Source organism: Vanacampus margaritifer, chromosome 4, assembly GCF_051991255.1.
Source record: "Vanacampus margaritifer isolate UIUO_Vmar chromosome 4, RoL_Vmar_1.0, whole genome shotgun sequence".
Lineage (NCBI taxonomy): Eukaryota > Metazoa > Chordata > Actinopteri > Syngnathiformes > Syngnathidae > Vanacampus > Vanacampus margaritifer.
The window spans coordinates 4,590,133-4,651,080 of NC_135435.1; the positions used below are offsets into that span (position 1 = coordinate 4,590,133).

The 60,948-nt window shown below is 39.5% G+C and overlaps 4 protein-coding genes and 1 long non-coding RNA gene across 15 annotated transcripts in view; 3 read left to right on the top strand and 2 right to left on the bottom strand.

Moving 5' to 3' along the window:
• cars1 (cysteinyl-tRNA synthetase 1) overlaps positions 1-13,657 on the top strand; it is a 14,776-nt gene extending 1,119 nt beyond the window's left edge. Inside the window, exons 2-23 of one of the 2 annotated variants that reach the window (XM_077562741.1) lie at positions 798-1,025; positions 1,879-1,970; positions 2,714-2,802; positions 2,904-3,000; positions 4,023-4,121; positions 4,208-4,357; positions 4,508-4,648; positions 5,235-5,323; positions 5,415-5,536; positions 5,707-5,819; positions 5,926-6,054; positions 6,146-6,275; positions 6,597-6,700; positions 6,821-6,918; positions 8,280-8,469; positions 8,628-8,696; positions 10,297-10,378; positions 10,513-10,593; positions 11,317-11,384; positions 11,607-11,666; positions 11,752-11,835; positions 12,139-13,657. In XM_077562741.1, the coding sequence (XP_077418867.1) occupies positions 798-1,025; positions 1,879-1,970; positions 2,714-2,802; positions 2,904-3,000; positions 4,023-4,121; positions 4,208-4,357; positions 4,508-4,648; positions 5,235-5,323; positions 5,415-5,536; positions 5,707-5,819; positions 5,926-6,054; positions 6,146-6,275; positions 6,597-6,700; positions 6,821-6,918; positions 8,280-8,469; positions 8,628-8,696; positions 10,297-10,378; positions 10,513-10,593; positions 11,317-11,384; positions 11,607-11,666; positions 11,752-11,835; positions 12,139-12,282 (2,459 nt within the window). In that variant the 3' untranslated portion in view covers positions 12,283-13,657. The remainder of the gene's footprint in view (positions 1-797; positions 1,026-1,878; positions 1,971-2,713; positions 2,803-2,903; positions 3,001-4,022; positions 4,122-4,207; positions 4,358-4,507; positions 4,649-5,234; positions 5,324-5,414; positions 5,537-5,706; positions 5,820-5,925; positions 6,055-6,145; positions 6,276-6,596; positions 6,701-6,820; positions 6,919-8,279; positions 8,470-8,627; positions 8,697-10,296; positions 10,379-10,512; positions 10,594-11,316; positions 11,385-11,606; positions 11,667-11,751; positions 11,836-12,138) is intronic. The other variant, XM_077562742.1, reaches the window with a different exon arrangement.
• A 1,611-nt stretch (positions 13,658-15,268) lies between these two features.
• Positions 15,269-19,697, bottom strand: crybgx (crystallin beta gamma X). The gene is made up of 6 exons (XM_077562796.1): positions 19,491-19,697; positions 19,165-19,213; positions 18,468-18,589; positions 16,238-16,373; positions 16,016-16,155; positions 15,269-15,483 (listed from the first exon to the last, which is right to left on the bottom strand). Exons 1-6 carry the CDS (start codon positions 19,532-19,534, stop codon positions 15,351-15,353), a joined length of 624 nt encoding a protein of 207 aa, XP_077418922.1. The 5' UTR covers positions 19,535-19,697; the 3' UTR covers positions 15,269-15,350.
• A 223-nt stretch (positions 19,698-19,920) lies between these two features.
• lctla (lactase-like a) lies at positions 19,921-46,254 on the top strand. 10 transcript variants are annotated; one of them, XM_077562792.1, is made up of 16 exons: positions 21,260-21,336; positions 21,455-21,594; positions 21,674-21,836; positions 27,469-27,629; positions 37,963-38,050; positions 40,026-40,135; positions 40,222-40,350; positions 40,428-40,523; positions 40,882-40,936; positions 41,643-41,804; positions 42,757-43,031; positions 43,200-43,326; positions 43,407-43,606; positions 43,688-43,751; positions 43,862-43,935; positions 45,032-46,254. In XM_077562792.1, the coding sequence occupies exons 3-15, from the start codon at positions 21,713-21,715 to the stop codon at positions 43,933-43,935; spliced, it is 1,665 nt and encodes a 554-aa protein (XP_077418918.1). In that variant the 5' UTR covers positions 21,260-21,336; positions 21,455-21,594; positions 21,674-21,712; the 3' UTR covers positions 45,032-46,254. The 10 variants fall into 10 exon arrangements, with proteins under 10 accessions (XP_077418915.1, XP_077418913.1, XP_077418918.1 ...); XM_077562789.1 differs by lacking the exons at positions 21,260-21,336; positions 21,455-21,594; positions 43,862-43,935 and adding exons at positions 19,921-20,065; positions 21,170-21,244; XM_077562785.1 differs by lacking the exon at positions 43,862-43,935.
• On the bottom strand, positions 31,533-36,242 carry LOC144049989 (uncharacterized). The gene is made up of 2 exons (XR_013293748.1): positions 35,988-36,242; positions 31,533-32,768 (listed from the first exon to the last, which is right to left on the bottom strand). It is a non-coding gene; the product is annotated as an uncharacterized LOC144049989 (long non-coding RNA).
• Positions 46,255-49,039: 2,785 nt separating the features above from the next.
• On the top strand, positions 49,040-60,422 carry LOC144049968 (uncharacterized). The gene is made up of 13 exons (XM_077562740.1): positions 49,040-49,088; positions 50,030-50,195; positions 50,289-50,385; positions 52,165-52,288; positions 52,485-52,662; positions 52,774-53,050; positions 56,815-56,998; positions 57,090-57,166; positions 57,241-57,421; positions 57,586-57,834; positions 58,458-58,629; positions 59,434-59,525; positions 59,771-60,422. The coding sequence occupies exons 2-13, from the start codon at positions 50,095-50,097 to the stop codon at positions 59,881-59,883; spliced, it is 1,845 nt and encodes a 614-aa protein (XP_077418866.1). The 5' UTR covers positions 49,040-49,088; positions 50,030-50,094; the 3' UTR covers positions 59,884-60,422.
• The last annotated feature ends 526 nt before the right edge of the window (positions 60,423-60,948 follow it).

The window sequence follows — 60,948 nt, forward strand, 5'->3', positions numbered from 1 at the left end:
CAACAACATATATATATATATATATATATATCACAAAAACCTGGCATTTGAACCGGGGCTTGCAAAAGATTTATATCAACTATACAATTCACCTTGCATTAATTTACAGCCTTATCAGATTATTGTGATTGTTCATAATGTATTAGCTCTGAAAACATCTGTTTGTTGTTGTTGTTGTAAGGATTAAAGCTTCTCATTTCTGAGCCATGAAGTTGCATTACATTCTAATCTGTGGTACATGACTTTTCATTAAAGCAAGGAGAAAATTACACTTTGCAACAGTATTGCATGTCGTTATCTCAAAGTTTAAATGGAACTAGGGATGCACGATAATGCTATTTTCAACCAATAATGATAAACCAATCATTTGGTTGCGTGCATTATGATGTCACAAATATGTGACACTACCATAGGAGAGGGGAGGAGTTGAGGAGTTGGGCACAACTTTATCCACAACCACAACAGATGGACCAACGTGGCAAGTCTATTATTATCGGCAGATTTTTTTGTTATCTGGTTTATTTGTGTGACGTCAAATTGGTCGATAATTGCAGATAATTATTGTGCATCCCTAAATGGAACTACAGTAGATGGCAAACTGGAGTAAGAGTTGCTGCTTAAGTTTCATGGGCTTTCTGCTCATTTCCTTCATTTGCTCTGTCCTTTATTTTTCCTTCACTGGTCATCCTAATCTAATCGCAACTGCCCCAGGGAAGCCTATTGGGCTGTTACTGTTTGTTTCAGGCTGGTGCAGCCTAGTCTTATCTGCAACTATTTGCTTTCTTTCTATTTTGCAGCCTTTGAGTATGGCTTCTTGCTCCAAATAAAAGAGGATGCTGCACTGGCAGCAGCACTGAATGACTACCTAACCACTCGCAGCTACCTGGCTGGTTTTAGCCCTTCACAGGCTGACCAGAAAGCATTTAAGCTTCTCCACAGACCCCCAGACCCACAACATGTCCACGCTCTGCGTTGGTACAGACACATAACATCCCTGCAGCGGGACCTGAGCCCAGACAGCAGCAGTGAGTAGACAGTTGAAGATCTGAGCAGGCTAGACATGTCTGTGGAACCAGCTAAGATGTTGAGGTCCTCAGGCAGGGAAAGTGGTTAGTTACTCCCACAACAAACGCTTTCACTTTTATTGTTGCAAAATGTACAAACTTTCAATTGTCAGTTGTTAAAAAAATTAATAAATGCCGCTTGTAATATTAGCTGTGGTAAGATATTTAAAATTGTTGGTTTATTGCAAACTACTCTGTTTGAAAATATGGTTGAATATGAATATGGTTGTCGCCTGGAAAGACAGACCCAAGGCACATCTAAAAAGGTGTTCCAGTTCAGTCAGCCGTCACAAAAGAATTCAAAACAGTCAACAGCGTCACTATGCCTAATTGGCCCACTCCTTCAACAGAGACAGGCAAATGGCAAAGTCTGATTCAAGTTCTGACACAGGCCAATGCGATGGCAGGGCAGACTGCTTGAGTGGCCATCATCAGTCACTGACATGAGAGATTATGGAAAGTCATGGATGTTATGTATCGTGCTACAAATATGCATACACGTGGGCAGCCAATATGTAAAGTCACATTTGTGGAATTAAATCAGTGACCCCCCCCAAAAAAAAATCTTTCCTACTCTGTAATGCATGTACACTTGGTCACTGTGATCCAATAAAGTGATGGAACTTTTGTGGATTATTGTCTCATATCTAAAAAAAGACGAAAATCCTTTAGACTTCTTGTGTGTAGAAGGTGGACCGAGGGATGACATCGCTCAAGATTAGTGTTTGCATGGAATGTATTGACAGTTGCCAAATGAAGTAAATGTTGGTCAACTTGGCCCCGTGTGAAAAAAAATCTGTCAATCTGATTTCAGGGAAAGGAAAGAGGTTACAGCCTCAGTGGTCGCCGCCATCTGGAACAGATGTTCCCCAACTTCGACTCTACAATAGTCTCACCAGAGCAAAGGTATGGAAGATATTGGAGGGGAAATTATTTGAAAGAGAAGAAATGCCATCTTTAAACAGTTACTGTTAATATTAGTGGCATTTTCATAAAGGTCATTCATTGTCTGAAGTGCAAATGAACTGAATTTATCACAAATTTCATTTGTGTTTTGAGGATTTAGGTTGTTTGTATCTGACTGTTTATTTACGGTAGATATGTGAAGTCATACTTCTCCTGACTTGGTCAGACAATGCTGCTCTTAAGCAGCCATCAATTTGCACTGTGCTAAATCAGATTAAAAACGTCACATTTGCAGTTTAATCACTGTTGGTGTCAATGTGCACAGCCACACAAAATATTTTGATAGCATACTATTCAAGCTTCCTTTTCACTTCGTGCCAAGGTGTCCTATTTACCATATTCAGTAACTAACAAGAGAGCTGTTAAAAGCTGATGTAAAGCGTGCTATAATTCTTGATGTATTTCACAGGCATGTTACAAGGACACCTGGAAGTTATTTGAATGTAAATGCATGGTGTTTCACCTTCAAAAGCACATTTTTACTCATATACATTTATCTTTTTGTAAATGTATCTATTTATTTTATTATTCACGCATTACTGGTGTGTTTATGTTTAGTGTCAAGAATGTCAAAGTACACAATGTGCAAGCATGCCCCTAAAAAATAATAAGAGTCCAGTTAAGTTTACATTGTTTTCAACAGTAATCATCAACTATTAACATTCTTCCTGTGAAAATTTTAGGAGCTTTTTGTTCCTCAGAATGGAAACAAGGTCACATGGTACAGCTGTGGGCCAACAGTGTATGACGCCTCCCACATGGGACATGCCAGGTAAACGGGAGACGGTGAAAAGCATTCCACCTATCGAGATCACACAAAAGCACCTTGCTTTCCTTCATATCCGTCATTTCTGATTCCTGATGTCTTTCTAGGTCATACATCTCTTTTGATATTCTACGAAGAGTGCTGAAGGACTACTTCATGTATGATATTTATTACTGCATGAACATCACAGACATAGACGACAAAGTAAGTACATGCTAGCAAGTATGAAAAATATCAGTAATTGGGGGGGGGGGGGTGTCCACCCTTGAACATAGCGTAAAACTCAGATTTTAAAATCACATTGCTGAGGGTGAGAGGTGAAAGGATTATTTTCCCCATGAAATGCCCTGCCCCGAACTATTACGTAATGACGACTGTACCTACGCAGTATTAACTCTATACTGAAGGGAATTGTTCAAATATCAATGTGATTTGACTTAAAATAAAATATAACTCCATCATGGTTTCATTGACTTTGTTGTCAGAGTTCCGGCTTCAATTGGCTCCCATTGTTTTTCACTCCTGTTGCTGCCTATTCCCGTGATTAATAGTGAGATTTTCTCCCATCGGGAGTCCTGAAAAAAATGTCAGCCAAGGTGGCATAACTGTGGGCCTGGCAAGGCGCCACAAAATTTTTAAAGGGATACTTTACTCATTGAGCCATTTTCAGCAGAAAAAAGTTAATATTTTGTCCAGAATGAATTTGGTAACTTCATTATTTTTCATGTACAATTAATACCTTTTATATATTTTTTTTTCATTTGCTATTGACTAAAGATGACATCACCTGTGCTGAAGAAGTGGGTAATGACCAATTATGGCTCAGTGATTGGTTGTTACTTACTTCCCCATTACATGTGATGTCATCTTCAGTTGACAGCAAGTGGAAAAATTGGGTTTTAAAGTTATTAATTGTACAAGAAAAATAATAAAGTTATCAAATTCATTCTGGACAAAATATTAACTTTTTTTTCTGCTGAAAATGACTCAATGAGTTAAGTATCCCTTTAAAAATTGCTACACGACTTGCTAACTTTAGTACTGACATTAGTAATAGACCCTAGTTTAAAAACAAAACAAAAATGTAAGTCATCTCATGGTGTAATTGTTTCTGTTGCTCTTCTGACATAGCAGATATTCTTCTTGTTCATTACACATGGCACCCTCGCATCTGTTTTCAGGCTTTCTGTCCAATAAATTAATTTGTTCCTTTCTGTCTGTGTCAGATAATTAAAAGGGCACGTCAGAACTATCTAATGGACCAGTACAAGGAGAAGCAACCACAAGCTGCTCAAATACTGAAGGATGTGCTGACTGCCCGAGTGGTGAGAAGTTACGAAAATACGTTTTGGTGTCATTCTCAGCCCTTGAAGTTGGAGTGTGGAGATTTGACAACACTTGGTATTCTCAGCCCTTCCAGGCCCGTTTGGTCTCAACTACCGACAGAGATAAGAAACAAATGCTCGAAAAACTTGATGCCGCCATCACTGGTGCTCTGCACCCTCTGCAGGCAGTGTTGGAGAGGAAAGCTGCGGATGATGTGGTGCAACCTCTGGCCCAGGTAAGACTCGACCTTCTTTATAACCACAAATGTATTGCCCTCGAGGAAACAACTCTGCATTGCTTACTGTTTTGCATTTAGTGTTTGGAAAAACAATGGTGTGTTAATTTTTAGTATATAAGTACACTAATAAAGTGTATATTTCTCTAGGCACTACTGGCAAATTCCAAAGATATGCTGTCTGACTGGCTGGATGGTCAGTTTGGAAGTGAAGTCACAGACAACTCAATCTTCGCAATTCTGCCTAAATTTTGGGAGGGAGAGTACCATAAAGACATGGATGCCTTGAACGTACGTAGCAGGGCGCAGTTTTACATGAAACAGTGGGTCACAAACCACTGAGTAAGTGTCGATCCTGTTTTCTACCAAAGTAAAATGTAGTTAAGAGGAATTGTGTTGAATCAATACTCTGTATTAAAAACAGAATGCATATTGGAATGAAAATAGTTGAGTTGATATAAATTAGTTATACCAAAGTATGTCCGGTTTAAGATTATCAGTTGTTTTTTTTAGTATAGTCGACCTCCGCTATATGTGGGGGAAAGGTACCATGCTGGCCCACGAATACTTAAAATCCACATTTAATTAATGGCCATTGAATTGCACTTAGCTGTTGCAAATTGGTTTTGGTCGGCAGTTTTTATTTGATAGTTTTTCAAACCCTCAAAACGTCTTTAGAAAATGCTTTAAAATGTTTTAGAAAACATTCAATATGCATTTTCCATGAAAAACAGGGAAGGTGGGAGGAAAACCCCCCCAAAACTTTTTCTCAAATTGGAGGGTTAAAAAAACCTGAAATATGTGAATCCGCAGTTGCCGAACCGCGAGTAAGCCGGGGTCAACTGTACTGTGCAAACATTATCTTTCTGTTCTCCAGGTCCTTCCTCCCGATGTCCTTACTCGTGTCAGTGAATATGTTCCAGAAATTGTGGAGTTTGTAAAGAAGATTGTTACGAATGGCTACGGGTAAAGCAGAGTGTGCCGACGTTGATGGCTTATAATATAACACACCTTAATCACCTGAGTATAAATGCTAATAGATCAAATGTTTTTTCAGGTATGAATCAAATAGCTCTGTTTACTTTAACACTGCAAAGTTTGATGCCAATCCACAGCACTCGTATGCCAAACTTGTGCCAGAGGCAGTTGGAGATCAGAAGGCTTTACAAGAGGGAGAAGGTACATGATTACCCAAGTTCACATGACTTCATAAACTAGCTAGTTTATATTTTTTTGGGACACCATAGTCAAACCTAAAATGCCTATTCTCGAAGAGTAAAAGTGTACAGCATCACCTATAGACGTACAGTATAATTTTGATCTCTGTCATTTTTTTTTCTGTCTTGTAGGTGACCTGAGTGTTTCTGCTGACCAATTAAGTGAGAAAAAATCACCCAATGACTTTGCATTGTGGAAAGCATCCAAGCCCGGAGAGCCTTCGTGGGACTCTCCTTGGGGAAAGGTGAGAGTTGTTTTATTTCTGCTTCAAAATTATAAGACTTTTATATATTTAGTTTGAAAACTATAAAGACGTTGGAATGTTTTAAAAATATAAATTGTTTTAACAGGGAAGGCCTGGCTGGCATATTGAGTGCTCGGCCATGGCTGGCTCCATCTTGGGGGAGTCTATGGACATTCATGGTGGTGGATTTGATCTCAGATTCCCCCATCATGACAACGAGCTGGCTCAGTCAGAGGTACAAATGTGAAAACGTATTATCATTAATATTAAAGGTTAAATGAAACATGGGCAGCTGCTAATCAATTTTATGCTTTTGTTCTTCCGAGGCTTTCTTTGAGAATGATCACTGGGTCCGTTACTTCCTGCACACTGGTCACCTGACAATTGCAGGGTGCAAGATGTCGAAATCTCTGAAAAATTTTATTACCATTAAGGAAGCCTTGGCAAAAAATACAGGTATGTCTTTTAATTCTTATTTATTCTCATCATGAAATCAGCAATGAGAATTTCTGTTAGTGTTTTTTTACTGACTTGAAAAGCGTCAACCAAAAAAAACTGTTATGCTCAAACTCAACTAATTTGAGTAAAACCGAGATAACCGTTACAACAAATTTGATATTGTCATCCCCACAGCCTTGGTAGACATTTTTAAGCAATTTAGCTTCTCTTATGAGAAATGTTCACACATACTGTGACATGTTGAGATTACTAAAGAAAAAGAAAATGTTATACTCAACAGGAAAGGAGTCTGACTACTCTTTGTGGTTGTTTTTGCAGCCCGTCAGCTTCGACTAGCTTTCTTGATGCATTCGTGGAAAGATACTTTGGATTACTCCCCCAACACTATGGAGTTAGTTGTCCAGTACGAGAAGTTCCTGAATGTATGTGATCTAGGCCAAATGGATCTCTCACTCAAAAAAAAAATAAATCAATATTTAATCTTAAATAATACAAAAAATAATGTTTTGTAATGTCTTGCTTGCTTCTATTTTGTGCAACAGGAGTTCTTCTTAAATGTGAAGGACATTCTGCGTGCACCTACTGACATCACTGGGCAGTTTGAAAAGTGGGATGTAGCTGAGGCAGCACTTAACAAAAGGTAGGAGAGAAGAAAGGTAATATTGCATGTTGAAGCTGATATCCTCTTTGGTCAGTTTTCATAAGAAAGAGTTACTCATAAACTGACTATAATGTGGATCTTTATTGTTGTCTGCTCCAATCCGCCACAAATTTAGGAGGCTATTAAGTAAAATGAAGTAAAAAATAATAATTTAAAAAAACAGACTTCATTGAAACGTACGACCTTTTTGGTGTAGTGTTACTTTTTTTTGCTATGAAATTTCTGGCATGTGTATAAAGTTGTGTCCTAGTGGTCGCCGATTAACACATCACAGTTTTAAAGTCCGTGACTCAAACCTCAGTTGGGTTTTCTCCGTGTACTTCAGCGCAAATTTTTTGTCGTTATTACTCTTAGGTGGTTGGCAGGGGGTGTTTGATATGTTTACCTTGAGCCCCAAATAACTAGCTACGGCCCTGCGCTCAGAGGTGGCACATCCAGGTCCAGAAAGTAAAACCCTCCCACCGTTTGGCTTTAGCCCCAGGTGCTAGCTCCCATGGTGCTCGTTAATCTGCTAGGGAGCTAGCGAGCAAGCTAGCATTGATGGCTAAAGCGAAACTGTGACAGGGTTTTTACTTTTTGGACCTGGATTTGCCACCTCTGCCTGCGCTGAAACAGTGATGAAGAAGGCAGCTAATAGCCACAAGAACTGTGAATTAAACGGCACATTATTGACCATCTGCACTGAATACGTACGTCGCGGTAACATGCTTCATTTCAACACAAAGACATGTTTACACATGAGCGGGGGCTCTCCCCACTGATCGGTTAAAGACTTAGTTAATCCCCTAACATTTTTGACAATAATATGATCTATGCAGACCCACAAGTCTAAATACGGTATTTTGGTTAATATAGCGTTAGTGGAATATGAGTTAAGCAGCAAAATCCAGCCGTTATATCGATATCAGAAGGCGGCCATTTTGTCACTTGCTGTCGACTGAAAATGACATCATCAGGTCTGAGGTAACAACAAATCACAGCTCATCTTAAAAAAACTGGTGAACTGTGATTGGTCGTTGCAAATGGAATATTATTCAGAATGTCATGTTTAGACCAGTGAGGTCACATATAACATTATTGTCAAGAAATGTTTCTGGTTGACTTCCCCTTTAAGCCCTTGGTAGGGGCAGCCCCCCTGATGATTTTATTTTATTTTTTTAACAATCATGACGTGTTAAGGGCATAACGAGTTCAGTAATTTACGTAACATCTGGCAGTTCTGCGTTTCAATATGTCTAGGTGCAAAATGCGAATTTTGACTTGAAAACTGCGATGCGAGTCTGCTGATATGACGATAGCAAATAATTAAAAACTGTTTTTATATTGTCTGTGTTCTCCAGTTTTTTTGACAGGAAGTCAGCCGTCCACGAGGCGCTGTGTGACAACATTGATACCCGCACAGCCATGGAGGAGATGAGGCAACTGGTTAGTCAGAGCAACAGCTACATCGCCAGCAAGAAAAGTGCCAAGCTGAGACCCAACCGCATGCTCATGGAAAGTATCGCCATGTATCTCACCAAAATGCTCAAGGTGAGAAGAAATCCCATTTTATTTTTTTAATCTCACACCAGTCACACTGCATCAGTGCATCCTGTTGTACTGCTATTTACTTTTGATATTGTGAAATAGTTGTTTGGTCTATGTGTTATTGTCAGATGCTCTCATAAAACATTGTCAATGTCTTCTAGATATTTGGTGCATATGAGGGATCGGAGCCCATTGGGTTTCCTGTTGGAGGACAAGGACAGAACGTTGATGTAAGATACAACCACTTTTATAATGGTTCTTTTGGAAGTGATTACGTCTCTGTTGGCATTTGAAAGCGTGACAAAATGGAGATGTTGATGATGTGCACCAATAGTCGCAGGGTAGCTAACTCAAGTTTCCCCTTAAAAATCTATTTCAAATATCAGGTCAGAAAAATATCAGGTTAGCAGTATTTCTTGTCAAGCTGCTAATTTGATAACAAATGTAGCAGTCTGTTTGCCTCAGGAATGTGTAAATCTGACTCACCTGCCATGAATTTCACCACATATAACAGAGCCTCCTGACACGTCTTGTGTGTGAAACATAATTTTGGGACCACCAAAGAATATATTTTCCCAAATATCATTGTGATGGTGTCCAAAGATTACCTGTTGGCCAGCATGGACACCACATATGTTACACATAGTGTGGGAACCAACTGTTGAGTTGTCTTCTTTAACTTCTTTACCATGCCTTTGTTTAACATGTTTTCCACCATTAATCTAAAATTAGCACAGTGGTTTAAAAGTATAAAGTATTGTACTCAAAACAGCTGTAAGTGAAGGGGTGTATGGGTGGAAAAATAAAAAGTTCTTTACCAATTAAAGTTTAACATTTGTCATCTGAAATACATACATGATGTCCAAACTGTTTTAAGAATCAAATCTTTTTAATGTTTTGTCGAAATTAATTACTGTATTCGAGGTAGTGTTAATTTTGTCAATGAAAACTAAACAAAAATAATTTCGTCATTTTTCACCGGGCTAAAACAAGACTTAGGCCAGAACTGTGCTAAAACCCTCATTAATAAACAATAACTGGGACTAAACCAGTATGCATTTTCGTCGATTAAGGAAGACGAGACGAAAATGTACTTCACGTAATAAAAACTGGACTAAAATCTATGGACATTTTAGTTCATGAACAAAAACGAGATGAATATTACATGATTTTGTAAAATCTTGTCTCTGCTAATCTGTCACGTCTGTGACACTGTCATGTGACACAGTGACACACCCCCTTTCAAATATGCAGCTAACAAATGCAACATGCGCAAACGCATGGGACAAACAGGAAGTGGATTAACGATGAAAGGTTATATAAAAAAAAAGAAGTAAATTATAGCTATAACGTAACATTAATCCAACGCATATAACATTCGAGCAATAAAGTTTATCCGACCGCTAACTAATGCTATCTAATTTACTAGCTCATAGCATGGAGCCATAGTAGCCACACAAAAAAATTATGTGAAATAGTTTTAGATTTTAGAGTAAAATGATCTGTGTTCTGACTAAAACTAGACTAAAGTGTTGACAGTTTTTGTTGACTAAAAGTAGACGAATAAAATTACGTTTTCTTGGACTAAAATGCCCGATTTATAATTGACTAAAAATGGACTAAATAAAAACGGGATGAGCTTGACTAACTGATAAAAAACCAACATGCGTGACTGAAATTGGACTAAAACTGAGACAAAATTTTAAAATGGCAGATAAAATTTAACACTAATTTGAGAATAAGCCAAATACAGTTTTTGATGTTGACTGTTTAATAAAATGATACTAATGGTCAAGAGATACTGAGATGTTTTTCTGTTGACTTTTCTAGCTGGAGAGCACAGTGATGCCTTACCTCTCGGTCCTTTCCAACTTCCGAGAGCAAGTGCGAACAATTGCCAGACAGCAGAAGGGTAAGACCTATGAAATTCTGCTCTTCTTTGATTTTGTCAGAAGGGATTCATGTACAGTTTGTATAAGTGTTTTAGTTTTTTTTGTCGTTGTTCTTTTAACTAACACTTTAAATATTTGTTTTTAACATTACCAGTAATGGAGTTGCTGCGGCTTTGTGATGATGTCCGCGATGTGACATTACCGGAGCTTGGTGTCCGACTCGAAGATCATGAAGGTAACATCCTATTGTATATCCTATGTACTGTTTACAAGTCAACTGTGTGAATGTGTATGTTAGACTATAGTTGGATTATATATATATATATATATATATATATATATATATATATATATATATATATATATATATATATATAAAAAGCACATATTGTAAGCGTATTTAGTAGAACTCAGTTGAAGTGTTGGCAAAAGGGGATGAAAATCCTGAAATGCCTTTTTTGTTTATTTGAACTCATGAGCAGAAAATTAAGGTGACAAAAATGAGATTGTAATTTGGCCATGCACAAATGCAAATATGATCTAGTCGAAGTCCTACTCAGTAACAAATCACAGTGTGGTGCGTGCAACACACAGAATGGCTTGAAGTGTGCGTGTGTGTATGTTTGTATATGTATGTATGTAGTTTGTATTGGACATAAATATTTGAAACAATTGATGAATGATTTTTTTTCTGACATTGAATGACTTCTCCGCTAAATGTCAATTTGTGTGTTTTTACCGTAACCATGTGGTGGAAAATAATGGGGGGGGGGGGTTCTTCAGAGAAGGGAAACTGGAGGAGAGATGAGCGCTATTTACAGTATTTGCACTTGTTAAATAATTGACTTTTGCCCACAAAAGATTCTTAATCTTTTTGTAAATAGGCCAAATTCAGTATTATGAAAGAGCTAATGAGCTTTAATTCTCATGCAGTCATTGCAATGTTACTTTGTTGCAGGATTACCAACTGTGATGAAACTGGTGGACAGGGACATTTTAATGAAGGAGAGGGATGAGAAGATCAAGGTAAGGAGAGGCGGCAGCAATTGAATTGCAATGCGTGCATCTAGTGAGGTTCACATACTCGCCCAGCACCTGCTGGCCTCTGCTGGCATGGACAGCCAATTTCTGCATTTGCCACCTGAATGAATGTTATACATTATTGCTTTGTCATCATTGTGAATGTATGGATGGATGTATTTAAATTACAAGACTGAAGATGTGAAGTTTGAACTGTTATGTTTACAGATAGAGGAAGAGAAGCTGAGGAAGAAAGAGGAGGCGGCCAAGAAGAAAGAAGAACAGGAGGTTAGTTTTGACCCCTTCAGCTCATTTACCGTTAATCATACTGTCATGTTTCCTCATTTGGTTGTTCCATGTTTTTTTGTTTCAGATGGCTAAGATAGCTAAAATGAAGATCCCTCCATTTGAGATGTTCCTTGCAGAAACAGACAAATATTCCAAATTTGATAAAACGGTAATACATTATCCAGGTTTTGAAAGTACATCTCCTGTCACTACTAGCAAAATTCAAGCATTTTCAAGGCTTACATGGAAACCCTATAATGAAAGCAAGCTATATGTGGCCCATTTTACCAATAATTATTATGCAAGGTTGGTGAATCAGCACATCTAATTAGCAAAACTCCAGCTGTGCATTAATTAATAAACAAAGAAGTCCCCAACGTTGTTAAAATGTCATTTTGCCATCCTGAGTCTCATATGATTGTTTCTGACACATGTACAGGTCTCGTTATGTCATTTCTCCGTCTGCCCACAGGGTTTCCCTACTCATGATGCTGAAGGGAAGGAACTCAGCAAAGGACAAGAGAAGAAACTACGCAAGCTTTTTGAAAACCAGGACAAGATACATAAGGAGTATCTTTTGAGCAGGGGCGTGCAGTCAGGGAAGGCAAAAAATTGATTGAATAAAATTCTATAAAAGTTTAGTTCTATAAATTGTGTTTTGTTTTGTTTTTCTTTTGAAGATCTTATTGGTCATTGTTCCATTGAGATTAGCAGTTTGTGTCGAGCTGCTTAATTACTAGCACATTTTCATAAGTGTGTAAATCTGGCTCTGTCAGTGCCTCACCAGCTATGAACCTCACCGCACGTCACTGCTTAAAAGCCAAAGTGGCAACTAATTGAGTTTACAAAACTGATGAGTCTACAGACTAGCAGCAGGCTACTTAATGGTCTGGGATGATTGGCTCTTCTAAATGATTGAAAGATTATTCTTTTTTTCTACAAACATGGGGGGAAATTAAAACTCTTATTTCTTGTCTCAGCTGTGAAACAGGGTTGCAGGTCCAAATCCCTACATCAATCACATGCTACATTCAGTTTTTAGCCATTATCCAATGGGGGTGTTACAATATCTGAATTGTCACGATATGATTAAGATCACGATATGAACCTCACAAGATGGTAATTATCGGAATATCGGAAAAACATGGTAATGATACTCTAAACTCATGATACTGTTTAAAAAAAAAGTGCGGTGTCATTGTCTGTATACCGCAGTTCACAATGTTGTGCTTGGCTGAAGTGGGCCAAAAGTACTTTGTTTGTTTTTTTTCTTCATGGCGATGTTGAAAAATATTTGGTGGTATGACTGATGTATGGGAGTGGTAACTGCTGCAGTGGCCCAAACCTTCCTAATTACAAATAAATAACATTAATAAACCAACCACCAGAGGGTGCTAGAACTGCACAAATGAAATACAACCTGCCTTAAAATACAACAGATGCAGTTTTAAATATCGTGACATGGTGACGACAATATATTGTTACATCTCTATTATCCAATCTGTTTTCACATCCATTCACGTTCTGAAATCCAACCCCAAAGAAGAAGCTGACACTGTCATGTTTATACTGTGCAGGCCTGTAAATCACTAATTGATGTGATACTATGCGATTTAACTCCCAGATATGAATATTCAGTTTCTAAAAGCAGATGGACATATGTATACATACACATACTTGTAGTGTTCTTGCAAACTATGGAATGACATCATGTAGATTTTTAATATGCAAACTTAGTATGGTGCCCACAGCGCGTAGGTTAGGGTCACTAAATGATTATAAATGAGTAAAATGTGTTTTTGGACACAGCAATCTAGGTATATTGATTGATTGACTACTGTGAGTGTGACAACCATATGTTTTTGTCGTAATGTAATTTTGAAGGCCCATCACTCATCAAACAAGATTCTGTGAAGAAGACTGCTCTCATCTCGGTAAATAAATACCAATGTTCTCTCAAAAAATGTATTCAAATAAAAACTGTAAAATTGTGTTTGTGTGTGTCTGTGCGTGCGTGCGTGTGTGATATGTGTGTGTGTATGTATATATATATATATATATATATATATATATATATATATATATACAGTATTTATATACAGTGGTACCTCGGAGTTTGAACATAATTTGTTCCTGCGAATTGTTCAAAGTCCGAATTGTTCAACCACTGAAACATTTTTTTCCCATAGGAAATAATGTTATTGCATTTAATCCGTTCCAAAGCTCCAAAAACAGAAAATTCTTATTTTAATTTATATTTATGTTTTTTACATTTGCAGTACAGTATTATATAAACAATACAAAATACTTTACCTTTTTTGTTGTGGTGTGATAGCATCAGTGGATGATAAATGCTATGTTAATGCTAGCTTTAGTTCAGTGCTGAGTTTGTGTATTTTACATTAGGCATATTGTTAGACTACTAAGCGGTCCTTGCGTGCGTTTAACGTCAAGCACGTTGTTGAAGAGCTAACAGGGTCCTCGTGCCAATATTTACAGAAGTAGTCACGGTAGTTACAGCGGCACGATAATACTTCCTAATTCCACTGTGGTTTGTAGCAATGTATGTTTTTCTTTGCTGCCACTGGCATTGTTGTCTTTCTTTGGGCCCATGGCCAAGAAAATTGTCCTGGAAAAATCAAAATGCACTCGCGAGTATGGAGCACCTCAGAGAGTATTCACGATCTGACTGGAAATGAGCAGTGCAGTCTCAACTACCACAACATGAGCATTCGGCATTGCTCGGCTTCACTCGGCTACCCGTTTTCAAGCTACGATCGGCTTAGTTTGCTTTGCCTAGGTGTTCGAACTCCAAAAATGAGTTCAAACTCCGAGGCATTTTTTACTCAGATTTTTGGGTTAAAGTCTGATTTGTACGAGTTCCAAGACGTTCAAACTCTGACGTTCCACTGTATATGTATATATATATATATATATATATATATATATATATATATATATATATATATATATATATATATATATATATATATATATATATACGCTTGCACACATACACACAGTGTTCTTTGTTTTCTGCTGGGGTTAGGTTCCAAATACCAGCAATAAATGAAATCCGCAAAGTAGTTAGACGTATTTATACGTGGGATTTTTTTATGCTAGAGCATATTGAAGGCTTTGATGCAGCCTCAGAACGTAAGAGAATGCTTGAAGCAATGGTAGTATTACAAAAACGGCCAGAAGGTGGCAGCAGAGTATAAGAGATCAACCTGAGCATTGTTGCAAAAAGCTCTTTCCCTCACTGTTTTAAACAGGTTTATGAATAATGATTAAACTTAGCTGTATTCTAATGCCAATTGCTGCAAAACTGATACAAATACTGTATACGAGACTCTAATCTTTCTTTTGATAGGTTCCAAGTTTTTTTCATAGCGATAGAACACAATATTCTGTGGGCCTCGCAAAATCAGTCAATATCCAGTAAAACAGCCAGGAGCGAAGGGGGTTGCTTCAGTTAAAATGGGTGGGAGTAAACGAGTTAAGCTATTGTCGATCTTAAATTGCAATTTTCACTTCAAGTTGTTTACTGTTTCATTGACAATTGCTCTGCAGTTCTTTGAATAAATGATTTGGTTAAAAAAAAAAGTGAAATCATTTTATTGAAGTGAGTACAGTGAATGTGGTTGTGTAAAAATGAGTGTGACAGTCTGTAGATGAGATGAGTTAATTGAAGCGCACTCTTCTCATGGAGCCCACTGTGTTGCTCTGGCTTCCCCAATCTGAGAAGTTGTTGAAGTCTCGTTTCTCCAGGATATAGTGAGGCCCTCTGTAGTTTGGTTCTTGATACACAACCCACCTACAGACACACAGCCACAGGTTAAGTACAGTACAGTGTAATCTTGCATGTCAATTAGAAAGTTTCATGCTGTCAAACAGGATTGTGAAAAGGCATGCAATGATGATGAAGGTTACAAGAAAACCCTAACTCTTAGGAATTGCCTGAATTTCTTCATAAACTGGTTTAAAAAAAAAGTGGTTTGATCATCGAAAGTCACAACAGACAGTTTTGTTAAAGGAAGGAAGAGAAAGGAGGAGGCTACCCGGATAAAAGGACAGTCAAGGACAGAAAGGCTTTCACTTGCTGGTTCTCATGGGAAATGTAGTTTTCTTAGAGGCAAAACACTACCGTTTTTGCCCATGCGATGTCACTATAATCAACGAAAAGCCCAGGCTTTCTTGATGCTTGCTGTTAGCTCTTTGTTTTTGGGTCTGGTGACCCTCATTTCAACAGAAGAAAATACATTAAAATACTGTTCTTTACATTGGTCATATTGATTATCTTACGTGGCCCTTTAGCAGCACTGATAAAAAAAAAATGCTGTACTTACGCTCCTCCCAGCACACGAATGGAAGCAACTCTGTTGAGGCTATAGCGGCTCATCAGGTTAGGAATGTCATCCTGGATCTCCATCTTCTTACCAGAGAACCCAGCTCGCTCAAACAACTGAGCTTTTGCGGGGTTGTTGTCCTGCAAAGCAACATTATCCAAATGCACCTTGAAATTTTAGTGTGTATATTTTCCCATGCAAAAATTTTTGTGTGCGCTTTACCTGCTTGACAGCTCGGACAGAGGAGATGTGATCCACCTGTGCACACCACTTGTCATAGCAGTTGTACTCGCCACGGTCAGACATATCCCACAGATACTGGCGACCTCGGAAGTTGTCATGCTCGTAACCGATCCATCTGGAGTTGGTGGAGACAAGTGGTGAGCTGAGCTGCATTTTTGACTTCAAGGGTGAGCTTGTTTTGCTAAAATAGTGGAAGTCAAAATCATTAGCCCAGCCCAATATACAAGTGAGTCCCCTTCTTAACACATAAGAAATTGACAGTGTCCTCAAAAGTCTCCTGTTAATGTTACTCAATGGCAGCTGAACAAAATTTAGATGAAAGTTGGTCGCGTCTCAGACAGGAATTTAATATGAAAATTGGTCACCAGTCAGTCACACGCGCTACACAAGACTAACTTTTCTGACTTTAGACTCAGTGTCTAAAGGTGTGCATGTGAGTGCAAATGGTCATGTATGCTATGTGATTGACAGGTGTTACCTGAACCTTTGTCAGCTTGGATGGATTCCAATAAGTTCCATAGTACTGGATAAGTCATGTAGAAAATGATTGTATGGATGCCGGAATATACTGCAAACAGCAAACATATACCTAAAACCTAATTTCAGTTGGGCACACAAATATAATTCTTTTGGGCTAAATTCTGGCATTCATAAGAGATATGAATAAAAATGAAAAAAGTGCTGTCAAATGAATAAAAGTTTTAAAATAATTAATCACACAATTTTCCATAATTACTGTAATCGCAATTAATCAAATTTTTCTGCTTCTACTTTTTTCTTCAAAGCTAGCGACAGATATTTTACCTTGAGTAAAATCTTGGAATTAATGTAAAATCATCAAATAGAAAGCATATTTATCATCAAAGACTATTCTAATAGCCTTCTTTGATCCTTGAATAATACTGTAAAATACAGCCTATAAACGAAGTGATCAAAATAGACTCAGCTTTATATTCCATCTTTTTTCTCATAGAAACAATTATCAAAACTTCTCGCTTACAGGTTTAGTTCTGCTCACCAGCACGACACTTGGTATGCGAGTCCCCGTGGAGGGAATTTAGCTCTGAGATGATATGCCAAAGGCGTACAACTACTACGGTATTCTATTTGAATTTGGCTTTGCAAACTGTGCAAATTGCTTTTGAATTTGCCAACAAGCAGCAAGCAAGTAAATCACAGTAAAACTACCTCTAGTCCATATTCATTCATCTTCCCACCAGTGATTTCACCAAGTTTGGCTGCACACTGAGTTAACGGAGTTATTATTATTTTTTAACACTTTAATACATTTAAAATAATCTCAAGAGTTAAAACCCTTTAATTATGGCAGCACTATAAAAAAAAATCAACAATTAAAAATTAAAAAGTGTAATAAGAAAAACAACATATAATAAAAAAATTAAAAATTAAAAATTAAAAATTAAAAATTAAAAATTAAAAATTAAAAATTAAAAATTAAAAATTAAAAATTAAAAATTAAATAAAATCACCCACACCACAATATCGCTCCAGTGCTACAAAAGCCTTTAGGGATTAAAAGTGCTTCATAAATGCAGTGTGTTTTCAGCAATAAATATTATGTTGTTCGTTTTATTTTTTCATATTGCCAGTGTTTCCTCCAAGTTTGGCTGCACACTGAGTTAACTGAGTTATTTTTTTAAACGCCTTAATACATATAAACTAATCTACAGAGTTCAAACCCTTTAATTTTGACAGCCCTAAAAATAAATAGATGAATAAATAAATAAGTCACCCACACCACATTATCTTTTCAGTGCTACAAAGGCCTTTAGCGGTTAAAAGTAATTCATAAATCAGGTGTGTATTCAGTAATGAATATTATGTAGGCTGTTTTATTTTTTCATATTGTATTTGTTTTTACAGATTTGAACATTGAATTTTGATGACTTAGAGCAGTGGTTCTCAACCGCTGTCCTCAAGTACCTCTATCCAGCCTGTTTTCCATGTCTCCCACAGCCAACACAGGTGTTTCAAACATCAGCTAATCAGAAAGCTCTGCATGCAGCTCTGTTGGCCGAGGGAGACATGGAAAACAGGCTGGATAGGGGTACTCGAGGACGGGGGTTGAGAACCACTGACTTAGAGAAGGAAACTAAGCTAGCCCCGTTTTCTGTTGACTGGGGCAGTTGTGCATTGGAGTGTCGCAGTGTCGGGTTTTTTTCATCTGCGGATTGCAGTGTACACTTACGCTCCGCTCTCCACCTGCACCGAGTTGCATCTCTCTGGGAAGTTCTTGTCACTGAGCCTTGCACAGTCAGAAGTCAGGTCCAGACGTCTGCCCGCAAAGTTACGCTGCTCATAAAGGGTCACCTAAGGAGAAAATAAAGACAACATTTGACTTAGCGGTCATGTTTTGACTTGCTCAAGCAAAGTATTATGCATCATATTTCTCTAAATATGGTGAAGGGCAATTTAATAACCAGTAGAGAGCAGAAGACAGTATATCCATCCAGTACACAGTAAATTGAGAATGAAATACTAAAAAACAAACAACAAAATCACTCAAGGGTTGAGGAACAATCCCACAACCTTCAGCATAGAAGACAGCCACTCTTCCACTTGAGCTATGCCAGATTTATTGTTAGTTAACATATTGCTGGTGTGCCCAAAAGGAGTCAAAAAATGGAGGTACGAGGATTCCACCTGACACCTGTGATATATTGACACAGAGCAGGAGTGTAATGGGTCTCTCAACCTAAAGGTTCTGTGATTGTTTCTCAACTTTTTTTGTATGAATATTTTACTCTCTTCCGAGTACTACCTACTCTGTGACCAAATATAAATTTTTCAGAGTAAAATTTACTCTACAAAATTTACTGTGTTTACATCATTTGCCAGAACAAGTTAGTGCTTTGACCAAGAACTAAAGATAGACACTGACTTACCCTCCCACTGGACCCGTAGAAGGCACGTTGGAGCACAGACCCCAGCTTGCTGTAGATATAGACATTCCTTCATCACATAATATATCTAAGAATGAAACTCCTCTGTGATTGACTAGTCAAAAAATATCTTCATTCCCATTCAATGTAACATAAATCATGCTAACTGAAAGAATGGGGTGGTCAATCCATCACATTTTAGCTATAGTTTTGCACCTTAAGTGTGCATCATGTTGGAGTTGGCAGTGAGAACACAGCAGGGGTGAACTACGGACTTCTACTGACCTGAACCGAGGGCCTGCCTGTGCTGCACACGGCTGTCAACATACCTGGTTGGTTGAACTAATCCTGGGACCTTAGTAAAGATGTTCATGTCAGCTCAGTGAGGCTACAAGAAAACTCCTTAAATAGAGCATTTTAGTTTGAGCTGACAGCTACCAGAAAGCTCACAGTGCTTCTCTGAACAGTGGTTAAGGCTATAGATATGCTAAACACACAAGGCCAATGGGCTACTCTGTCCACATGAACACATCAGGCAATAGAATTGCAAATGCAACAAGGTGAGCGAAGCATCTGACATTCTGACATGTTCATGTGTGTGCATAAAAGTGCCATGCTAGCTGGTTTAGCGTTGAACAATTCAGCATTTTGTAGAAGAGCCTGTAAACAATGCAGGTCATGATAATGACTGTATTCATGCTTTGTGTGTCGGCTGAGTTCCAGGCCACTGTGTTCACTAAAAAGGTCACGACCATGTGAGGGGCTCACTGTACAGTATAACCTTTGTTGCTATTGCCCACTGACACACTGATGAAACCTACAACCAACAGACTGTCGCACATGTAGCTCGAGCTACAATGCCTGGCAACTGTAGGAGAGAAGAATAGTACAGATTCTGCAACAGGTGATACACACAGGTGACAAAATGTGTTGTGAACATAACTACTGTATATAGTTTATGAATGAAAGTATATAGCCTACAGTAGATGGACTGACATCAATAATTTGTTCAGTCCATAACCTGCATGTGATTTTCAAGAGTAAATGGCTGCTTGTTGGATCCCTGCTGTTTTGCTTTGATATGTTGTAACGCGTGATGGTTTGGGCATGAGTACAGTCATGAACGGACTCTAAATAGGGAGCAAAAATGGGCTAAATGTCCACACTTTATTAAAAGACACACAAAAAAAGATGTTTCTTGGCGCTATCACACATCATGGGTAAGCGTACAATTTTATGTAGAGACCGCTTAGGTCCATGGCAGAAAATATATTGAAAGGCACGAAAAAAAGGTGTCCCCTAGGCATAACAAAACAGAGACGCCACCATGTGGCGCGGTGCCATACTAGGGATTGTTACAGTGTTTATGTTGTACTTTTACATCACTGTAATCTTTTATTATTAATCAATAAGAGTGACCAAAATAAACAATTTGTTTCTGCTCATTGAAATTTCTTTAACTTATCCCACTTATTTCTTCATTTAATTACTGTCGGCTGAACAGCTACTATACAAAAAAACTTTAAAAAAAAACAAACTTGTAGATAAAGTTGTGTGTGTGCGTATATGTTTAGCCCAAAAAATTCTTGAAAAATTGAGGCTAATCTAATTTCCCCCCGCGTTGTGGTGCTCCCAGAAAAATAAAAGTATGAGCGCGTTCTCTATATTATGTCACAATATTTTGTGTTTGGGGGGCAAAGAAAGAACCGTAGCAGGCATATTTTACTGACAAAAGTGACTTTCACCAAACAAAGATATTCTGTTGATTTCTTCTTTTCTTCCGAAGATGGAATCAACACAGTTTAATAATGAATCAAGACTTGCCTTAACTTTGCTTGCAGTGGCAAAATCTACTTGCTCCAAAAGAGATCTGTTGGCCACAGCAGATTTTCACACTTCATTGACTTTAAATGGCGTTGTGTGTGTGTGTGTGTGTGGACTTGCTGTATGTGAGCTGATGAAAGCAGTAAATGTCCTGGATGCTTCATTGTGTTTTGTCACTGCTCAGTGGTGTCAGCGCTGCCTATTCAACCAGGCCAGAAGATTGGAGACATTTCCTTTGCTTTGGAGCACTTTCCCGCAGGTGAGACATATATGTGCTTGTGAATGTAGGCAGACCAGCCTGGGGCAGTAAATGAGAAAAGGGTCAAGAGTAGGGAGAGAGACAGCACACTGGTAACTTTACTTGCTTTTCATTTGCAACTGCATTTTGGCATTTTCAAGCTCCAGCCACAAGCTATGTCTCTTGTCCTGGCAGTGCTGGACAAGCTGTCATATTTTCTGTCTCTCATAGGCTTTTGTGTCAGCGTGCGTGTCTTACAGTTGGCTCAAATGAATCTACACTCAAAGCCAGGAATCTTTTCTAAATGATGATTCCTCATGTTTAGGGTTTGACTAAAATGCTTTTATTCAATACCTGGATATCTGACACTTGTGAGTTTTCCATCCTCTTTCTAGCCATTGTAGGGTCAAGTGCAGTGTTTTCAATGTGTTTGTTTTCTTCTGTCTGTAGGTGTGATCGCAGACAGAAAGATTGGAACCAACCATCACAATGCGGTGGTGCCTCTTGAGGTTGTACCATGTGTTTGCACTGGTGTTGGGTATGTCAGCTGGGGAGGACTTTGACTGGACAAAGACTAAAATAACATCTTTTTACTACGGGACCTTTCCAACAGGTAAAGCCCTTTTCACACTGTATTTAGCAAGGTGCAGCATGGCATCGTTAAAACCATTCATTGTGTATGTGGTGTGGGAGGGGGCTGGAGTCCTTCAGGTTTTAGAGGTTTCCCTTCTCTCAGCAAGCTCTGCGTAACCCTAATAACAATACTATTGATCGGAATCAACTTGTGTTAGAAGAGGGAAACCTCAAAAAAGAAAAAAAACTGGAGACTGCATTTGCCCACCCCTGGACTAGAGCGTTGTTAGGTCATATGTAACAGCATGGACCTCTGCCGCGGCGTCAAGGCGGTTCAAATTTGAAAACTGTTCCATTCAAGAGTGGCATGTCATGACCTCACCTCCAATTGGAGAGGATCTGGTGGATATGATCTCACCTCCAATTGGAGAGGATCTGGTGGACATGATCTCACCTCCAATTGGAGAGGATCTGGTGGACATGATCTCACCTCCAATTGGAGAGGATCTGGTGGACATGATCTCACCTCCAATTGGAGAGGATCTGGTGGAAACTATCACAGTTCCCGCCAAGCCATTAGTTTTCCGTCTGCGGCTCATGTCCTCCTCCTTCTGTTAGGGTTCGAAGGCATGGGATGAGTACCCGAGTGCAGACACGGGAGGCAAACAGAGTCACTTACGAGACTTTTAATTAATGGACTGATGTGAGCAGGAGAACCAAAGGCGGTGTCGAGTTTGGGTAGGGAGTTTGGGTAGTTAGGATCGGCAGGCTGGCCAAAGGTATACAGTAGCTTCGCCAAGTGCAGGAAATCTAGGCAAAGAGTGCCGATTAGAATAAAGTTCTACTCCAAGGCAGGCGATAAGCTGGATGCAACTGACTGTGAGAGAGTTAGAGTTGATCTGGCACTGAAGTGAAGTCCAGGGCTGGCTTTTGTAGGCTGCTGATTGTAATTACGTGCACCTGGCTTCTGCTCCAGCTGTATCTCCTTCACCTAGCCCAGTAGTGTGATTCTCTCACGCACACATACAGGTAACAAATGGGCAGGGGTCATGGGGAGGAAGCAGGGGCCCTGACAGTAACCCCCCCCCATAGGGGCGCCACCCAACGACGGTTGAAGTCCCTGATGAGGGAACTGTCCAGGATGAGACGACGAGGGACATAGCTGCGCTCCTCCGGGCCGTAACCAGCCCAGTCCACCAGATACTGCCACGGCCCCTGCGGCGAACATCCAGTAGGTGGCTCACGGTGTAAGCAGGGTGCCCTTCCACCATCCGCGGTTGGGGAGGCGCGGGCAAGGGCGGGGACAACTGGCTGGTAGAGTACACCTTGATCTGCAAAACATGGAATGTTGGATGGACACGCAGAGTGGCGGGCAACTTGAGAGAGATGGCGCACGGATTAATTATGCGCTAGATCCCCAGGCGAGTTAGCTTCAGCTGGCAAAGGTACGGCTTCGGCAAGTGCAGGAAATCTAGGCTGATTAGAATATAGTTCTACTCAAAGGCAGGCAATAAGATGGATGCAACTGACTGTGTGACAGTTAGAGTTGATCTGGCGCTGAAGTAAAGTCCAGGGCTGGCTTTTGTAGGTTGCTGATTGTAATTACGTGCACCTGGCTTCTGCTCCAGTTGTGTCTCCTCTACTTCGCCCGGCAGGGTGATTCTCTCATGCACACATACACACAAACAGGTAACAAATGGGCAGGGCTCATGGGGAGGAAGCGGGGGCCCTGGCATCTTCTTAAAATGAGCAAATTCACGGCTTTCTTCTGAAACAATGCACAACACATATTGTTGAGGTGTGGTCTAATCAGCGGCAAAAAAATCTCAGTTTTCAATTCCTGGTAGGTTGCTACATCACCACGTCCAAATATGGGCTCACTGGCAACCGGTCACTTTACATTGCCTCGCCAGTGCAGTGTGAAATAGACTTAACAGTGCAAAGTGCCCAAGAAAAACAACCTCCATTGGCCAAAATTCCCAAAAGAAGTTGGGAATGTCATTTGTGGAACCAATATTTGGACTGTAATGTACTCTTTTGTATTTTAATTAATCACAAACAAAAAAAATCCTGGAGGTGGGGCTCAAAGGCAAGCGTCTGGTGGCCGGGCCCATACCCATGGGGCCCGGCCGGGCACAGCCCGAAAAGGCAACGTGGGTCTCCCTTCCCATTGGCTCACCACCGGTGGAAGGGGCCAAAGGGGTCGGATGCGCAGTGAGTTGGGTGCCAGCCAAAGGCGGGGGCCTTGGCGGTCCGACACCCGGCTACTGAAGCTAGCTCTGGGGACATGGAATGTCACCTCTCTGACAGGGAAGGAGCTCGAGCTGGTGTGCAAGGCTGAGAAGTTCCGACTAGATATAGTCGGACTCGCCTCCACACACGGCTTGGGTTCTGGTACCAATCCTCTCGAGAGGGGCTGGACCCTCTTCCACTCTGGAGTTGCCCACGGTGAGAGGCGCAGAGCAGGTGTGGGCATACTCATTGCCCCCCGGCTAGGCGCCTGTACGTTGGGGTTTACCCCGGTGAATGAGAGGGTAGCCTCCCTCCGCCTTCGGGTGGGGGGACAGGTCCTGACTGTTGTTTGTGCTTATGCACCGAACAGCAGCTCAGAGTACCCACCCTTTCTGGAGTCCTTGGAGGGTGTGCTGGAGAGCGCTCTCCCTGGGGACTCCCTCGTTCTGCTGGGGGATTTCAACGCTCACGTGGGTAATGTCAGTGAGACCTCGAGGGGCGTGATTGGGAGGAATGCCCCCCCCCCCCCCCCCCGATCGAAACCCGAGCGGTGTTTTGTTATTGGACTTCTGTGCTCGCCACGGACTGACCATAATGAACACCATGTTCAAGCACAAGGGTGTCCATATGTGCACTTGGCACCAGGACACCCTAGGCCGCAGTTCGATGGTCGACTTTGTAGTCGTGTCATCGGATCTGCGGCCGTATGTGTTGGACACTCGGGTTAAGAGAGGGGCGGAGCTATCAACTGATCACCACCTGGTGGTGTGTTGGCTCCGATGGCGGGGTAAGATGCCGGTCCGACCAGGCAGGCCCAAACGTATTGTGAGGGTCTGCTGGGAACGTCTGGCAGAATCCCCTGTCAGAAAGAGTTTCAACGCCCATCTCCGGCAGACCTTCTCCATTGTCCCAGGGGAGGCGGGGGACATTGAGTCCGAGTGGACCATGTTCCGCGCTTCCATTGTTGAGGCGGCCGATCGGAGCTGTGGCCGTAAGGTGGTTGGTGCCTGTCGTGGCGGCAATCCTCGAACCCGCTGGTGGACACCTGCGGTAAGGGATGCCGTCAAGCTGAAGAAGGAGTCCTATTGGGCCTTTTTGGCCTGTGGGACTCTGACGGGTACCGGCTGGCCAAACGGAATGCGGCTTCGGCGGTCGCTGAGGCAAAAACTTGGACATGGGAGGAGTTCGGTGAGGCCATGGAAAACGACTTCCAGACGGCTTCGAGGAAATTCTGGTCCACCATCCGGCGTCTCAGGAGAGGAAACAGTGCGCCGTTAACACTGTGTATAGTGGAGATGGGGTGCTGTTGACCTCGACCCGGGACGTCGTGAATCGTGGGGAGAATACTTCGAAGACCTCCTCAATTCCACCGACATGCCTTCCTTTGAGGAAACAGGGTCTGGGGACTCTGAGGTGGGCTCCCCTATCTCTGGGGTCGAAGTCACTAAAGTGGTTGGAAAGCATCTTGGTGGCGGGGCCTCGGGGGTGGATGAGATCCACCCGAAGTTCCTAAAGGCTCTGGATGTTGTGGGGCTGTCGTGGTTGACACGTCTATGCAGCATCGCGTGGACATCGGGGACAGTGCCTCTGGATTGGCAGACCTTTTTAAGAAGGGGGACCAGAGGGTGTGTTCCAACTTTAGAGGGATCACACTCCTCAGCCTCCCAGGTAAGGTCTATTCAGGGGTGCTGGAGAGGAGGGTCCGTCGGGAAGTCAAACCTCGGATTCAGGAGGAGCAGTGTGGTTTTCGTCCTGGCCGTGGAACAGTGGGCCAGCTCTACACCCTCAGCAGGGTCCTCGAGGGTGCGTGGGAGTTCGCCCAACCAGTCCACATGTGCTTTGTGGACTTGGAGAAGACGTTTGACCTTGTCCCTCAGGGAGTCCTATGGGGGGTGCTTTGGGAGTATGGAGTACCGGGCCCCCTAATACGGGCTATTTGGTCCCTGTAGGACCGATGTCAGAGTTTGGTCCGCATTGCCGGCAGTCAGTCGAATTTGTTTCCTGTGAGGGTTGGACTCCGCCAAGGTTGCCCTTTGTCACCGATTCTGTTCATAACTTTTATGGACAGAATTTCTAGGCGTAGCCGAAGTGTTGAGGGGTCCGGTTTGGTATACCTCAACATTGCATCTCTGCTTTTTGCAGATGATGTGGTGCTGTTGGCTTCTTCAAGCCGTGATCTCCAGTTCTCGCTGGAGCGGTTCGCAGCCGAGTGTGAAGCGGTTGGGATGAGGATCAGCACCTCCAAATCCGAGACCATGGTCCTCAGTCGGAAAAGGGTGGAGTGCCCTCTCCGGGTCGGGGATGAGATCCTGCCCCAAGTGGAGGAGTTCAAGTATCTTGGGGTCTTGTTCACGAGTGAGGGTAGGTTAGAGCGGGAGATCGACAGGCGGATCGGTGCAGCGTCTGTAGTGATGCGGACGCTGTAACGGTCCGTTGTGGTGAAGAAGGAGCTGAGCCGAAAGGCAAAGCTCTCGATTTACCGGTCGATCTACGTTCCTACCCTCACCTATGGTCACGGGCTGTGGGTCGTGACCGAAAGAACAAGATCCCGGATACAAGCGGCTGAAATGAGTTTCCTCCGCAGGGGAGCCGGGCTCTCCCTTAGAGATAGGGTGAGAAGCTCGGTCATCCGGGAGGGACTCAGCGTCGAGCCGCTACTCCTCCACGTTGAGAGGAACCAGTTGAGGTGGCTCGGGCATCTGGTTCGGATGCCTCCTGGACGCCTCCCTGGGGAGGTGTTCCCGGCATGTCCTACCGGCGGGAGGCCCCGGGGACGACCCAGGACACGCTCTCGGCAGGCCTGGGAACGCCTTGGGATCCCGTCGGAGGAGCTGGGTGAAGTGGCTGGGGAGAGGGAAGTCTGGGCTTCCCTGCTAAAGCAGCTGCCCCCGCGACCCGACCCCGGATAAGCGGAATTGAAGACGGAACGGAACAAACCAAAAATATATATATATATTTTTCAATCATATCAAATCACAAATGATTAACAATATGAATTGCTTTGCAACGATAATTTAATTGAGTCTTCCTGTGTGGAAGCAAATAAAAGTCCCCAAGTCATCCGATGAAGCAGATTATCTAAATTAAAGGGAACAAACAGGAAATGTATTTACATTAAAACTGAACAAAATATACTCTCAGGCCTTATTCAACCTTATCTAATGAGCTCCGATACAAAAAGCTGTATCAAAAATCCTACCTTCACAGAGGTAACACTGTTCATCATTGACTGTCAAAGTGGTATTAATTTTAACAGTACGCTTATTATCGTGACTGAGGAAGTTGCTAGATACGGCAAACAATGTATTAGAAACACCACTGCAAGCCACAAGAACAAGAAACAAAAACAACACAATACATTGTTAACATTAATCACATTTCATGAAAGATGAGCCAAAAGAAAGCGTCTCAATCACCAGTGACACTGATTTTGTCTGCAGGTTTCACTTGGGGCGCTGGCAGTTCCGCTTACCAGACCGAAGGAGCTTGGAATGTCGATGGCAAAGGAATGAGCATCTGGGACGCATTTTCCCATAAAAAGGGAAAAATATTCCAAAATGAAACTGGAGATTCCTCTTGTGATGGTTTCTACAAATTTAAGGTGAGAAAAACCCAAGAGTGATGCTCAGTCTCTTGAACAAGGACAAATAACCAGAATGTTCATGTTTATGTATATTTGTAGCGGTGCATGAACAATCTTATTCCCCAGTGCTTTTGTTGCTTCAATGTTCTGTACTTGTAAATGTGGCTGTTGCAACAATGCAAACATCCATCCATATACTTATGGAATTTTATATGGAGAAATGCATCTAAAGCACCAATCCTATAGTCAGTCAAAATTTGACACATTAGTTTAAAATACGGTCATGAACCTTGGGGCCAATTCCATTCAAATCCAATTGCCATGATCCAGTACAGTATACTACATTACTATTTATCTACATTTGTATAATGCTGTTGTTTTTAACCCCTGGGCGTTATTTGTCCATTTTCTGGCTTTTTTCTGTTTTTCATCAAAGAAAAAGCATTTGAAAAAAATACACTAGGGACCTGACATTTTACCAGGATTGTTTAAAAAGGTAGAAGTTCAAAATGGCGCCATGCTGTAATTTATAATTATTACCAAACAGGAGGGAGAGATTCACACGAAGTTGTTGTAATAATGCCCGATTTTGGCTCATTGACTCCCATTATAAATCACAGTTTTTGATATGCTGTAAACCTGATGTGTTATAATGCATTTTCCGTGATTACTGATGCAATCGCTTCTTTGACGAGTCATAAACATGAAAATAGAGGAATTTGTGTGTTTAGAGTGTTAACACAAAAATCCACTAGGTGGCGCCAAAGGCTAATAAATGTATACAAAATGCATGCATAAAAAAATTATATTGTTATGACTTATGGACTTGTTTGAGCCTCTAACTATGCCATATGAAATATATAAATTATTAAAAATATTTTTAAATGACTAAGTTATCTCACTTCAAAGGAAATGACTGATTTTGGCAAAATTACAAGAGTTTTGTGCTATTCAGAAAAATGCCATTGTGAAAAACTGGGCATGGATAAAAAAATTATATTGTTATGACTTATGGACTTATTTAAGCCTCTAAATATGTCATATGAAATATTCAAATTAGACCTTTATTTTTTCCTTTATACAGCATACTTAATTTTGCTGTTAGCATAATACTGCTATTATTGTCCATAGAGGGCATTAAAAAAAACTTCTTCTTTTTTTTAAACTATATATGAATAGATAGGTCTGATGCCAGTGAACATTTTGAGCGGTTGAAAGTGAAAAAAATATTCATAAATGACTAAGTTATCACACTTCAAAGGAAATGCCAGATTTTGGCAAAAATTACAAGAATTTAATCAAACTATAATAACGCCCAGGGGTTTTAAAATGTTAGAAATTAGCATTCGGCACCTTTACAACTCTAACAAAAAAGTATATCATTGGGGTATATAATATTTTACTCGATTGGCACTGACACTTGACTTGACTTTTGCAGTTTTACCTATACTGCACCTTCTTTGGCCCAAGGTAAAAAGCATGGTACTTGTAGACAGTTGCACTGTTATGTTGTTTATTCAGGATGGCTTCGTTTGCATGTTAATCTCGCGAGAGTTCAGACACATCCGGACAGTACGCTTCATTTGTAAACAAGTTCTTAAGTGAACCCGAGGATCTTTATGCTCCAATTCTACATGGTGTCAGAAGTGGGATGTCTCTCAGCGTGACAGAGATTTCTAGACGACCCGCCGTTGGAGCCGAACGTGACGAAGCCGAACGTGACGGAGCGCAAAGCTAAAGCTGATGTGAGAATCGAACATGGCAGACGGTTTCAGACGCCCAGACCCTCTCGTCTTCGATGGAAATGTGGCAGAAAGAGTGCAATGCACACGCATGCGGTGTAATCCCGGCGTAACTCTCCCGATCGCATGTTGTTTCTTTAGGAACGCTACGAGGCTTAACTTGCTTTCTTTATAGACGTTGAAAGATTTAGGAGGTATTTTGTCCTCCTTGCGTGTTCAAATATGAGGGTGAGTTGTTGTAAGAAAAATACATTCTTTGCAAAAATGATTTTTAATCAAACAAGAGATCTCTTGGAACATTCAACACTCAGGTACATCACTTAAGAACGTGGAATTTCAGAGCGTCAGAATGTGTCCCCTCCTCCGGGTTGCAGACGCTATATAGTTTCTTAAAATCCGCCCCTCTGATCATTTCGGCCAGTACTTTTCCAAAGGAGGTGGCAAGACGAAGTCTAATGTAAACAAACGTTCAGGGGCAAATTTGGTGCATAAACTGGGACATAGTTGAAGGGTCTGACTTCCCCAAAACAATATCTCGCAAAACAACCCGAACTGGACATAACTGATAGAGACAATAATGTATGTGTATGTGTATTATTTCAAAACGAATTCTGTTTTCATTGGTGAGATGTGCGTGTATTTAAAACAACGAATTTCTGGCCCAATCAGTGTCTAGGCAGACTGTGAGAGCCAAATGTGTTTTGGCAAAGAAGTGCGGAGAAGGAACTTTTTAGACAAAACAACGTCGTTCAAGCTTAAGGTTAGAGCATACGAGGTCAACATCATGTGCCCTGCTGAGACACAAGATTTCTAATTCAAAGGTTAATATGGAAAATTAAAATGTTCATATGTGTAACAATAGTTGGTATATAAATTTAGGTATTAAAAATGTTATTATATCTTTCAGTCCGCCCTTTGGGCTTACGTAAACACTAACTAAGCCCAACAACTAAATATTTAAACATTTTTACCAAAGGATTCCCACGGGATCTTCATCATCATAATAGCAGGTGCAACACAGGAAGAAGAAAAACACCCTTTTAACAAGAGAGGACGCCCGTCATATGTCAAACAGTGTGATTCATCAGAAGATATTTTGTTTTTTCAGTTTTTTGTGTTTTTTCGGTTTTTCAGCAAAATAAGCATATCACATATAAAGACAGTGGGTTATGATTATGTCAAAAAATTGTAGCGGGGGATTTCAGGAAATTGGCATGGCAGTTAAGGATTAAAAGGAGTGTCATTGTGTATGTGCAATTCGGGACGCGATTGAAGACTTGTCGTCGTTTGGGCTAGGGAGGTTTTGTTGCTTGCGTTTTGTTGTTGTTTTTTTCAAACAGAGTCCTTCAGCTCTGCGTTTGGCTGGCAACCTGTCCAGGTTGCACCTTGTCTCCTGCCCGAAGCCAGTTGGGATCGGCTTCAGCACCCCCACAATCATTGTGAGGACAAGCGGTCAGGGGAATGGATGGATGAATCCTTTAGCCCACATCTACTGCCAGAGATGTAGGAATTCATCGAATTGGGGTTTGTTTCCTGAAAGTGTGTCTCATTTTTTTTTTTTTGGAACGCCGGGGAAAAGGGACACATTACTCCTATTTCCATTGGGTAATGCTCAGCTCGTTAGCTGACACTGGAAGCAGCAGTCGACTGGTTTCTCTGTTGACTCCCCCTGGTGGCTCGAGCAGTTGGTCAGGTGGCTCGAGCAGTGGTCTCTCTGAAGGTAATGGTTGAGTAGGAAGTGGACCCGGCAGGTCTGAAGGCCGGATGTTGAACGAACCAGGTGTCGGCGTCATTGGACTGATTGACCCCTCCATCACCTCAGGTCTGAGTGCAGGACATTTTCATTAGTCACTAATAAACATTTTATTCACATCCCTTCTTCTGAGAGAGAGCATTTTGGTAGTGTTATTAGTTAGGGGTTAGTAAATTTTTAGTAAAGTTCTGCAGGCCCGTCCTGTGGAAAAAATTCTGTATGTTGTGACATTCAATTATGATCCAGCCTTTGGCTGGTTTTTTAATGACCTAAGCACATTGATTGCAAGGAAAATAAAGATCTTTTTTAGCCAGTTCAAATCTGACAAGGCCAATTTTGTTTACAAAATATGATTATTAAAATATGTTATTATAATACTTATTGTTATAGATATAGCATGTCAAATGTGCTTCCGGCCATTAAACAAATGCAACTTTCGCCTCAATAATAAAATCAAAAAATAACAACTTCCCCCAGGGCCCCAGGGATTAATAAAAATAGAAATGGAACATATTCACCTTAATTTGTCGTCTCTGCCGAAACTTACTCCTTCTCCATGGTCCAAAAAATTCCCCAAGGTCCTCCTATAAAATTCGTTCTCACGGACTATCTCTAATTATCATATTAAGACTAACTTTTAATTTTATATTTATTTTTTATTTCGCAATGACATACCCAGACCAACTAATAATTCCCCCTTCTGAAAAAGATCGCTTTAGAGAATTTTTCAGACTAATATATAAAGTTTTGCAGTACCTAAATTTAGCTTGTGTATTTATTTTAAAAAGAGGGGAAAAAGTTTACATTTAACCAGTAAATTCAACAATGCATCCCAAGCCAGTGTTTAAATTTGAAAAGAGAATTTGGGAAAATATCAAAAGACCAAGTTTTAAAAAATAAAATATAATAATTAAGGTTCAAATAAATTATATCTTATCTATATTCATATTAGCTGTTTTCAATTTCTGAAACTTTAAATTTACCAATATTATCTTTTGTACTTTAAAATATTGTAGCTTAACCAATAAATTTAACAAAAAATCAAATATTATCAATACATAAAGTTGCCCTTAGTTTTAATATTACCATTAAGCTTACTAGTCCCCCTGTTTGATGTTTGTCCAAAAAACTGACTGTTTTAAAATAGCAAAATAAACAAATCAGATCAAATCAAAAATAGACATCAAAAAGTTTTTAAAATATAAAAAATTTGTATATATAAAATGTTGTCAATCAATTAGTTAAATTTACCAAATGTTTTACTGTAAATGTTATAACCCTACCCATGTCAAAATATAGATTTCAGTGCAAACAGTCAGCGTCAAATCATATGGCCCGGTATCAGCAATTCAAAGAGAGCATTGTTTGTTGGGTGTGGCCTTCGTATGGCATAGTTCTTTCGTAGGACAGTTCTGGACGCAGGAACGCTTTGAAGACGCTTGTGCAGAATATTTGGAGCAGTTTCATAGAACAGTTCATTTGGCAGTGGAGCAGTTTTTCTTTTTTCACATTTGTATATGATGGCACAGTCTTTGTGGCAATAGTCGGCAGGAATCTCCGCCCTTCCATCTGGCGTTAGCAGGCTGCAGGTGTAGTCAGGTATGGCGGCATCTTTTTCCACCGCCCTGCTGGTGGTGGTGACAGGTGGCAGTTGCAGTTTCTCTGTCCCGCCAGTTGACTTTTATTATGAAATACTGACCCCGACCATCAATTTTTCAGCCGACCATTCTCACCTAAAATCTCATCAACATCTAGGCCATAATATGTCAGTAAAATCAAAATCTGTCTTTATTTCAAAGAGATGAGAAAAAAAAAAAATAATAAAATAATTCTTTGAGGGGAGAAAAAAATAAATAATTTTTTTTAAAAAATATTTCCTTAGAGGGAAAAAAAATAATAAAATAAAATAAAAAAAAATAAAAAAAATAAAATAAAATAAAAATAATTAAACAATAAAAGTTCATACTTTAAAATAATTGCTAATTATATGTCAATATTTGTTATGGTTGTCAATATTCAATTAGTGTGTTTTGCATATCTTCATAAATAACATTTAGGATGAGATTAGGATAGATATACCTTAACAATTTACAAATATAATTCCGAATCAATTAATAAGTGTGGTAGCTTTCAATTAATATTTTCACAAAACGTCTAATCAGCTTTTTAGTCAAACATCAAAACAAAAATTAACTTAATTACATCGCACCTGATGAATATATCAAAAGTGTCATTCTTCCAGACGACCCCCCCATGGACTCCAAATCTAAATGGGACTCAAGCAAAAGACATAGTTAATATTACATTTGGGAGAGATAAAAATTATTTTATAATGGGAAAAGAAACAAAAACAAACAAACAATCATCTATATAAAAATTATTCCACATTAGTCATGCTGTCCAAGTTATTCGTTATTGGTTATTATTATTATCATCATTAAAATAAAATAAAGAATAGAGACTAAACTGTTTGATGTCATTGAGGTTTACAAGCAATTGTTAATATGGGTTTTTTCAAAAAAAAAAAAAAATTAATAAAAAAAAATAAAAAAAATTGGCTTTCGGCATTTGTAATTTGGAGACATCTAGTGGTTTTAGGTATGTCATTACATCTATAATTCTTAAAGGGTGACATCTCGCTCTAAATACACTTTAAAATACAAGTTATATAATGCCGCTGAATTATTTAAGCAGACCCTTAAATTCACCATTTTAGCATAAAAATCTTATTAATCTTACCGTCTAATTAATTCACCCTGCTTAGCGCATTTTAAACGGTTTAATTTGTTCTATCACATAAATTTATATCATACAGTTATTTTATTTGCAAAGCCACATTTCAATATTAATCATTTTCCAATATACTTTTCTTAAAGTGGGGGCTTGTCCGGGATATTCTTCTACAATAAAAAAATAAATTGTATTCAGTCTTAACTTTATTGAACAAACGGGGGCCGTTTACGGACCTTCAAAGTTAAATTGCCGTCATTAAAATTTCAAACAAATGCCATATCTTATTTAAAATAAACTAACCTTTTCCACTATATAATCAAATCCCGTCGTTTAATATTAATTACATTTTAAGTCATTATTAAACGGTATGTTTTGTTAGCGGAAGTGATAGCAAGTCAGATCATCTAGTCCTTCAAAAATAAAAGTTTAGTCATTACTTAACGTTACATAAATGGTTATAACTTCACAAAAGTACCTCAATTTAGTATTCGAGCATTATTCATTATCATCTTATCCAATTATGTGTCGTCTTTATTTCACCCGAAAACATATTATCTATGTAGTATTTTACTTCGAACGGCCGGCTGTACAAATTTCAACGTTCGTCCTTCACAAAAATTAACTCACCGTAGCTTATAACGGCGCCATAAGATTCATCCCACCGCAATCGTTCTCCTATGGGATAATTATTCTATTTCTTGCCTTGTTTTTTCATGGATAATCCTCTAACAGCAGTGCATGCGCACACAATTCCCTGACGCCTCGTGGCGTGGCATCAGCCATTTTTGTAGTTTTTCGATCGCAAATGAAAATTTGATGACAACTTCCTTTCGTTTCGTGACGCGCATCCGGCGTCAACCATTTTAGTTGTAGTTTTCAACCCGTATTTTCTTTTTTATCAATTATTACCCTTGTTTTATAGCTTATTATATTATATTATATTATATTTCGTATTATAGCTAAGTCATATTAACATTTCTAAATACAATAACGTCTCACTTAGCAAAATTAGTCAACAAAATATCTCATCGCTGTCTCTTTAAGAGCACCATGCCAGACTTGGTCCGGACATTTACAAAATGAACATATACAACGGACAAACAGACAAGACATGTCGTTTTGTGACATATCAACACATAAATATCCGGATGTCAACTGCGCTACCCCAGCTTAAACAGTTTTGTCTTTGAATTTTAATCACGAATATTCAATAGACCTATTGACTGATCTAAAGCGTCGTATCAAATATGCTTATGTCAGCCCGACTTACACGAGTTGAGTCAATACATCTTATATCTTGTCTAAGAATGTCAATATCCAATTATTCAAAGACCTATCGATTAATCTTAAAACGGCATATTAAATCCGTTTTATGTCAATCTGACTTCTATAAGTTGAGTCTTTTGTCCCTAGAAAATGAAGCAGTCGATCCTCCCGCAGCTTTAATCGGCAACACTTATTCAAGGATCGTACCTAATTACCCAAGAATCTATTGCTCATAAAAACAAAGTGTTTGTCTCGTAATTCTCCCGCGCGTCAGGCGGGGATCAAGACAAAGATGCTTTTTGAGCCGACTTCTCTCAACTTAAATATATGTATGGACGTAAAACCAATGCCCACACATCTAACGCTGGTAAAAGAATAATGCTTCTCCAGCTGACTTACTCTCATATACACAGACTTCAAATCAATTATCTACGTATCTATCGTCTGTAAAAACAAAATTGTAAAGACAAAATGTTTCCCAGACTGACTTACTCTCAACTTCATCTTATATCTCTTATCTCATATACATAGACTTCAAATCAATTATCTACGTATCTATCGTCTGTAAAAACAAATTTGTAAAGACAAAATGTTTCCCAGACTGACTTACTAGCGATCGTTATTAATCTTTATAACTCCAAAAAGATCGCATATCATCTGCGCATTTCCGCATACACTACCACGTCACCACGTGTATAGTTCAAACACCGTGGTAAAATCCGAAATCTGGGACTTTCACGTCCAAGCAAACGATTTCAAAATTCATCACTATTTTTCTTACACAGACTCCAGCCTCAAAATAATTTTACACGACGAATTTACCAGCCGCCGCGCCCTGAAACAGACAGAATTCCTAAAACGTGGATTCATTTGTCCACTTACCTTAATTATTATGTGGCCGTAGAATTCTGCCCGTCCCTGAACGCCCCGCTGGAAACTGTCGAAACGTCGGTGGTCGCCAATTGAAAGATTTAGGAGGTATTTTGTCCTCCTTGCGTGTTCAAATATGAGGGTGAGTTGTTGTAAGAAAAATACATTCTTTGCAAAAATGATTTTTAATCAAACAAGAGATCTCTTGGAACATTCAACACTCAGGTACATCACTTAAGAACGTGGAATTTCAGAGCGTCAGAATGTGTCCCCTCCTCCCGGTTGCAGACGCTATATAGTTTCTTAAAATCCGCCCCTCTGATCATTTCGGCCAGTACTTTTCCAAAGGAGGTGGCAAGACGAAGTCTAATGTAAACAAACGTTCAGGGGCAAATTTGGTGCATAAACTGGGACATAGTTGAAGGGTCTGACTTCCCCAAAACAATATCTCGCAAAACAACCCGAACTGGACATAACTGATAGAGACAATAATGTATGTGTATGTGTATTATTTCAAAACGAATTCTGTTTTCATTGGTGAGATGTGCGTGTATTTAAAACAACGAATTTCTGGCCCAATCAGTGTCTAGGCAGACTGTGAGAGCCAAATGTGTTTTGGCAAAGAAGTGCGGAGAAGGAACTTTTTAGACAAAACAACGTCGTTCAAGCTTAAGGTTAGAGCATACGAGGTCAACATCATGTGCCCTGCTGAGACACAAGATTTCTAATTCAAAGGTTAATATGGAAAATTAAAATGTTCATATGTGTAACAATAGTTGGTATATAAATTTAGGTATTAAAAATGTTATTATATCTTTCAACGTTAAACATTGCTCGGCAGAGAGGCAACCGCCATTCTACGTCACTACGCACTGAATGCGTTGCGACGTAAATAACAATGGTGGCGTACATCCAAATAAAGTTTCTACTAACTGTATTAACCTGGAAATTATTTTTGAAAAATAAATCTCATAGTTATGTTCGTAACAACCTAATAAATAATATAGAGCAAAATTGTCATGACAGTCGGGGTTCCTCTTAAAGTATTAAGATCTGACCTCTGATTCTTAGGGCTCTATTTTCATGAATGATGAAAATACTGTGCGGCACATGGTGGAGACAGGTTAGATTCAGTGTTGGTAATTTCTCAGACTTGCACAGGCCGGCGGATTTGAGTAAAGGGAGGGTTGCAACGCTGTGGGAGTGGTCACAGCCAACTTCAATCAAGACCAATTGAAGCACCAGTCTTCCATTAGTCTCGAAAATGGTCGAGCGCACACCTGCGCCGTGAAGTGGGCACTTGGAAACCACTCCTAATCCCTATTGTTTATCTTGCACCCCCAGAGCTGTGCTGCTCAATGGAATAATTAATAATAATAATAATGTTTTCCTACAATGCTTCATAGGGGTTGATGTCCACTTTTCACATATCTATAAATGCAATCAATCTGAAATCCACCACACATGCTCATGGATATCTTTCTGCATGCACCCCGATCAAACTAAAATCCAATTAGACCAGCTGTCTACCCACCGCTGGCACCTAGCAGGTAAACTTTCTGGCACTAAGTTGTCAGACGCATACCCAATGAGCCTACAGCAGAGGTGGGCATCGAGGGCCGAAGTCCTGCAGGTTTTGCATGTTGCCCTTCTCCAACACAGCTGATATATGATCAGTTCATCAGCAAGCTCTGCATAAGCCTGATAACGACCCTGTCGATTGGAATCAGCTTGGGTTGGAAGTGAGAAACCTCCAAAACCTGCAGGACACCGGCCCTCGAGGACCGAGATTGCCCACCTCTGGGCTACAGTATGCTGCACTGGCACACCCGCTTGTACAAAAATCAGGCTCCATTGGCATTTGCGCCCTGCTGCAGTTGCGCTGTCTATGAAAATAGAGCCTTGAATGTATTTCTTTTTCTGAAAGGGGTGGAACAAGGCAACAATAATGTGACATTTGAATATCTTCTCCTGTTTGCTTTTAAAGGATGACATTAACTTAATGAAAGAGATGAAGCTGAATCATTATCGTTTCTCCATCTCCTGGCCAAGAATTTTACCAAGTGGACTCAAAGGTAATGCACACATTGACTACGTTTACATGCAGTCAATATTCGGGTTAAGGTCAGAATTCCGGTATCTGAAACAATCGTTAAAATGTGTGGCGGAAAGAGTTACTCCCGTTTACATGCTCATTTGTGCTCAATTGGAATAACCCGTTTGGCGCGGACAACATAATTACGTAAATAACGTAATTTCCGCTTTTAACTAATGCGTTAAATAAAATACATTATATTTATGTCACTCACCACGCTACACAAAGTACGTAGTCAGTTTCCTCCTTGCTCCAGAAGTGTGGTTCTTTGCTGCAAGCGTCATGTTTGTTGACAACAGCTTGAGTTCTGGGTTACACTCCAGAAGCACGGACTTATATACTTGTATTTACTATACGTGTATATAGGCACAAACTGTGGCGTTTTCGCCGTAGAGACACAAAATAACATGAAAACCCAGCGAATAAATCAATGTATTCAGTGGAGGCTCCTTTATCAAGTAGGACGGAGCTACGCATTCAAGTCGTGACAACATACACCTTGCGAATCAAATGAGCGAAGAAGAAGAAAAGACGAAGAGGAAAATAGCGAGCATGCGCACAGCGAAAATCATTGCCCCGATCGATCGAGATATTCCGAATGCATTTGTGAGCAAGAATTCCGGTTATGAAAGGACTAACCCGGGAGTCTTAATTGGCTTTTTAAAAACCTGAATAAGAGCATATTATAAGAGCCGGTTATTGCGCATGTTCACATGACCTTATAAAACCCGAATATTGCCAATATTCCGGTTTTAAAAGGGTTATTGCCTGCATGTAAACGTAGTCATTATTTGGCTGGAATTAGTGGAGCAGATTATGAAAAAAATCATTCACATTGTGATACAAGCATGAAATTTGGTACATATTCTCTTCAAATCACTCTCTTAAAAAATTACGCTGGCCACGCCACATTCCAAGATGGCGGCCACAAAATCCAAGATGTCTGCCGAAAATGTTTTTTTTTTGTTCCCTTAAGAACTTCACATGCATTGAGTTTAAGCCCCAAAAATATACTAAAGTTGAATATAAATATTTTGGTAAGCATGTGTCTGTTTCTATTACAGTTCTTGAAATACAGCATATATGTATTTGTACAGACTCGGGAGAAGACATTTGTAACATTGAGTGTTAAATTAATATGGTCATATGAAAATGTTATTTGCATCAGTTTTTTTTCATGATATAATCATATCTTAGCAACTATGAAACATGAATTTTAGGTGTGCACATATTTTTGGTCAATGCATCCAATGGAGCTATTGCAGTACAGAATTTATACATAGATACAAGATTACAGATGCAATAGAGGGAATGTCAGTTGATGATTTGCCATCATCATCATCATCATCACTGAAGACCCATCCACACTTAGGAGGTTGATGGTAAACTGGTCCTGAGGTCAGTCTGGTGTCCCAATATTAAATGGAAGCACAAACCAAAGAGGCCAGTGATAAATTGTCCTAAGCTCTATTAGACCTTGGCAACCCATGGTCACCCCGACTTTGCAGAACATCTGCAGTCTCTCTTGGAGCGAGGTCAGGCAAAATCTCTGGAGGCACTGGAAAGCAATCTATCAATTTACTAATCAAGAAGAACAAAGCTGACTTATTTAGAATGGACTCTTTTCCTGCTGAATCACAGCATTAGCTTGTTAAGGAGGCCTGTCAACTGTTCTCAAAGCTTTTCATCTCTTGTCAAAGCGGAGAGTGTGACCTTCAGGAGTTCTTTCAGCTTGAGAACCAGTCCTTCCCTGCTGCATTGAACAAGAGTGGACGATTGTGCTATTGCCAGAAATCTCAGCTGACCTCTATCCTTGAGACTTATGTCCCACCAATTGACAAAGAACCTGAGACAGGCGTTCTCATTCAACAACTTCACATAAAATTGTATTACAAACATATGTTTTAATATAATAGATAAACTTTAATTAATGTTACTCTGTAAATCTATTGCAGGTGAATACATCAATGAAAAAGGAATTAAATATTACAATGACCTGATCAACATGTTGCTGGAAAACAAGATCACACCCATTGTTACTTTGTACCACTGGGATTTACCACAGGTGAATGACAAATTCATGTTTTTTTTTTTTAATTCAGGAATAACTGATTACAAAAATGTATATGGTTTTATCATCTGTCCTGCCAGGTGTTACAGGAGAAATATGGCGGCTGGCAGAACGTCAGCATGGTCAGCTACTTCAACGACTTTGCCAATTTATGCTTTGAAAGGTTTGGCAGCCGAGTGAAGCATTGGATCACGTTCAACAATCCCTGGGTATGTAAGGCCAAAGATCACATGGTGCCTTCCCTGTCATGAAAATGCAGTTGTTAAAGACACGCTTGTGTTTCCAGTCCATTGCTGTGGAAGGGTATGAAACGGGAGAACATGCACCAGGTTTGAAGATGAAAGGAACGGGAGCTTATAGAGCTGCTCACCATATCATCAAGGTAAGACCACTTAAAGTGTTTGCGTCTTTGCCAGGTCTGCTTTCCCTAAAATGTCCTTAAAATCTGGACTCAAGGCAAATGGAATTCTTGGTCTCTACTTGCATGTTTTTTTTTTAATGATTATCATGACTAGGAAGATTGAGATTCTACACAGACATACATTTAGTAAATGGTACTTCATTTATACAACGCTTTTCCACCTTACAAGGCCCTCAAACTGTATGTCATAAAATTGTCTTACAGTGGTTGGGAAATTTAACATCCACATGGTAATTTCGTGCACAGTTTTGTATCTGACTTGACTGATTAATTGTTGGACACAGGGATGTAAACATAATTTCCATTTGTTTTACCACAGGCACATGCTAAGGTTTGGCACACATACGACACGGGATGGAGGAGCAAACAGAAAGGTATGACATAAAGGAAAACAGGTGGCTCACAATGGTCACAATCACATCATCGTCACTGCGAGGAGGAAACCTCCCATCTTCAAATTTGGCTGACACTGTGGGTCTGTTCATTTTTAAAGGGGAAGTCAACCCAATTTTTTGGGGGACAATAATATGTTCTATGCAGCACCACTAGTCTAAATATGGCATTCTGGTTAATATTGCGTTGGTGGAATATGAGTTATGAAGCAAAATCCAGCCGTTTTTATCCATCTCAGGCGGTGGCAATTTTACCACTTGCTGTCGACTGAAGATGACATCACAGTTGCTCAGGTCTCAGGTAACAACCAATCACACCGCAGCTTCAGAAAACAGGTGAGCTGTGATTGGCCAGTCGACAGCAAGTGGCAAAATGGCCGCCCCCTAAAATGGATGAAAACGGCTGGATTTTGCTGCATAACTCATATTCCACAAATGTAATATGAATCACAATGTACACTAGTGAGGTCACATATAACATATTATTGTCAAGAAATGTTTAAGGTTGACGACTTCCACTTTAAAATACTGACCAATTTAATGTGGTAAAATTAGCTTGCTCTCTTTGATGATGCAGTGTTAATAACTAACAAGCACATTTTTTCCTGGTTCCCTGAAAAGCGATGGTTTTGGAGATGCAAAGATTCTCGCCGACAGCATGATGAAACAAAAAAATGTGTGTGTTCAGGTCTAGTTGGCATCTCACTGACAGCTGACTGGGGTGAACCAGTGGACACCAGCAACCAGAAGGACATTGAAGCAGCAGAGCGATACATTCAGTTCTATTTGGGGTGGTTTGCTACACCCATCTTCAGTGGAGACTACCCTCAGGTTATGAAAGAATACATTGGTACGTTACTACTTTTTGGTCACTCCGTACAACCTTTACTGTCTTATTTTTCCCTTTGGACTATGACAGAGTTTACCTTCATACACTAACACAATAGAGTTGGAATAAAACAATCCTTATATGATTTAAATGTAGACATTGGGCTGCTTGACTATAGACAAAATTGCTCACAGTTATTTTTGATCAATATTGTAATCACGATTTCAATCATAATTATTCATCATGTGAAGAAAAACATCTATGTGTTTTTATTGCTATATTACTTTTCAACAAGTCAGTGCAAAATGAAACTTTAAAATAAATGGATTATCATTTTTGGAATAAATGATAATTAGGATAATTAATTTACCATACCCAATAAAATTTAAATTTGCCAAAGCCTAATGAATATAATGAATATATATGCTATTATCTTGTTTAATGTCACTTGCCCATAATCCAAAACACTTTCAGACAATGAATGTTGATCACTTTCATGGCACCATGATGCTCCTCATCGTCATTTTTTGCTGTACAGTACTTTCTTCTTCTCTCGACATGACTTGCTCTCATCAATCTACCGAGTGATTCAGGCACCCGTTGCATGGTGTGCTTGCTATTTAGGCATCTTAATAAAACCTGCGTCCGCCCACTGATGATTGGCTGTCTACTGGTTGAGAAAGTGCTTGATTAGATACACAGCAGACTAGAGTTCACATTTTAAATTTCAATATTGTCGGCAATGATGATTTAATTGTGGCAGCCAAAATCATGATGATGATTATAATTGAATTGAATTGTGCAGCCCAAAAATATGGTATATTCACTCATTTGATGCCAGCAACATGCTCCAAAAAAGAAGGGACAGGATTATATTTACCACTGTGTTATATTACCTTTCCTTTTAACAAGACTTAGTAAGTGTTTGGGAACTGACTTTTTATCTTTATATCTCACCCCCCACACCCCTTAGGCAGGAAGAGTGGCCAACAGGGCCTCGGAGCTTCGCGGCTGCCTGTTTTCTCAGCCCAGGAAAAGGCTTACATCAGGGGTACCTGTGACTTCCTGGGTCTCGGCCACTTCACGACTCGCTACGTCACGCAAAAAAAATATCCATCAAGCATTGGAAACAGCTACTTAGCAGATCGGGACCTGGCGGAGCTTGTTGACCCGGAGTGGCCTGACCCTGGCTCTGAATGGCTCTATTCTGTGCCCTGGGGCTTCAGACGCCTGTTGAACTTTATCAAGGTACACACAATTTGCGCAGAAAGTTTAATATTGGTATGGGATCATTTTAAGTAGGATGCACCAATCACATTCTAGTCCACAACTATGCCTACCATCTCATCTTGTAGAGCAGCAAACAGTTGAGCCTTAAAGTTACAATAATGTCTCACTAATGTGGAAACCTCACAGACTCAGTACGGAAACCCAATGATCTACGTGACAGAAAACGGCGTATCAGAGAAGATTCTGTGTACTAACCTGTGTGATGACTGGAGGATGCAGTACTTCAAAGACTACATTAATGAGCTGCTTAAGGGTGAGACCAATATACTTAAGATTTTGTAATTTAAAGTTACCCAACATTCCTGTCAACTTTCTTCTATTGATTTGTTACAGCTGTAAAGGATGGAGTAAATGTGAAGGGCTACACTGCCTGGTCTCTCCTGGATAACTTTGAGTGGGATGAAGGCTACTCCGAGAGATTTGGCCTCTACTATGTAGACTTCAGGAACAAAAATAAACCACGGTACCCAAAGGCTTCAGTCCATTACTATAAACGCATCATCAGCTCTAACGGCTTTCCCAATCAGAGAGAGGTACACTGCAAAAACACATATTTTAAGATCATTTCTGCACAAAACCATGCAGCATTTATTGAGATGTTGGGGTTCCTAAAGGTGGAGAGTTGGAAGAGGAAAGCAATAGAGACATGTTCTTCCAGTAACCATCTCCTGGCAGCAGGTAAGCACAACACAGCACTTTGACAGCAGGGACTGATGAGCCAAATGAAACCAAACACGAGCTTGATACTTGGCTATCTAATGGGGATTTTCTTTGCTTTGCCCCTCCAGCTAGAAGAAAATCCCAGGGAGGTCAGGAACATTCAGGAATGCAAAAGACTTGGCCAGTTCATGATGAAGTTTAGGTACAAGTGTTGAAATTTCAGATTTACAGTATTCTCCCAGCAGACTTATTTGATTTGCTTATTACTCCATACAAAATGGCATACGATATTTGAATATTAACATGCAACTCATTGATGGGGATCATAATGGTATTAGAAAAGCGTTGGATCGATAAATATACCTATCTCTATTGAATGACTTTGGCTTAAAAAAAAAAAACGTTAATGCAGGATGCTAATGCAACATTGCCATATCACTTATATCCAATAGGACGTGCAGTACACAATGAATGACCTTTTTTTATTACAATACTTTAAATGCTTCACTGTATACAGTACCAGTCGAATGGTTCCTTCTCATTCAATCACATGAGCAATTGTGCCACAAAATTCTACTTTGCGAGTTAACTTATTAAAAACACATACACACTCACCGATCCTTAAAGAAGCATTGCAGAGTTTAAAATGTTAATGTTAAAGATTTTCTACATCATGCATGTTCCATGAATGCCCAGATGAGTACAAGGAGCCCTGACTTTTTAACTGTGATAGGACCTATCAGCTTGTATCTTCCCTTTAGTGTGGAGTGTTCGGGCAAACACACCACCTGATTTACTAACCTACATAAGAGGGTCAAAATATTTTGGGAAAAAATGTGATTCAGTGTTATTTTCAGGAACTTACCAACAATAACAAACATTATGTGAAATGAACTCCTCTTTGACAGTGTCAGTCCAAAAGTTTTATTATTGACAGAAATGCAAACACAACTCTTGTGTTGAATCTTATTACATTGTGTAGGTGCAACTAATAAAGTGGTCAGCATTTTATGTGCTAATTATTCATTACATGTACAGTTGTGCTCACAGGTTTACATACCCATAGGGTATGCCTAGCATTACTGTACTTTGAATATATTTGATGCTATGTAATCTAGATTTAGATTTAGCATGTGCAGGTATTACAGTTCAGTCAAATACAATGAACTACAGTTGGATAAATAAAGAGTCTATATATTTGTTCATCTCATCAGAGCTCTTTTGGTGAAGCTTATAATTCCGAGTATTAGAGCACCAACAATTTGCTGATATTTCAGTCTCTCTCCTGTGTGTTTCAGATCCACTGATAGGTCACATAGAGATGGTGACAGAAATCGTGGTTCCCACTGTGTGTACACTGTGCATCCTCCTCAGTGCAGTCTTCCTCATGTTCCTACTGCGAAGACGCTTCTGAAACACTCAGACATCCTCTTCACTTATTGGACCTCAGGGGCCATGTAGAAATTAATCAGGTCAATCTAAGAATGATTCAGAATCAGTAATGCTACAAAGACAACATAACTTGTTGATATGGTACACTTGTCTTGATATTCTCTTTTGAATAAACTCTTCGGACTGTATGTAGAATAACAAAATAGCCTCTATGTGTCAGGATCTGCATGAATTGATTCAAGTTTGGTATGTGACTTTGAATTCAGCCCCCAAAACTTTTCTTGCTTGATTTTGAAGTACTGTGCAGTTCTTAGGCTACTTAAAATGAAAAGAGAGCATACATGTCAACCCATAAGGTTTGTCCGTATTTCTTACGGATTTTTAAGTGTTGCAAAAGCATACGGGCGTATTTGGAAATGAATACGGATTTAACTGTTTTCATGAAAATAATAATATTAGTATATATTGCTTACCCTTTTTAAATTTATTTAGTATTTACTGTCGGCTACGTGCTACACGTGTGCATAAGCTCGATTTAAACAACAACCGGTCACAAAATCTCGTCTATCGCGCGAGACTTCTAACAGTTTCCTGACATGCGCAGTTAAGAAATTTGTGTTAGCGCGAAAATTGCGAGTCGTTCGCAGTGGTTGAGAAAATGGGGGACAGGCCGGCCAAAAAAACAAGATACACCGGACGTTTTCGTTCGGAATGGACGGATTTATTTAAGGTAATTGGTCCGTCAAAACTTGGAGAAGAGTATGCATCATGTTCGCTTTGTTCACGGGACATTAAGGTTGCGGCATCTGGCATTTACGATGTCAAAGAACATTTGAAATCAAAGTTGCACGAGAGAAATGTGAAGCAACAAAAAAGTCAACCGTCCATGATAAAATTTTGATTAAAATTGATTCACCTCATGATGCCAGATGGCAGTCACTGTGATATTTAGAAATCTGTTTTTTCTTTGTGCAATAAAATGTCATTTGGAACAAGATACTGTCAATGTCTTCATATAAGAAAGAAAGTAAGGTAAGATTAATGTTATTGCATGAAACAGCTTTAGTATTGATAAAACTGACATAAGGATTTTTATGGGAAAATAAGGATTTTATGGGTTTGTAATACAGGTGGGACCAAATTAGGGTTGACATGTATGAGAGAGGTGCTTTGTCAATACATTTCCAAACATGATAAATAAACATGGAGAGGTGGTTTTATCCTTCTGAATCATCAAACTGCCTTTATAAATTATAAAACCAATAACAAATACCCATACTAATACACTGAACAAAAATATAAATACAATACTTCAGTTTTGTTTTAACTCAAACATGCCTATTCCTCTCAAATATTGTTCACAAATCTGTCTACATGTACTGTATGCTAGTAAGCATTTCTCCTTTGCCCAAATAGCCCATTCACCTCAGAGCTGTATATTATTAGGCAACACACAGACACAAACACAATACAGTCAAACGACACACTTTAGAGTGGTCTTTTATTGTGGAGGACCTAAGGCACACACACCTGTGCAATAATCATACTGTCAAAGAGCATTGTGTTGTTCAATGCAGCATTTTGAGTTTAATGTAATATAATGATAAGGGGCGGCCTCGGCCTTCCTGGGTGGAGTTTGCATGTTCTCCCCGTGCTTCGTGGGTTTTCTCCAGGTGCTCCGGTTTCCTCCCACATTCCAAAAACATGCATGGCAGGTTGATTGGACACTCCAAAATTGTCCATAGGTGTGATTGTGAGTATGGTTGTTCGTCTCTGTGTGCCCTGCAATTGACTGGCAACCAGTTCAGGGTGTACCCTGCCTACTGCCCGAAGCCAGCTGGGATAGGCTCCAGCGACCCTTGTGAGGACAAGCGGTAAAAAGAAAATGGATGGATGGGTAATGATTAGGGGAGACTGGGGCTAGTTGTATCATGGGTAAGTTGTCACATTGCAATTTTCTTCTCCACCAGAGGGCGCAACGAAAAAGTGGAACACTAGTTTTCTTCGTATAAATCAGGGGTATCAAACTCATATTAGGACAGGGGCCGCATGGAGGAATATATATTACCAAGTGGGCCGGATCGGTAAAATAATGGTATATCTTAAAAACAATTGCCGTCAATTATATGCAGATTTTCGCTCTTTGTGGGCCAGACCTAAATTATGGAGTTCAACTGTAATCATATTGTTCCAAAAATTAACACGAATGCAAATGGAACGCGGCAACACTTTGCCTGTATGAGTTCCGGACATGTTAAAGCTACCTGTTTTGCATATATATTGTTCCCAGAATGCATTGTGTGTCGCAGTTAATGAAGTTATAAGGACGTTAATCCTTGTCATATGTATTTGTGTTACCAGTAATTGAATTTATGTTATATTTAACACGTTTATGTCGGTCTATAATTTTTTTAATGTTTTTTTTTTTTAAACAAACCATAACTTTAGTAAATAATGACATCCTGGACGATTCTGTGTACAAGTTGCATTGCTCATCTGAGGACTGCTTGTGAAATTATGAATTTATGTGTTTTGATTGTGGCCAGCTAATTAATTCGTCCGACATTAAAAAAAAAGTTTTTTTTAAACTTTACAAAATCGTCTCTCTGGCCCTATGTTTGACACCCCGGTATAACCGGACAAGGGTTGTGTACTAAGAATTGAATAGCACATTGTGAGCTGACATGAATGCCAGTTATCTGTTTTTCACAACCCAAAGTAAAGTTTTTCAACTTCATATATTTTGAAACAGACGTTGTACATAGACAAATTCTAGCAGCAAATCATGTGGACTCGTTAGAGGAGAGATTCAGGAATCTTGCCATGCCTCAGTAACAACCCTGTTTTAAGCTAACTTTAAACTAGAGCAACAATTAGCCAACATGGTAGTTTGGGGTAACTTGTCTCAGTCATTTTGGGGTTTGTTGTCACATATGCAAAGAATGGGCCAATGAAAAATGCACCTCTGGCAACTCTGTTTACGTATGCCAGAATTGTTCTTCAGATGATGAGTCTGAAGAGTGAGGAAATTTGTTTGCCATGTTTTGTTTCATAAAAAAATCTATTTTAAAAAAAGGGTTTCTAGTTGTTGGAACTACAGTATGCTCACATGTCAGAATTGGTTTAAGTTTCATGATTGAATCATCCATCAAAATGCAAAAAAAAAAAAAATGTAATCTCAAATTTCCTGTTTAAGGAAAGCAAAACAGGCATTTGAGGCTGAGAGCTATGACCTACATGCCGACAGTTCTTCTGGACTTTAATCCATTTCATATTTTATGTTGAAGTTTGGTCAATTACTCTGGTAATTTTTTAAGACCAATGATAAACAATTTCTCTGGCTGTAAAAAAAATAAAAAAATAAAAAAGGAGAATAAGGATAATTTTTTCTTTGTTTTATTAGTTACAAAATGCAGTGTGACCCCATATAGTGTGACAATTTACCCATTGGCGGGGCAACATGTCACATGTTCACGTTCTTTATTTGATGGCTTATAACTGGTATGAAAATGACATGAATACAAAAAATATACCTAAGACTTTGGTCTTTCATCTGGTATACATTTTGTTTATATATGATGTATTAATTCCAAGAAATTTGTAAAATTATAAAAAGTGATACAATTAGCCCCGGTCTTCCCCATGTAGGCTATGTGTTCAAAAATACTAAAGACACAATGTTCAGCAAATTCTATTTGTAAAATGATGGCACAAGTCTTGTAAAATACAAGGGGGCGGGGTGTTGGGGGGTAATCTGGATTTGAATGTGAAACTGCATGTCCAAGCAGCAAATGAATGACACTTTTCCACATCCAATATGGCGTCGTCGTCAACGTATGATTCTGTGCTAAGGCGACATCTATATTTCTATGAAAAATGCGCTCATACCGGAAGTCGCTGTCGGCATTCTAGCATTGTGTGTACTGTGTTCACGTTTGCGTTGCTCACTGGACTGGCTTTTTGGTAAGACAAATCTTTAAACTAGCATGTGTTGTCTTGGAAGTTAATATTGCGTTGAGTGCTTGTAGTTCTTGTCAATGCGTGCCGGAACTCTACACTTGGTTTATAAACATACGCTTAACGCGAACATGTCGTGAGTCTTACAAATTAATGTTGTCTTTCTCTTAAGAGTTGCATTGTGACTATATAAAAGGAGGTTTGAACAACAGAGTGGTATAACATGACAGATACAAGTGATAGTGTCATGAAAACAACAACATCGTTTTAGCCTTTAGCTTCATATCCTGGTTTGGTTCCCGCCATACTGTTGCTGGGCGTGATGCTGGGGCGGAAGTGGACGTTCATAGTCGCCCAGCTACTACTGCGCATGCGTGATAACAGGGTCATAGTTATGCTGTTAGGTAAATATCAGTGAACATATATCAGTGGGTAAAATGAATAGGTTGTGGTCCACTTAAACACTTAAAAGTGTCCTACATTTTTTGGTCTTACTTAAGCATTATTTTCCCTTTAGAACAGAGATAAACTGTTTAAACATTTGACAGTACAATTAAATTCGATATCTAGCTTACAGTTTTTTCTTACAATTTTTTTTAAAATTATTGTTATTGCTAATAATTACAACTTTTAAAACTGTTGCAATAAGACATATTCCCATAATTGAAATACATTTAAGATACAATTATGTCTGTCATCTTTTATTAAAAAAAATAGAAAAGTCGAGTGTACTGTATAATACTCCCAAGTCATCATCAGGGTGTGAAATTCTTGTATTTTTTTACACAATGTAATATATATTCGAATTATATTGCATTTTAATGAGCTTCTTATGTCACAAAATGTGTCATTAAGCGCAAGTGTTTTTGGCCCTACAGTCTGTAACAGTTGGTCTTATTTAAATAATACCACCCTTACGCCAAGTTTTTCCACCCATGACTTGGCAGCTACCTGGGCGAAGATCCACCATTTTCCCTCGCAGGCCAGTGACGGACTACACAGCACCGCTATTATGTCCAAGTCAAAAGCTAAACAGACCTGCCATGTTGTTGGATGCTTAGATCGTCACACATCATTACATCGCCTCCCGGCCAGAGAGGACGTCAGGGCAAAGTGGATTCTTTTTATTTACAATGGAAACATCCCGCCTTCTGTCAGCAAAAATCTTGTCGTCTGTGCCAACCACTTTGCGTTTGACTGCTTTAGCAACCTCGGTCAGTATAAAGCTGGACTGGCGATGAGACTGTTCATAAAAGATGGATCGGTACCAACTGTCCGTGGCAAAGATACAGAAGAGGGAACTGTAAGTATTCAAAAATAAATGTTTCTTTACTTAAGACGTTTACCGTAGGTAACACTTCCAGCTAACAAGGATGAACTAATCAGTGTTACTTTCCATATCACCTACAAAAATGTTAATTTTAGTGTTGTAGCTTGTCATATGTGACTGAATTTCAATAAATCTATTTGGATTTAACAGCTAATTGAGATAATGGATTTAAAGGTTATAGACTTCAAAGAGGAAGGCTTTCATACCACATCCTTCTGCATCTTATCTGTAGTCAATGTTACAATAGGTTGTTACGGTGCAGAAAGAAAATGTGTTCTCCGGAACAATTTGCAATGCGTTTGTTACTGTTATGTAGCTGCTAGTGTGACAAAGCTTCACCTGAACAAATTGAGCATACATTGTCTGCAGTAATCACCAATACACTCGTTTTCGTCTTGTAGTTACCTGGAGTAAGATGCGTAAGTGGTAACTCACTCTTTTTCATTAATAGAGGCGTCAATCATGCTAATGTTGTTACACAAATTCTTAATCAAATTCAAGTGGTATTATTGTCATGAAATCATACAATTAACTATATGATAATATGCCAAAGCATATTATCATACAGCTTCTAGGGATGCACGATATATATATTTTTTCCAAGCCAAAACTGATCATTTTCTAGGGCAATGGCTAGCTCAGTGTGTTGAGCACCCGCACCGTGTGTAGAGGCTCATCCTCGGAGCAGGCGACCCCGGATCAATTCCCGGACTTTGCTGTCCTTTCCTGCAGGTCATTCCCTCTCTCTCCCCCATTTTCCCTGTCAATTATTGAGCTATCCTATCAATTAAAGGCTAAAAGCCACACACACACACACAAAAAGATCATTTTCTGCTTGTCAAAACTGATACCAATAACTAAATTATTGTCTTTTTTTTATTTATTTTTTAAATTGAGAGTTAACAGCAGTTTGTGCACACCTGCAGGGAAGAAATACTCAAATATTTGTGCTAACCAAAAATGACAATTAAAACATTAAATTAATTTTTGCTAAATACACTAGGGAGAAATAACAAAATAGTGGTTGAAAGTACAATGTTAAGGCATTTACTAATAACCAAGTAATGTAATAAGTGAGGTAAAATCGGGATAGGACTAGATAAGCAGTTGCTTCATCCTATTCCATTTCAAACAGTAATTATTTTTCTTTTGTAAATGGGTTTCTTTGTTAGTCATTATTATTATTTATGGAGAACAAAAACAGTTATATTTCATACTTGTTTTGTGGAATAACTTGGTTAAATGTCTCTGTTTGTTTTTTAGCATGATTGTCAAACTATGCTCCTTTGTTTTATTGTCATTTTAAATGTTCGAAGTAAAAGTAAAAAAATCAAAAGCAGTCAGTATTCAGTAGATGGAGCGCTTGGTTTGCTCATTGAGAAGTCTTACACAATCAACGCTGTTTGTTGTGAGTGACGGTGAGAAAGCTCAGTGGAGAGTTTGACAGGCTGTATTCAATAGAGCACATGATTTGTCCAACCAATTGTATGGATCTTGCTTCATTGGAATTTCATCTTTGTTCATGTTTTTTTATTTTTTTATTAATTTCATAGAATTTGTCGCTATGATGACATAATTCTTAATATTGGCCCAATAATTATTGACTTATTTATCGTGCATCCCTAATATAATTGCTTGTCAGATAATTAAAAAAAAACTCAATAAATGTTTTTTCTGTTTGAGTTCTTACATAAAGGCATATTGATATGAAAACAGATGCATAAATAGTTACCTACTGTCTTTGGTGTGTAGGCAACAAAGTCTGCACTGGCGGCTGTGGTACATCATGTGGCCTGCCAGACAGATCCCCCAGCTACACGCAGAGTTGGCACGCAGCTTTCCATGCAAACACTCCAACGTAACTTCAAAAGTACAGGTTTGTTAACATCAAGTTTGTGCGCTGTGATTGTATATGTCTACCAGCTGCTGCACCCCCCCCCCCCCCCCCCCCCCCCACACACAAAAACACAAACAAACAAGAATTCTTTCAATTGTAGGATTTTACCATTCTAATAATTTTGTTTTGTTTTGTTTTTAAATCTACGGGTCACTGGAATCACTGTTCCACATAGAAGTGGGCGTTAGAACATCAACTGTTGCTTCCGTAAGACCATGTAAAAGAGCTTGCTTGGAACTGGATGAGGATGAGGAGAACCCACTAGAGGGCAGCTCTTCTATGGACGTTACAGACCCGCTAAATCCTGCCTCTGAGGACCCTGTCGCTGTTTTGACTCAGTCAACAAATGCAACGTGAGTTAATAACCTCGCTATTTGCTTGATTACTATTGGATTTCTTGATTTAAGCTCTAGCATTATGGAAGTTATTTGTTTTTTTATTTTAAAACTTTGTTGTTCTGATAGGCTGGAGTCTTCTGGTCCTGTCCATAAGATGGCAGCATATATTGTCCACAAAAGTTGCCTTCTGGAGCTGTTTGAGGTGTGCCCTGTGTGTCAGCGGGTTACTGATGTGCAGACAAGAAGCAGAGGCACATTCCTTTCTGTAGAACAGCAGTGCCCGCGCTGTCTGTACAGCAGAAAATGGAATAGTCAGCCAATTATTGGAGACACACCTGTGGGAAACCTGCAGCTTTCAGCTGCGGTGTACACTACAGGTTCATCTTTCTTCAAACTCAAAAAGGTAATGGATAAAGACTTGGGCTGTGATTGGAATCTCTCCGTATCCACTATATAGTTATTAGTGAGTTTGCCATTTTGTTGTGCGGTTTAAAGGGGATGTATCTTGGTATTTTAAGCCCTTCCACAGTTACAGTAATTTCTGGACTACAAGCCGCTACTTTTTTCACTTGCATTCAACCCTGCAGCGAATACCAAGGTGCGGCTTATCCATCAGATAACAAGGGGGCGCACTATAAAGAGCGTCAGGCAGAGCAAAACAAACCAAGTGAACCCAAATAGAGTAGGAGAGACAGAACAAGAGTGATACAATTTGCACCCTCATTATGGAAAATAAAGTAGCGGGAACCCGGTGCAGTAACATTAAAAACACCTGCGGCTTACATTCGGGTGCGGCTTATATGTGTAGTATTCCCCAAATTTAGCTATCGCGGCTTATAGTCAGGTGCGCCTCGTAGTCCAGAAATTACTGTAACTATAGGCATATAATGATTGAATCTTACCTTTGACACCATGGCGCTGTAATTTTTTAATGAATTATTGGGTATTTTGCTGGCTATGTTTCTAACGCGGAAGGATAACCCCGCCTCTCCCCATGTGGTTACCGTGCCCCTCTCGTCCTAAGGCTGCTGCGCCCACAAAACTCTGGTTGATTTGCGTTTGAGCACTCCTCTGAGTGGCCACACACGAATGGCTAGCCCTTGCAGTACAACCGCATCTTCTTTAACTCTTTCGCTGCCACTGACGTTTAAAGACGTCAAGTAAAAACCTACGGAGGGCTGCCAATGACGTCAAAAGACGTCATCCAATTTTTATATATATATTTTTTGAAACGGGTGGGGGGAAGCCTTCCGCATCTGTGGTGAAAGTTTCAATTAGGTCTATTGTGCCTAAGGACTATTTTTGGCCCCTAGAGGGCAGCGCTGACTGTCTTTTGACAAGATCGGGTGGGCGTCAGTAGAGGCGGAGCTAGAGCGTCGAGCAGGAGATCAGAATGGAAAACAAAGGAAAAATGGCGACCGGTTGCGAGGAGCTCACGCCCGAGCCGTTTTTTTCAAAGACCAAAAGCATCGACCAACGCTAAAAGAGCACATTGATGACAACGATGATCATCATCGATGATGATGATGAGGGTGATGACTCCGTGGATGGAAAGCATTGACGCGGCATTAGGAGACGTGGGGGGGGGGGTGTGTGGCTAGATGGCTGAGGAGGAAGTGGTGCCCGTTTGCAAAGCAGCTCTGCACTTACAAGACGAAAGGCATCGGCCAACGTTAAAAGAGCACATTGATGACGACGATGATCATCATCGATGATGATGATGGTGAATCCGAGCTTGACGGCGAAATTGGAACCGCTGACGCGGCGGCTATGACGGCGTCATAAACGCGCAGCACAACCGAGCACGCACAGGCGGACGTTCGATCGGACGACGGAGAGTGCCCCGAGTCCAATGCATATTCATCAGAGGAGTGTGTACAGTCTGCTACTTGCTATTTATTCCCCGCAAAAAAAGGCGGTCAAGAAAGTGTAACGTTTGCACGCGAAACGGACAAAGTGAAAGTAAACTGTTGTGCAAGTCCAGCGGCGTCTCCTTGCACGCAGGAGAGCGTTACAAAAAGAAAAACTGTATTTGAAACATCCACATAATTGTAAGTAGTACCACAGTTGCACACATTTGTAAGTAGTTTGTGAAATTGTTTTGTCAAATTGTTACACTGTTGAATGGAAATAAACGTATTTTGCAATCAAAAAACACTTTTTCATTGTTGGTGAAAGCGTTTTACAGAAGTAAAGCACTATTTAGGTGTTTGTGGCATCATTCATGGACAAAAAGAAGTGTAGAATTCACTAGAGTGCATGAAATAACATTGTTTCACAAAAAGCTCTTTTTCTCCGTTTTTTGTTTCAAAACAGAGAATTTTGGTGAAAGTAACCATTTTCTATTGTTGATTACTGAAGAACGGAATAAGGTAGAAACAAACTTTTTTTTCTGATGAAAGATGAGAGTCCAATCTTTCATTTGATAGTATGTGTGTTTCCACAGTCCAAACACAACATTTTCTGTGGACCTTGAAAGATCAGTCAAAATGCTTAAATCGGCTGGCACTGGGAACAACCCGTTTCTGAAAACGTCTGGCAGTGAAAGAGTTAAATGTGGAAATTGGATGGATTTTCAATTCTTCAATAAACATTTGAAACAAAACGGCTCCTTTGCCACAAGAAATCGTAGTGGATGAGGAGGGGGGGAGGGGGAAACACCCTTGAGTGGAATGCAAACCCTAAACCTTCTGCTTACAGGGTGAGTGCGCTAACCACTACACCATTCAATCAGTCAGGTTGTGACAGTGCAGAAACTTTACTTATAGTTTAAACAAGTGTCAACTACTACTGATTTTTTCTGGGAATTTAAGATGGCCATTTGTTATTGCACTTTGGCATTGCAAATGTGAAGGATAATTGATTGCTTTGAATTTGTTTTGGACAGAACGTTTACTGGTAAAAGCTACTTTTATCACTGTCCTCCGAGCATGGAGGTCACAGAGAAAGTGTGTGCGTGTTGAGCCCGCATATGAGGTGCGGGGGTGGGCCTGCACCTGATGATGTCATAGAGTAAGCACTGCTCGTTTTCTTGGGTTGGGAGGGGCTGGTGCTTGGAAAGCAGAATGACCTAGAATTTCTCATAGAGGGGCGAATGGAGAAAAACACCACTTTGATGAGGTTTTTGGTAAGGAATTAGCATTTTAACATGGCTAAAAGTTCCAAAAAGTTGATCTTTCACATTGCTGTCCCTTTAAAGTTGTCTTTATTAGTGTCTTGATTATAAAGTAGTGATCAAGTCGTCATGATGACTATCTATCTATATATATATATATATATATATATATATATATATATATATATATATATATATTTTATATTTGATTACAGGCTGCTGTTTTACTATTGATATTATTATGTATCAGTCCTGTTACTGCATCTCCTCTAGCCTCACGATCCACAAAGTGACGGCGAACTAACATTACATGCGGTATATCTGGTCGCGGCATGACATTTTTTTTCCAACATATTTTTAATACATTTTCTTGAAAACTTCTTGGGTGGTGGCCAGTTTACTTGGGTGGCCGCCCAAACACTGTGGGAAACACTGGATCTACATCGTATGTCTTCATGAACTCAGATTGAGAGGATGGTCAATTTAACAAGGAGCAATTTATTAGAAAGAGTTAGTGAGGATTTAATTCGGTAGAGAGAGCCTAATCTGCTTTTAATATATTTGACTTGTGTGAGTGAATTCTCTTGCCAGATGCCTGTTTGTTTGAAGCAAGTGATGAATTGAAGAGCGAAGCCATAATGAGACAAAATGTTTCTGCGATGCTCAGTTTGTGGGAGGTTTTTGTCCAAGGTCATACATTTAGTTTTGCTCATGTTCAGTGATGACTGTAGACTGGACTCATCTGAAGTGCAAGACTAGGCAGTATAGAGGTAGGAGCTACAAATTCAAATAATTTTGTTGTCGGTCAACAAATAAGCCAAGAGAATTACCGATAGCATGGGTTATATTGTTGATGTGAATATTGAAAAGTGTTGGACCAAATATGGAACTCTGCGGGACACCTTGGGCCTCTTGCGTGAAAATTCAATCCAAAAATCTCTTTATACTGATTAGGGAGTAGGGAATGAGCGGATGATTCGAAACACAACCTTGTAGTACAAAATTACAGTAATCGTATCATTTACAGTATAACGTGCTTATTTTGACCTCAGATTTTCCAGGTAATGCAGCTAAAGATGTTTCCGTATGACACCTTTCGACGGCACACAAGGATGTACATAGAACCTGCTGTCATACACAAATGGAACACGGTGCAGGCTGGCATGCTGCAGCACCTTAGTCAACAGCACAATGTCATCGTAGGTGGTGACTTACTCCTCATGTCCGACTCACCAGGTAAGCAATACTTGGTGGTGGTTACGAGTCTTACGACCCAAGATCGGACTATGTGATGTCTAAAACGTCATTTTTGTGTGTATTTTTGAAGGTCCTTCTGCCAAGTTTGGCAGCTACTCAATGATGGATCTCAGCAGCAACACTATTGTTGATGTGCAGTTGCTTCAGGTGAGGAAGACCATGTGGTGGGAAATGTTGTTATTGTTTTTTCAACTTATTTTCTCTTTTTGTTTTCCAATCAGAGCAATGAAGTAGGTGGAAGCAAGCACATGGAGAAGGAGGGTCTGAAGAGGAGCCTTAATGTCTTGGAAGAGCGAGGTGTGACTCTGCAAAGTGTTGTCACAGATTGTCACCCTGAGATTGAGAAATTTCTGGAGGAGGCCAACATCACTCATTATTATGATGTCTGGCATATGGAAAAAGGTATTTGTCCTGCTTATGTCGAAGAGGGTAAATGCATCATGCTCTAATAACCGTGCTAGCGTGTCCATACACAACGCTAGTTGCAAAATGACTTATTTGTCCCATCATGAGTCCATTTTCTGTTCGAGTGGTATTTCATGACCAAAATATTTTGATTTTATTAGGCCTGTCCAAGAAACTGGAGAAAATTGCACAGAAAAAAGAATGTGAGAAACTGAGCAAGTGGCTTTGCAGCATAAAGAACCACATTTACTGGACAGCAGCTTCTTCTCCATTTGGGCCCGAAAGAGTGACAAAGTGGACTTCAATCCTGAATCACGTTCAAAACATCCACACCAGTGAAGATCCGGTTTTCCCTCAGTGTTTGCATCCACAAAACAGCCAGACACGCAAGAGCAAGTGGTTGACAGCAGGTAAACATTTGTCTTCAAAATAATAGCAATACAACATTTACATAACTAACTAGATTACTCACTGTTTTTAGGCAAAATGATATTACTACATGACAAATAGTCTTTAGTAGGTGTAGAATAAAATTGAAAATTCAAATTAGGGAGTTTCTAATCCATTTTCAAATTCCATAGAAAATGTGTTGGGTGAACAATGTTATGAAATGAATGCAGAGGAATTGTGGACTGAGCGGAATAGCTGTACAAACGTTGCTCGACTCCATGCAACACACGTTGAAGCAGTTTCCAGAATCAGTGGTTAAAAAAATTAATTTAGGGATGACAGGAATGCTAAATCCTAGAGATTTTTTTTCAATCTATACTGTAAATATTTGGGTTTGTCAAGAAAATGTAGCCACTGTTGTTTTGAGAGCAGCCTGCTATTCATTTATTCAATTCTGTAATAAAAAAAAGTATATATTTTCCCTATGTTTAGATTTTGATTAAAATATAATGTGCTGATTGAGGACTCGAAACACAATACATACACAATAAAACGTGCACGTTGTGCTTGTTTTCCTTTTTCACTCTAAATTATGTTATTAAATCATGCTAAGTATTTTTATTTTTATTTTTTTTCTTGCCAGGAACACCAGCCTTCTGCAGACTGGAAAAAGTGTTGACAAGTGAACGAGTTCTGAAAGATGTGCAAAAGTTGAGCCCCCACTACCAAACATCGTCCCTGGAGGCCTTTCACAACGTCATTCTGCGGTTTGCACCCAAGAATGTCTTCTTTCCTTTTCTTGGAATGTTATGCAGGTAAGCTGAAGTTTAATAAGTCTGCATGTTCTCATACTTTGGAAGGGGAAATTAGAATACTGTGGGAGAACTTTATTCATTTCAGTACTTCGAAAAGTGACATTTCTATGCTGTAGAAATTCACTGAACAGCTTGAACTGTTTTTTTTTTTAAATGACATTTTATTACAGTTTACAGCTAATGAAAATCCAAATTTGACCATGTCAAGAAAGATAACAGAATAAACAATCAAAAATTATTTTTGAATACAAACATTTATTTCTCATTACTATTTACATTGTAGATTCTCACTGAAGGCATTAAAACTAAGAATGGACACATGTGGAGTTATGTACTAAAAAAAAGGTGAAATAACTGAAAACATGTTTTAGATCATAGTTCCTTCAAAATAGTCACCATTTGCTCTGATTACTGCTTTGCACACTATTGGCATTCTCACCTCTGGGAACTCCTTCAATACTGTGGGAAAACCATTTCAGGTGACTACTCTTAAAGCTCATCGAGGGAATGCTAAGAGTGTGCAAAAAAAAAGAAAAGATAATCATCAGAGCAAAGAGTGACTATTTTGAAGAAACTAGATTATAAAACACGTTTTCAATGATTTCACCTTTCCAAGTGCATAGCTCCACATCTGTTAATTCATAGTTTCGATCCCTTCAGTGAGAATCTACAATGTAAATAGTCAAGAGAATAAAGAAAATGCATTGCATAAGGTGTGTCCAAACTTTTGGCCTGTATTTTATATACACACTCACAATCTCCATCTTGTCTTAACGATGATTTTGTTTTTTTTGTCTTCCCAAGACTCTATTTGGCAGCATTGCATTTCAATGAAAATGCTGGGTGCCCTCAAACAACTTCAGCTAATGAGGAAGGACAATTCACAGCTGAACCAGGTAAAAGAGAGCCATTCTTATCCAAGTTAAAACTTTTTCAATTTAGAGGGTGTGGGTACTACATTTCTTTATTTAATGTGAAAATGGCTGTCATACAAGTGAAAAAGAGACACTATAAATGATTGTTCAAATGGCCTAATAGACATAATCATTCAATGTAGGTTAAAAAAAAAACACACACACGACAACACCACAGGGTTAATTAATGCACATTTTCAAATATGTTGATCTTTTCTGCTTTTCAGATTATGTGGAGGAGCTGTTAGACCTCATTTTTGATAAGGTGTTCCCAGATCCCACCCCATACTTGGATGAGGTCCTAAAGATCCCCATTCCAGACAGCCTGTCAGCCATTTGATGGAGCTGATACCCGGGAAGTCTTGCGGGTCAACCTTCAACATGTCTGATTGAATTCTTCATTCTGTCCAAGGCCATCGGAGAATTCTGTTTGTGTCTGTAGAACAGCAAAGGCAGGAATTCCCAGCATGATTCGCCAACCTGACATCTGGTTGCAAACCTCCTATCAGCAACGTCTGATGGACCCATATACCCTCTTTAATTATTATTATTTTTTTAGTAAAATTCAATATTACTGTTTTCTTTTTAGTGTTGTTTCTGTGAGAGCATTGTTCATGTAGTGTATTAACTGTATATGTGATGAAAGTGTTTTGTGTGCTTGTACATTGTATTTGTGTAGATTTTACATGTGGCAGAGCCACAAACTTTTAAATTATAGCCAGTAATTATCACCGTGTGGACCAAAATAAGAAACAATCATCAGTTAATAAATAGTCATCTGGGGGGCAAAAAATTGCAATACATGTAATGCAAAATTTGTATTTTTTGATTAATCGTTGTAATATCAACTTTAAAAATATAAAAATTCACCAAAAAGTTTTTATGCTTGAAGGGCATGGATTTTGAAGCATGTCGGAAAACGGAAAATGCACATTTTGGCTATGGAAACAGCTTTTGCAAATAAGCGACTACGTGATCGGATATACGTCGCATGTTTTGACCGGATACTGTCTCACATGTACGTTTGTAGTCACAAATAAATGGCGGAAGATAAAGAAAGATATGTTTGGGGAGACGAAGAAACACAATTCTTTTTAGAATTAATTAAAAAAAAAAAAAACATTAATGCAATTTTAGATCATTTTGTGTCTTGTGGCAGAAAAACACACACATATATATATATATATATATCACTATTCTGAAAAGTGTGACTGATGGAAATGGCCATAAGTCGCATGTCCGTTTTGCATTTTCACAAAATTCGCTGACAAATCCTGAAACATATAGATGGAAACCTGGCTATAATTACTATATGGGTGAGGAAAACACTCTTGAATTTTCCATACACAACAACTTGGTAAGACAACTCTATTGCCTGGGTCCAGCACTCCAAATCTTCAAACGA

Excerpts from the sequence above, each read along its gene's own strand:
- lctla (XM_077562789.1), top strand. The coding sequence starts at position 21,713 with ATGCGGTGGTGCCTCTTGAGGTTGTACCATGTGTTTGCACTGGTGTTG. Across the intron at positions 21,837-27,468 it reads CTACGGGACCTTTCCAACAG|GTTTCACTTGGGGCGCTGGC; the intron begins GTAAAGCCCTTT and ends TTTTGTCTGCAG. Across the intron at positions 40,136-40,221 it reads ACCACTGGGATTTACCACAG|GTGTTACAGGAGAAATATGG; the intron begins GTGAATGACAAA and ends CTGTCCTGCCAG.
- crybgx (XM_077562796.1), bottom strand. The coding sequence starts at position 19,534 with ATGAACATCTTTACTAAGGTCCCAGGATTAGTTCAACCAACCAG. Across the intron at positions 16,156-16,237 it reads CTGTCCGAGCTGTCAAGCAG|GACAACAACCCCGCAAAAGC; the intron begins GTAAAGCGCACA and ends GTTGCTTTGCAG. Across the intron at positions 15,484-16,015 it reads ATTCGTGTGCTGGGAGGAGC|GTGGGTTGTGTATCAAGAAC; the intron begins GTAAGTACAGCA and ends GTGTGTCTGTAG.
- LOC144049968 (XM_077562740.1), top strand. The coding sequence starts at position 50,095 with ATGTCCAAGTCAAAAGCTAAACAGACCTGCCATGTTGTTGGATGCTTA. Across the intron at positions 52,663-52,773 it reads ACTCAGTCAACAAATGCAAC|GCTGGAGTCTTCTGGTCCTG; the intron begins GTGAGTTAATAA and ends TTGTTCTGATAG. Across the intron at positions 56,999-57,089 it reads CCTCATGTCCGACTCACCAG|GTCCTTCTGCCAAGTTTGGC; the intron begins GTAAGCAATACT and ends GTATTTTTGAAG.